Source organism: Musca autumnalis, unplaced genomic scaffold (assembly GCF_047663935.1).
Source record: "Musca autumnalis isolate F117 unplaced genomic scaffold, ASM4766393v1 scaffold_2, whole genome shotgun sequence".
NCBI lineage: Eukaryota > Metazoa > Arthropoda > Insecta > Diptera > Muscidae > Musca > Musca autumnalis.
In genome coordinates this window covers 127,126,446-127,198,534 of record NW_027411755.1, presented here as the reverse complement: position 1 = coordinate 127,198,534, position 72,089 = coordinate 127,126,446, and the positions used below count along the sequence as shown (strand labels likewise).

Genomic DNA, 72,089 nt, shown 5'->3' with positions numbered 1-72,089 from the left:
TAAGTCAGTTTTATATACATATTCTTACCCCCAGTTTTTGTAACTATTTTTTGTTCGTTCGTCTACTTTCGTAATAATTTGAACATCCATAGCTCAGCCCCTAGATGACATACAGACCTAGTTCTTCGTAGGCATGTTCTGTTATTAGTAAAGAATTCCTCATTCAAAAATCAGCGTTCCACATTTGCCCTAAGGCGAGTAAATCGGTCTACAAAATTTGACAATTCGTGTGAGAACAATAATTTTTTTTACAAAAACAGGGGGTTAAATATTATAAAAAGTCATACATTTTGCCGCATTAAAATATATAAAATTCTAACAATGTTTATAATATTTCAAAAGTGTACATCTTCTTGGGGGGCGGGGGGTGTTGGTCGGATTTCTTCTAGTTTCAAAGACCTCATGAACATTTTAGCGCGGTTGGCAGCAGCTTTACTGGCATTAACAGCAAAGTAGTTCTTAGCCAATTCAATTGACATTGGATGGAGACGACGAACACATCCGAAGTACCAGCGGATTTCTTCAGATTTAAAAATGCTATACAAATCGGTGTTAGCAATCTTGGGATGAGGAAGATTGTTCAAGGTGGGTGGAACCATATTTGGGAAACAAAACCTTCATCTTTGTGGTATATGATGAGGGGTCCACAACGGCCGCGTATGGTACTTCGGCCAGCACGGAATCTTTGGTATTTCTTCACCTTTTGGATTTCAGTCCAGATCTTCAGTAGAGGCCACCATCAAGGTATGTGTTTCCAAAACCAACTGATCAGACCACGACGAGTTTACCAAGATTCCGTAGAGGTTTGGTGACCTATAACAAGGAACACACATTCAACATATGAATTTAAATCAATTCATCATCACTCCAACCCATTTACTTACCGGCTTGTTTGCTGCCAGCATATGCGCATTATGCTTGTTGTTGATTGCCGAAACTCTTTTGGTATCAGCACAATCAATTGGTGGGTTCGTTGACGACATCACGGCTGGCCAAATGTTGTTTTCCCCCATATGTTAATTGTTTTCCGAGTGTATCCTGAGGACCGTGATACAGAAAAACATTGTTTTTAGGGATTTTTCACATAAATTCTTTTTGCACGCTGCTTACCATCTTTCTTGACAATTTTCTAACAAGAGAAGCGCCAAAAACTTAATACGCATATGTATTCCCGAAATTGTGCAAAAGATTGTCGCATCATCCTTAATTGAAAATAAGGATAATAAAATGTAAACAAACAGTAGTATGTTGTTATTGTTGTCATTGACATACAATAACAAAAACAACTTTCATTTCGTTTCGAATGCATGGTTGTATTTGGCAGCTCAAGGACGGTTTTTTCAAATGAGATTACCTTCTTATTCTGCCATGCCATTGAACTAGGCAATTTTAAATTATTTATAACTTGTTCCTATATTCCTCCTTCTTCTCAACTTGACATATATAAAAAACATATATCCGCAATCAGTTCAATCGTTGGAAATATGAATGAAACCGATCGAATTTTGGTTCTGGGCGATTTTAATATGCCCTCTGTTAAATGGCTCTTATTACCAGATTCTGAAGCTCTAACACCACTAACATCCGGGGCGAATGCTAATCAAGATACATTCGAAATTGTTAGTCGATTTTGTGACCTCAATCTTCATCAAATAAACGATATACTGAATAGTTACGATAGAATCCTTGATTTAGCATTTGTAAATGTTACTCAATATTTTGAAATAATTAGAATTTCACCAATTTCTATTCCTGAAGATATTCATCATCCCTCATTATGTATAACCATGACCCATAATCATTCCTTTGGGGAAAATCAGTCCAAAGTGTTAAAAACTGTCCTTAATTATAAAAAAACAGATTTTCGGAAACTCAATTCTCTTATTTCTTCTGTTAACTGGACATCGGTATGTCTTTGCAGCAGTGATATTGATCTTGATATTAAAATTAACAAATTCTATGAGATCATAAATAAATTTATGCTTGAATGTATTCCAACTATTAAAGTCACAAATTCTTATAAATTTCCATGGATTACTCCTGAGTTATCAACTATAAAAAATTCCAAAAATAAACTTTTTCGTAAATATAAAAAGTCAGGTTCTTCAATTGACTACGCCAATTATTCTGTAGCTAGGTCTAAGTATACGCTAGAATCTCGTAGATCATATAATGAGTACCTTAACAAGATTAAAGAAAATTTTAAGTCCAATCCTAAGTCCTTCTATGACTTTGTTAATTTAAAAAGAAAAACACCTTCTAAGCCCTCTTTATTGAAATTCAATAATCATGAATTTACTAAAAACACAGATATTGCTGAATGTTTTGCAGAATTTTTTGCTACAACTTATTCAAGTGCATCTTGCCAAATTAGAGATACATATCCTTATAAATTATCTCAGATTGATGAAATTTACATGCCTTTCTTACAATACCAAGACGTTTCCAAAAGTCTGCGATGTTTAAAACCCATTAAAAGTCCAGGTCCCGATGGAATACCTAGTTTTATTCTGAAGCATTGTTCAGTTGCATTGTCAACCCCTTTAACTCTATTGTTTAACTATTCCCTTAAATTCGGTCATTTCCCCGCAATATGGAAAAAGTCTTATATTGTACCTTTACATAAGTCAGGCAGTCTGACTAATGTATCCAATTATAGAGGAATTGCAAAATTAAGTGCAATTCCTAAATTGTTCGAAAAATTAATTACTTCTGTAATTTCCCATAAAATTCAACCCATGCTAAGTCCATATCAGCATGGTTTTCGTAGTGGTCTTTCGACCATAACAAACCTTATAGAATTCACATCGAATGTAATAAAAGGATTTGTTCGGCATAATCAAACTGACACAATATATACAGATTTCAGCAAAGCATTTGATAGGGTTAACCATAGGCTTTTGTTGTATAAATTAGATTATATGGGCTTTAATACTAATTTAGTAAGATGGATATCTTCTTATTTACAAAATAGATCACAAACAGTTTTGTTTGATGGATGTGTCTCAAAATCGATTGACGTGCCATCGGGTGTTCCGCACGGAAGTCACCTCGGACCGGTTCTCTTTCTTTTATTTATAAATGACTTGCCAAACTCAATAATGCATTCTAGATTGCTAATGTACGCTGATGATGTCAAGCTATTCATTACTCATAAATCGGAAAAGCAAGCTGATCTTCTCCAGAGTGATTTAAATAGCCTTTTTCAATGGTGTAAAATCAACTGTATGGACTTAAACTTAAAAAAATGTAAACATATGTGTTTTTCCAGATCTTCTTCTTTAATAAGGCAATACAATATTAACGTTTCTCAATTATTAACTGTAGCATCATTCGTTGATTTTGGCCTTTTGATGGATCGAAAATTAAAATTTAATAATCATGTTATTTCTATTGTTAATAAAGCGCATGGAGTTTTAGGATTTATAAAAAGATGGGCCAAAGAATTTTCAGATCCCTATATAACAAAACAACTATTTACGTCACTTGTAAGACCTATATTAGAATATGGTTCTGTTGTATGGGACCCTCAATACGCAATGTATTCTGATAAAATTGAATCAGTGCAGAAACAATTTTTGCTTTTTGCACTGAGAGGTTTACATTGGAATAGCGATTTTGTCTTGCCTTCATATACAAGCAGGTTAAAATTAATTCGATTACCTACATTAAAAAGTAGACGCACAATGTTAAACACTATGATGGTGCATAAAATTTTAATGGGTAATATTCCCTCGGATTTCTTAATATCATCTATTAGAATAAATGTTCCTTGTAGAACAATTAGAAACTATCAACCCTTATTTAGAGATTTCCACCGCACGAATTACTCTATGGGAGATCCTATTAACAAAATGTGTGTAGATTTTAATTCCATGTATTGTAATGTAGACTTTGGCATGAGCCTTGACCTTATAAAATCTAACATAATTTTATTTTTAAATGAATCTATATATATATAAAAATGGTGTAAAAAATGTATAGTAATTCATAAAATGAGAACGGCTAGGCCGATTTCTGTAAAATTTTTTGTCAGTTATTCGTATTTTCGAGGAGAAGGTCTTTACGGAAGAAAATTTTGGAAAATCTCTCTGGAAAAGTCGGAAAATTGGAAAAATCGAAAATTGAGTTTTTGTATGAAATGTTATTCCTTAATAGCGAGACGAAGTTCGTCGGGTCCGCTAGTAGTATATAAAAATGTATTAGTAAGTAACTAACTAGCTGATGAAGTAAATTCTGTAGCTGGTTTTCAATTTCCCTCTCATACCCCATCATGATGCGGATCATGGTGTGTACGCGATCCCTACGTAAAAGGGAGGTCGCCCCCTCGGTCGGCAGGGGTGGGAAAGTGAGACGTGGGAACGTTCGAAAAAAAAATATACAGAACAGCTGATGTCATACATGTGATAAGCGTCCTTAATTTTTTAATTTTTATAGAATTTACCGTTATTTGTATTAGGGAATATATTTTTGTTGTATTTAATTTTGTTCATTAGGCATATGAAATAGAACTATGTACTTGGATTTTCATAAAAATGTTTCCTTGCGCTTAAAACTCGAGATTTATAGGGTGTATGTAGAGTTTTTTTGGTTGGCTGAATAAAATGTCGTATGGAATTTGACATTAACATTACAGCGCAGTTCAGTCAGCTGTGTATTGCTGTTACCTTTTATTGTTCTACCATGATCATGAACAATGAAAAACACCCGAATTAAACTTCGTTGGCACATCAACACATGCGTGTGTGGGTATGTACGCTTTGTTCTTTTGATTGACTGTGTTTAGACATTCAAACTGGAAAGAAAATTTTTCTTCTCAGTTTCTTTTAAAATTTCCTTGTTGTTTAGACACGGAAATCATGTTTGTGTCAATTTTATAATTTTTCTTATTCTTCTTCACACTCATTTTCTCATTGTGCCGTTCAAAAACAAATCTAAGGAAAAATTGTAATAACAAGTAAAAATGGACGTGTGTGATAAACAATTAATTATTAAAGGAACCCTTGAATTGCATTTTAATTTTGATATTTCCACATATTTCAAATTGTTTTTGCTTAAAAAAAAACAGTTTTTCCTCTAAATGGTTTTTTTTTTCAATTGTCTCAGCTGTTGTTTGTATCTAGACAGAGAAAATAAAATGAAAGAAAGTGCAAAAGCAAATCTGCAGCCAACTTCAGGCTGTATACGAAGAAAAACGAAACAAAACAGAATTTGCCAGTACAGAGGTGTGTGTACCCCCTCTTATTCCTCTCTACTCCCTCGCCATAAACTCAATTTTCTTTCCCATCAACTTTCCCTGTATAAACAGGGACATTGTTTACGATACAGACGTAATGCCTTGTTCAGACTGACGGTGTTTCGCTCTCTATTCGTTGTTCGACCTCAAATTACGATGTAATTACTTCATTTCCCATACAAAATATTGAGAACGAACAACGATTTGTGTACATTGTTCAATTTAAATTATTCTCAGAACGACGATAAAATATGTCCCATCTCTAACAAATGAGAGAATTTATCGAAATAAATTAATTATGACAGGAAAAATACAAAAGTTAAAAATTTACTAAAACCCAAACATTTTTAGAAAAACTGCTAAATATGAATGAAAAGTAAACGGTTTAACGACTAGTAAACATTCAAAACATAGCAAAATTTGTCTTCTCTTTCATTGCAGTTGTATTTCTTGTCCATCGTTTCAAATTCACGTACAAATCTAGAAACAAAAATCAAATGCCTGCCAGAAAGTCTTTCTTTTGGCAGGTCTCTCTCTCATTAATTTTGAAAATAGAAAAATTAACATAATGTAAGAAAACACCAAAATTGTGAGAAAAAATAGAAAACATGAATGAAAATAATATAATAAGGTATTAAACAGATATCTGAAAAAAGGACAAATATTTTTTCAGTTCATATCAATTAATTTTACTCGTCTTTGGGCTGAAACTTTCTTTAAAATCAGTAAACAAAAACTATGATAATATGAATCATGTTGCTATGAATGATGTACCATGTCGTATGAACGGGTTAATTCGTGTACGTAATTATGAGAACAAACGACGTTATTCAAATGCTGGTATGAACATGACATAAACAAAGAAACGAATTTGTACAACGGCCTCGAAACTATGGGTTTCCTTCAAGAAATTCCCGTTTTTTCAAAAAGGACAAGTCGAAACTCGATCAAGATCACCCCATATTGAAACTTTAGAGCTTTTCTGAGAATTTCGCGGCTTTAAAATTCATAAACAGGACATAACACCCGGAATTTTGTCGCTACAATTGGTGTATTTGTAGATGACCAATTTTTGTGGATTTTACGATCCAGTGTACGTTGTGCTTGTCACTATAAGTACTATAACTGCCATTAAAACCAATTAATATACTCTTTATGATCTTAAAGGGTTGTTTACACTATCTATGAATGTCATATGAGATGTTAAATTTGCTACCTGTGAATGTTGTACACATAGTGTGACCACTATGAAAATTTCCATCTATCAAAATGATGTGGCAACTCATATGTACATTTTTCATTTAGGGAGCGCTCTATTCGGCCATGTATTTTCGTATGCAGTTGAGAAATTAATTGTTAGAAGAAAACAATTTTACCAAAAAATTAAGGAAATAGGTAAAGAAAACGAAAATGTGAGTGCGATTAAAGTTTTTAACAATATAAATTGTGTTATTTGCGTGATTTATATTTTTTGGTCATATGAAATTGTATGCTAGTGTGAACGCAAAAACTAAAAGTGGTATGGACTTTGACAAACATAAAGGATGTCGAATGGATAAAAGAAGTGACAGCTCATATGACATTGATAGATAGTGTAAACACCCCTTAAGTACAGATTTAGTTTCATTTTGCTCAAAAATATCAAGAATTTTTTAAACAGTTCCTCGGGGATTCTCCGTTGTATACTAACTTTTGCGACATAAATTTTGGTCTTTTTGGGATTCGAACCGTATATTTGCTAATGTATGCAAATATTGAGCACTTTTAATTGTTATTGCGGATGACAACCTTCTTATCTATGAAATAAAACTAATTGTTTGTTGTTTTCAATAAGTTATAGTGATATTTATCCCTAATACATTGTGGTTTCAACGGAGTATACTAACTTTTGAGACAGACTGTACATGAGCTGTTGAATTTGCAATTGAAGAAAAAATAACTGTTTATAGCATATTTTGTTAAGAAAATTAAATAATTTTTTAAATGCTCATAGAAAACACATTAAATTTTAGTATAATGCGGTTTTTTGTGGAAATTTTCAATTAGTTTATTTAAAAAATAAGGATTCACTTGGCTCTCGCCATCAAAATTACAGTGTGTCGAACTCATCCGAATTGGGTGAAATGATTGTTGTAGAAACGCTTTGCGTGTATACATTTCACTTGGACAGGTGAGGTGAATGCCAGAGAACAGGCGCCACTCTCCGCCAATTCCATAACCTTGCGTTTTATTTTTAGTGATTTTTTCGGTAACGGCCCCCAGTGGCCTAATTATTAGAGTTGTGTCGTTCATGAACGAACCGGCTCAAAGGAACGATTCCGCGAAAAGAACGAACGGATCCGTATCCAGCTCATTCATTTATATCGTTCATTTAGATCCCCGATGGACGAGTCATTGCTGCTTACAAAATTAGCAGCATTGGTTTTGCAGTCAAACTCTAAACAAACGCTGCGTTAACGCAAGCAGCACAAATTTCCACACAAAACAAACAATGATTCAGAGAGCTACTCTCGCTCAGTAACTCACCTCATTCAGTAGCACATCTCGGTCATATCTTTCTTTTGCATCATTCGTTCATCTGGTTCTTTCATATGAAAACCACCACCACTACGTTCAGAAACAAAACCACCCCCATTAGCACACAAACAAGCAAGTAACACAACAGTTGTGTCATTCGTGAACGAACATTTTCAAAAGAACGATTCGGTGAAAAGAACGACGGAGTCATATGCAGCAGAAAACGAACGACTTCAAAAGAAAATAACACAATCAAATGTATTGTTGAACGAAAAAGAGCCAACGAACGAACTAAACGACCCGGATCTTTTTGGTGAACGGAATGAAAAAGATCGATCCGCTCAATGAACGAGATTGCCCAACACTACTAATTATGTGATTCGATATCGAGTTGTTTCGCCCCAAGTACTCAAAGTTGGGATGACAACATTCGTTATCGAGTTATTGAGCATAAATTTGCGAGAAATTTCTCATAGCTAAATTGCCTATCGTAAACCAATAAAATGATAGACTTCTAACCCCCATTATTATAAGTCTTCTTTTGTTATCCCAGCAAAATGTTCGATGCCAAAGATGACATTCAATCATGGGTGCAAGTGATCTAGCATGTCATCTTTTTAGCATCTTCATCGATGAATTTTATATGAGCGTGGACCCCAAAAGATGACGTTCTTTTCTGGATCCTAAGCATGTCATTTTTACCAATGCGTTGACATGTCATTTCCACCAATGCTTTGGCATGTCATTTCCACCAATGATTTGACATGTCATTTTCACCAATGCTTTGACACGTCATTTTCACCCATGCTTTGACATGTCATTTTAACCAATGCTTTGGCATGTCATTTTCACCAACCCCTTGGCATGAAATTTTCATGTCTTGTTTGGAAAATGGAAATGCTGTATTGAAATATGGTTTTCGTGAAAAACAAAGCTCTTTATTAATTCAAACGAATTCATGAAATAGCTACAAATTATTTATCAGTTTAGTTTTTCAAAAGTTTACATCCAAAATTGCAATGTAATCACCACCGCTGCAACGCAAAAGATTGCTTCCTCCGTTCTCCGCAACTGATATTCTTTCATCTTACAAAAGGTTTTTTCAATTATCTTCCCATCACCAGTTCAGATTTCAACATGGACTCCAAATGCACTCCTTTAAGTATTTTTATTTCGTAAATTACTTTATTTTATAATTTTGTTATTTTATAACAACATTTTGGTAATTTATACTCTTTTGTTTAGTGACGGAAATATGTAGGGATCTACAACCCGGCTTGCTTTAGGGATCTCTAAAAACAAAATGTAACGAACGGGGAGGAGAGACTTTTTATGGAAAATACCATTTATGCTTATAATTAATTTATTTTTAATTGTTTCTTTCCAAAAGTAGTTTCTTCTTTATTTTCAGATTCTTGTTCCTTTTCGTTTCGGACTTTTTTTTCAAATTCCAAGAAGCGAGATTTGATTGATTTCATTCTATGTCAGATTTAGAACAGACAAGGGAACTTTTAAAATAGCAATGTGTGCAGTCCGATTCTATTTTTAGCTCGATGGTTTGGACTTCATATAATACCAATTGTTTAAAAGTTTTAGTTGTTTGATATGCAGGAAATGTAAGACAACATCACGACGACAGTTCTAACAACTTTGGTCTGTTCCAGAAACTGCAAGAATCTACTTATTTTTACTACGATAACAATTTTTCCTTTATGTTATCGGAAAAAATAGTAAAAATTAGTAGATTTTTGCAGTACTGGAACATACCAAAATGAAAATAAACAGGTGTGTAAATAAAAACACAAACATCATCTCTATTGGATCGACGGAATGGGTACAAATGCTGATGAAAAGATCGGATCTTTCACGACTTCCTTTGCATTGGTTCAAATCCTAATGAAAAGATCGGATCTTTCACGACTTCCTTTGAACCAATGCAAAAGATGATATGAAATCACGTCATCGCAAAGAACCCCTTCCGTCAAATTTTGCTGGGATAGTTTAGAATTGCCGAACAGATTTATAGCGTTCCGGTTAAGTTAAAATTAAAAGTGATGATTGAATTTCAAGGAGGAGCTTCTTGCCATTAACTTTCAATGTGAAAATTATATTTTTATGCCTTCAAATTAGTTTATTTTGCATTTTCAAATCCATCAGATAGTAAAAGAACACATGTAATAATGGCCCTTAATGTATTTTTTTTATAAAATTATTAAAATGATAATTTTTTATAAAATGTAAAAATTGTTGTTTGTTGTCGGTTTGTAGAAGTAAAATACAATTTTTAACACAAAATAACAAGAAAAATTTATAAAAGTCCTATGCGCTCGTTTGATAAATAGCAAACATTTCCGCAAAAAAATTTTTATAGGTGAACAACATTTAATGTTTACCAAAGGAAAGACTTTCTCAGAGAGGTTAAGCAAAAAAACTACCAAATTCCCTCTCTCTCATTTATTTTGAGAGAGAAGTATTATAATAATGAAGACTTACCCCCTGTTTTTGTAACTATTTTTTGTTCGTTCGTCTATATTCGTAATAATTTAGGCATCCATAGCTCGATAACATTCTGCATATTTTTAGCTTCGAGACAGTAAAATTAGTGGAGAGAAGTTACTGAGAACTTGCTGAGTAGTTGCAAGTACTTTTTACTTGCGAAGTTATCGTACAGACCTTAAATCAGCTGATCAAACTTGCAAATTCTTACAAGGAAAATTTTGCTGCAACAACTTGTAAGTTCCCAGTCACAAAACGCTCCAAAATTCTCTCCAAATTCGCTCTCTTTTACTTTACAAGTTTGTTATCGAACAGCATTTTGTAAAAGTTTGTACAAATTTGTATAAAATTTTGGGTTATCGTACAGACCTAATGTCAAAAAGGTTTTGTAAACATAGATAAGGTCTGTCTGGTTACCCTCAAATTTGTAACAATTTGTACCAATTGTTGCTGGAAGTCGTATGTTAACACAAAAAACCAGCAAAAGAGAGCAATTCGAGAGAGACATTTTTACAGTTCTTTCACTGAGAGTTTGCAAATTCTTGCTGGACAAATTTCTTCTAGCAGCAACTAGCAATTCTTCTTCCCGAAAACAATCAATCATCTGTTTTTAATTTGTTGCTGATTTATGTTTGTGAAAATTAAAAACAATTTTATTGCGGAAATAGCATAGTCTAATTGTATTGTTTTATGGAGAACAAATTTGTAAAGTGGAAAAATACTTTTTTGTTTCATTTTCTTTTTATTTTTAATAAAATACAACGTGTTTGCTTCCTTTATTGGCGGACAAATTGTTCTGTTTTGGCAAGCCAGCTGATTTCTTGCTGGTTTTTGCTGGGAAGGTGTCTGTTTACTTTTTACAATTTTCTAGCAAAAGAGAATAAAAACCCCTTACTCTCTGAAAAAGTTCTTGCTGGGAAACTAACCAGACAGACTTATAATTTTCTTATTTTCTTAGCACTACTTCATTCCGAAATTATTATTCAATGTATTCAACAAACCTATAGCTCTGCGTGTTGCGTGTGCGTTCAAAAATACAAAAACAAAATACATGTATTTCATCGATTGATATCGATATTATCGTTAAGTTGTCATGGCCATGGGATAATCCACCTCTGGAGACCTAGAGTTTCCCGCGGACAAAAAACTGACTACGGGGGTGTTCCCCTAAAACAAAAAGCAACCATGGAAGGAGGAAAAATGAATATAAAAGTTTCGGTGCAGGGCCTAACAAACCCAGTACCGACGGGGACTAGCACCTGCCCACGAGTCACACCTCGTCGATATCATGCGATCGTGAGCAAACATCTCCCACAGATGTGGGTGCCTTGGCATCTGTGGTCGAAGGTAAAGTGACAAGCACACAACCTCGAGTTACAACGGAGGAGGATAAAGGGCAGCATAGGGAGAGACTTTACTTGACCCAACCATCTGAGGATGGTAGCGACCCTTGATCCGAATCCGGAAGTCCACAAGATGGTGGAGGAAGTCAGCGAGAGCATCGCGAAGCTGACTACAAAAATAATACAGTGGTCAGGGGCCCAAAGACGCAAGTACAAGAGGAACCAGGCCAGACTAAAAAGAGAGCAACAGCGGGATGCTTCACAGGGTACCACAGACACTCTCTCCACTTCTTCGGAAGCGGCGAAGAGGATAAGGTCTCCTGAGGAGCAGAACGCCGTTAAACCCAGTAAGAAGAAAAAGGTCTTCCCACCTTCAAATGCCCAGGACAAACCCCATCAGGACCAAAGCAGAGGAGACTGCCAAAAGTATCCTTCAACGGAGACTGGTGAGGCGAGTTCGGACACAAAGAGGGTGAGCGCGACGTCGGAACCTTCTGAAATGGCCGGGGACTCAACAAGGAAGTCTAAGACCATCCAGAAGAGGAAGATGGACGCGGAAACAGGAACCGAGCCGCCATCGACTTACGCCAAGGTAGCCAAGAGATACTACAGGGACGATCTGTGCTATGCAGTAATCGACATCAGCAAAGGATCTGGAAGGCTACATAAAGACCACTTGCTGGAGATCGAGAAGTTGATCAACGACAAGTGGCTGGAACAAATCCTGAAAGGGCGTGTTTCAATAAAAATCGACTGCTGTGAGTCCAGGGGGGACCTCCTATGCTACCACTAACTCTGCAGCACTCGGGGAGGTAGTCAGCAGTATAGCAACTCCATGGGAAGGTGGCAGACTAAAGCTGGTGAGGAAAGACGAAATTCCTCACTTGACCAAAGCGTCGGTGTACGTCAAGGGGTACGGCTGCAAGCTCGAGACAGGGCGCATTCTCGAAGTGTCCAAAATGAGGCCTTGGAAGTGAAGAGGTGGGAGGTTTTCCACAGGGAGGGGATCGACGACCTCTCACTTGCCGGGCTCGCCAAGACTAAGGGAAAGGCGTATTTCGTTTCGAACTCAGTGTACTTCAAGATTGGAAAGGCAAGAGTGGGCAACGAAGAGAATGCCAAGTCTGCCACCCAGGAGGTCAAAGATACCAAGGAGGGAGGAGCAGAAGAGCAAATCAGCGCCTCCCAGGAAGCCAACCTACTGGAGGACCAATGATTGAGGTCATCCAGGTCAACCTCCATCGGAGCGAGACGGCAACACTAGCCCTGATGGAAAAAATAGCTATAGGTAATATACATATTGGATTAATCCAAGAACCTTGGACCATAAAAAACAAGGTTTCTGGACTGAACCATATAAATTATCAACTTTTTTACGCAAATACGGGATCCCGCCCGAGGACCTGTATTATATGCCACAAAAACTTATGCTTTCTTTTTTCTCCAGAGTTGTCATCGTCGGACATCACAGTATTGAAGCAGGGGAATGGGAATATATACCTGGCATCACTATACTTGCCGTTCGACTCCCCGACATTACCACCTTCGTCGGAATTGCAGCAACTGGTGAGAAGAATCAAGTAAACAGGTAACGAAGTACTAGTAGGTAGCGATGCTAACTCTCACCACATCTCGTGGGGTAGTACTAACACTAACAAAAGAGGTCAAGCCCTTATGGCCTGCGTACATAAGCTGCTTTGCCTGGTTACCTTGCTTTCCTGCTTCATTTTTGATATAATAAAAATAAAAGAATAAAGGAGGCCGAGAAAATTTCTAACTGGGTTGCCTTTTTTCTTTTTTATTCTTTTATCAGAAGCAAGCAAGGTAAGCAGGCGAGGCAGCTTATGTACGCAGGCCTTTATAGACTACTTAAATACTAACGACCTGATTACACTTAACACAGGAAAAACACCAACCTTTGTTAATAGAGTTCGGGAGGAAGTATTAGACATAACGATATGTTCAGAAAATCTAATAAACGAGGTACATGAGTGGAGGGTTTTGGAAGAATACTCCTTCTCAGACCATAGGTATATTAGATTTAAAATAGCGAGGCCACCGCCAAACCCAATAACCTTCCGAAACAAATCCAAAACAAATTGGACTAAGTTCGGAAAACGGGTAAAAGAAAGACTGGGGCAAGCAGATGAGGAATGCCTAAGTAAGGAGGACATAGATAGAAATGTCCTAAAGTTAACTGTGGCACTAATAAAGCCTTTCGAGGAAAGTTGTCCCCTTCGAGAGTGGAAATACGCCTACAAAAACCCTGGATGACAGGGGAAATTCGGAATAAAGGCAAGGAGGTCCGCAGACTTTATAATAGGGCAAAACGTAAAAAACAGCTGTATTCTGGGATAACTACCAGGCAAAATTGAAGGAATACAACAAAATTACAAGGAACGCCAAACGTAAATCCTGGAAGCTATTCTGCGAACAGGTGGATAGCGTTAACGACGTTTCGAAAATTAAGAAGTTTATGTCCAAAACCCACACACAGACCGAGCAAATGGGCGACGGAAATGGGAAAAGGACGGAAACAACAGATGAAACTCTAGGCCTCCTGATGAAAACGCACTTTCCGTCGAACACCACGGCCAGCACCGAGGCATCGATTGAGTCGGGTTACTCATCAGGAGATGCACCAAAAATTGACAGCTCGATGGTCAAACAAGCCATCACGAGCTTTTCACCATACAAAGCAGCGGGACCAGACCAGATCTTCCCGGCCCTATTACAGCGGGAAGTGGACCTTATTGCGTCCAAACTGGTCGGGATCTTCAACGCTTGTCTAAAATTTGCTTACACCGCGCTAGCCTGGCAAGAGGCAAGGGTAGTTTTTATCCCTAAATCTGGCAAGGCAAGCTACGCAATACCAAAATCTTATCGCCCGATAAGTTTAACTTCATTCTTACTCAAGACAATGGAACGGACGGTCGACACCATGGTAAAGAGTAGAATCCCTAACGATATGCTCAAATTTAAACAACACGCATACGTTAAAGGCAAATCAGTGGAAACCGCGTTGCACGAGGTAGTACACCATATAGAGAAAACCTTTGAAATGAAGATGTATACTCTTGCTGTATGCATTGATATCGAAGGCGCTTTTAACAACGTCAGCACCGAAACGCTTATCCACTCTTTAGACGAGTTTCAGGTGGACAGGGCCTTAAGGAACTGGATCAACCATATGCTAAGGAACAGATGGATAAGCTGCGGGCTATGAGACAAAGTCGGACAAGGAACACCACAGGGAGGGATACTATCACCTCTTTTTGTGGGTTACCATCATAAACAGTCTCTTAAGGACCTTAACCGAAGAAGGATTTGACCCAGTCTGCTATGCAGACGACGTTATAATACTTCTAAGGGGAAAGAATCCGAATATACTTTGCAGAAGAGCAGAAACGGCTCTCAATATTGCATACAACTGGGCCAGACCGAGAGGTCTGAACGTTAAGCCGGAAAAACGGAAATATGCCTATTTACGAGGAAAACGAAAGTGGGTAACTTCGAGGAACCAGTTTTCCTAAATAGGACGATAAATATTTCCCGTACAGTTAAATACCTAGGAGTAATTCTGGATAGGAAACTAAATTGGAAAGACCATATTCAAGAAAGGGCCGACAAGGCACAAAGATGTTGGTCAACATGTAGAAGGGCAATAGGCTCAAAATGGGGCTTCAATCCTAGGATGACACACTGGCTATACAGAGGCGTAATTAGACCAATCTTAACGTACGCGTCCGTTGTATAGTGGACAGCTATGGACAAAAAATGCAATGTGAAGATATTGCAAAAAGTCCAAAGAACATGTTGCCTAAGCATTAGCGAGGCAATGAGGACCACACCGACTAGGGCTCTAGAAACAATTTTGTTTATACACCCAATAGAAATTCAGGTAAGGTATGAGGCAGCCATCGCAGCTACAAGGCTAAAGTCGATGAGCGAGTGGATCTGTAGAGACCACCAAACATACCACCAAAACATACTAAAGGTCACAACGGGTGAATCTATAAACCAAATAGTATCAGACCGCATACCTGAAACTAGTGAAGTAGTTTTGTGTGAAGTTTCAATACCAGTCAGAGACATGTGGATCGATGGAACTCTAGCACAGGGGCCTAATTATGAGATTCGATTCGATCGAGAATTTACTCGTGAATAAAATGTCGACACGGAAAAATATTGGTATGATGGAACTCGATCGAAAAGAAAAATCGTTGTTATCGATAATTTCGAAAAATAACCGCTAATCTACCATATTTTATCAATAGCACTCATAAAGGTAGACACCAAAAATAAATATTTATCTTTAAACGAAAATTAAAAAAAAAAAAAAAAACAAAATTATGAATGAAAAATATTGAATATCTGTTGAATTGTTTGAATAATACATTGAACAATAATTTCGGAATGAGGTCGTGCTACGAAAATTTACGAAATTATTTATTTTTGCAACATCTTTTTGACATTGTTATAACTGATTGCTGATGCATCTACCTTCATAAATGCATGTTAGTTTGCCACGCTATTGTTGGTGGCGCACTTAAAACGCAATTGTATGTAGGCGGCGCAATAGTGTAAGGAACGAGCAAAACATAAAGAATAGAGCATGGCCCAATTATAGGTCCTCCAGCAAAATCAGATGATTTCGATTTGAGCTGTCAAAATTCGTATTTGTCATTTGAATTCGCTGTGAGGTATAGAAATGTCAAACTGTACAGAAACAGGTAGATGTATCTCGAAAACAGAAAACAAATAAACCTAATGTTATACATACATGTAAAAAGTCAGCATTTGTTGTGTTTTTTATGAGAATTTAATTTACAATAACTTATTTTAGCATTTCAAGTTCGATCAGCTGATATTTTCTTTTTCGTCAAACAAAAATAACTACGGGAACAACTTTTTCTCGGAAATGTTTTGTATGTATCTACCTGAGTTGACAGAAAAGAAATTCGCCTCAAAAATTTGTTCGCCTCTGTTTATAAATTTTGACATTTAAAATCTTTGTTTTTCTTTGAATTCGCTTGATGGAGGACCTGTAATTGGGCCATGGAATAGAGAAACCGAGAAACCCACCAATATGTCTCTGGATTTTTTTTTTAATAACATATTTTTGATTTTTGTTACTTATTGTTGATTGTAGCCATTGTTTGTCCCAATTTACATTAGGCGAGTTTACTTGCGGCAATTGTCAGTTTGATGGATAGAGAGGTGAGGCATATGGTAACCCTTTGCCTCTCAGCCCCTCTCTCACCAACAAACTGACAATTGCCGCAAGTAAACTCGCCTAATGTAAATTGGGACTTAGTTGTTAAACTTGTATTTTACCCAACACAACATTTGTGCTTTTTTTACTTAATATATTTAAAAAAAAATTCCCTACAAAATAAAGACTATTTAAATTATGTTTTTGTTTCAACTTATTTGTTCTTTAAACGTCCGCAAACATCAGTTTTGGATAATTGATGCCCATATATCTTATTGGTCTAATTTTATTATTATTCATTAAAACGACTGCAAATAATTTTTTCACAAATTTTTTTGCTGCTATTATCCCAGCAAACCAAATGTCTGATGTCCGACAAGTCTGAACAATTTCGGAAGCAACGTCGTTCAGATTTCGTTCCGATTTCTAAACGATTTTTCGGAGCGGAAATAGTTCAGATTTTGTACCGATTTCATTCCGATTTCGGAACGAATGTCGGAAAGAAATTTCCTTTCCGAATTTCCCAAGGATTTTCTTCAGATTTCGTTACGAAATCGGATCGAAATCGATACGATGTCGCTCCGACATTTCGTTCCGAAATTATGTCAACCACTTCATACAACTTTCGTTAAGATATCGTTACGATTTCGGATCAGATTTCGGATGTATCGTCCGAATTTTGTTCCGATTTCGTTACGATGTCGGTACGATTGGTTTGCTGGGATGTCATGGTAGAACAAATACAAGGTAAAGCATGGTATAAGTAAAGAGGTAGATTTAAATGAAAAAAATCTATAGAACCCTTGTTTTTCTTGAATTCCTAAAACTTCAAAATAAAAGCAACAAGTTGGTTTGTTTACAATGCATTTTTTGAGCATTTTATAAAAAACGCGAAAAATGAATGAAGAGTTAAGTTTTCTCCACATAATCGAGGTGTGAATGTGATAAACTGATTGTTTCCATGCAAATCTCACCAATTTCTTCCGTGCAAATGGTCTAAAACCAATTTTAAAAATCATTGAATTCGATTGTTTTTAAAATGGTTTGGCATATTATTCAAACACCACACACACATACACAGTTTGTTTATATTGTTTTGAAGTTTTAGGCATACTCGAATGAAAAAAATTAAATTGACATAAAGCTTTGGCTAACCTTTCTTATTAAACCATGAGGTAAAGTTAATACTACAACAAATACAACTCCAACAACAACCACAAAGGAATTTGTTTTTGTTTATAACGTTACTGCCAGTTGTATTTGTAAACAAAACAAGGAAATGTCTATAAATTATTGGAATTTAAAAAACTAATAATTTTTCACATTTGGTTGAATATTTTGGAAAACATGAATGAAAATTCGTTACATTTTCAATTTTTATGTTTCCACATCATTCCACTAAATGCATAAATTCTCGCAGAAAGTAGAATTCTTGCAGAAAAGTTTGGGGTCGCTGGAAATTCATAGAAAAAGGAGAAGCTGTTTCAATGTTTTGTTTTAGAAATCAAAGAAACACATGTTTATTAGGGCTTTATTTTTTTAAATTTTAACAAAATACCTCACATATTAACAAACGTTGTATCGCCTCTACAAGCGGTGATTTACTGCGCGGCTTATCGTTCGAACTTGGAGGAGGTTACATATCATTGATATGAAGAAGTCTTTCTGGGAAATGGTTTTTTCCGAATGATATATTTTTTTTCTCAAAAAATATATGTCCCTAATGTACATCGAAATAGAAATGAATGTATAAAATGTCATATGAAATTTGACACTAACACTACAACCCAGTTCAGTCAGCTGGGTATTGCTGCTACCTTTTCTTGTTCTACCATGCTATTATGTTAAAAATTGTTTCAGTTTTGTTAGTCGTTTTATCGTGTCGAAAACGCAAATTCTCTTTCGAATCGAATCACCCTCGGCATTTATGCTAACGAGGGTATATGGTAACGTGGGGCGCCTTCGCCAGCGCCGATTTTCTCGCAAAACACAAGTGCTAGAAAAAACCGTTAAAAGCAAAATTTTGAGTTTAATGAAGATCTATCATCTCCCAAAAGTTGGCAGTTGTGTCATAGGTATGATAGCGGACGGACGCGGTTTTCAGCCCTATTCTGAACATTCCCATGGGAACTTTTTCCCATGGGAGCGAAATTTCCCATTCCCACGTTTTCCATATTCTCAACGACGTGGGAACAGCAAACGATGGGAGCTGAAATTTCGAAATTCGAAATCAGTAACACCAAATTATTATAGCATACTTTTGGGGGGCTGTAATTATGTTTTGTAATACAAAATGCCTATTTGCATTGAATTCGCGGTTTTTGAATTAGATTAGCAAAAGCACAACTCACTTAATTCAACAACCGTGCATTGATTTATGGGTTTTTTAAGTGAATGGAGTCAACGATGTGTGGTGTTGTTCTAATAAGCTCATTTTCTTCAGAATTTGCGAATTGGTGTAAGCATTTTTTTAATTAGTAGGCAAACATAAGTTTTGTGTATAAAGTAATAGGAACTTTTTAAGTTTGCAACGAATTTAAAAATTGTATGTTGATTCGGAATAATTTTAGTTAGGGGTTTAACGCGTATATCGCTAGTTTTACTTATTCCTAATGATCACTAGAACTCGTATTTTGCATATTTTTAAAAAAATTCAAAAAGATAAATTCGGATATTTTTCGGATATTATTACATATTTCAGAAGACGTATCTCAAAAAAAAGAAAAAAAAATACGTTTTTGATTGAATCTAAAACTAAAACACATGCCCTTGCAAAATTTCAAGCTTCTACGTTCAAAAATAACGATCTTATTCAAGAAAAGGCATTTCGGAAAATGGAATAGCATTGCAATAATTTAGCATGTATGTATGTACGTTTGTGTGATCGTTGTCGTGTCGTTGAGGAGACTAACACGTTTTCAATAGAACGTTAGTCGTCTGATTTAAAAAACCCGAAGGTTATATTACGAAAATGAATAAGAGTTGTAAAGATTGTATACATATATTATGGTTATATTCCAATATATTTTAATAATTATTGCCAAAAATTCTTTTGAAATTGATTTGTTTTTACTTGCTTTGCTGCGTTAACAGAATCAACCATGACTCTTTTTCTCGTATTTCAATACATATGGTCTGTTCCAGAACTGCAAAAATCTACTAATTTTTTTTTGTTTTGTTCGATAACACAAAGGAAAATTTTTTATCGGTGTAAAACATGTTAGATTCTTGCAGGTTTTTGTATCATATAAGTCCCAATTTACATTGGGCGAGTTTACTTGCGGCAATTGTCATTTTGTAGGAGAGAGAGGTGAGGCATATGGTAACCCTTTGCCTCTTAGCACCCTCTTTCACCAACAAACTGACAATTGCCGCAAGTAAACTCGCCTAATGTAAATTGGGACTAAGAATATGCAAAATCCGAAGTCTACTAATGACATATTTTACAGTACATTCTGTATGATTTTATTAAGCAAACACATGGCACATGGCGATTATAAATATTTGCAATAATTTTGTCGTGTAGATGTCTTAAAATATGAAATTTCATAAAAATATGAAATTTCTTGAAATTTTTTTTCAAACTCCCACACTGTTTGCTGGGGAGATTTTTCCCACAAAAAGACACAAAATTCTCCCACAATTCAAGATAGAGAATGTATACTTTTTTCCCATGGGAACAAATTCCCAATTCGAACTTTATTCAGAATGAGGGAAGATTTCAGAATACGAAAATGTGGGAATGGAAAAAAAATTCCCAACTCCCATGCGTTCAGAATAGGGCTGTTTGTGTTTTCAGGGTATTGGGAAAAATAATTATGGCAGGTATTTTTTGTGATATCTTCCTTACCTTTTGTGATATCAAAAACACATTTTATACCGTTAGAAGACAACTACTGAAGAATATAAATCCCAATAATTCGCATGAAAAAAACAATTGCAAATGTCAATATATTAAAATTATGAAATATGTAAGGGGTGGGGCGCCTACGCCATGATAGGGGCATGGTAGGTTAAAGTGAGAAATTTGTTATGGTTAACTTAAAATCTGTATACCATAGATATACCACACTATAATGTGAAGTTAAAATCAAATATTATCCTAAACGTATCTTGTTTTAGTTATATTATGATTTTTGTACCTAAATTCAAGGTACCTACTTCAATTAACCGCTAGAATCGGTTACTTCTTGTGAATTTTAAAATCATTTTTAATTATTCTATATAAAACATGTTCCTTTTTTGCATAATGTTGATATTTAAGGAAGAAGTATGGCAAATTACAGTTTTAGAGTCCGTTTGAAAATATTCAGTATCAATGGCGAAGCTGCCCAATGGGTGGGGAGGCTTCGCCACTTAGACATTTTGTAAATTCTCAAAAATAATATTTTAAAAACAAAATTATAACCATTTATATATCAATACTTATAGTCAAGATATGCTAATATCGTCACCATAAATGCCCGAAGACGTAACCCACATGAAAATCGAAATTCGCTTTTTGATGGAATCTGATACATAAAGCCAAAATACAAGCTCTGACAAAATTTGAAGCTTCTTCGTTCAAAAATAACGATCTTATTCAAGAAATGACATTTTGGAAAATGGGATAATATTGCAGATGTTGTTGTAATAACGGATCTGAAAACCGAGCGTTTTCGCGGTTTCAGTTTCATTACTTACTCCCATTCGTATATGATTAATAATACTCCAAATACTCACCCGCATAAGCTAGTTATTCTATAAAACAGTTTTTCATTTTATACAGTTTTTTGTTTCTCCTGTAAAGTTTTCGTTTTGTGGGTTACGTCTTCCGGCATTTATGGTGGCGATATGTGTACTAAAAATAATATTTGAAAAAACTTTAACGGTGCTGGTATGAGAACATTTTGAACAAAAACGTGGCGAAGGCGCCCCATGTTACCATATACACTTTCATACGGGCAAAATGTGCCTCATCAAAATAATGGTTTTAGACCGCAAGTTTTTTTTGGACGAAATCCGTTTCAGACTATTTGGTTGATTTAGCCATGTCCATCCGTCTGGCTGAAGCGCACGATAACTCCCGAACGGATCGACCGATTCGGCCCATAATTTGGTTTTCGTAATATTTTGTCCAAACTTAATTTAAGTTCGAAGATGGGTTATATCGGTCCACTACTTCGGGTACCTCCCCCACAAAAGCTCGGAAATGTGTGCGCACGATAACTCTTGAAGGGAATAACCGTTTTGGCCCATACTTTGCACATCGTGAAATTTCTATCAGACTTAGATGAGGTTCCAATATGGACTCAATCGATCCACTCCTTCGTGTACCTCCCACACAAAATTTCGGGGAAGTTCAGTTTAGGACCAGCTCTCGAATCGCTTTGATTTTTGTTGAGAGTACACGCTGCCCCCCATACGACGGTATAAGTTTCATCAGGGGCAAGTCCATACTTCCTTCCTGTGTACTGGTTGGAGCGCAAGATAACTCCCGAATGGATCTGTCGATTCGGTCCAAAATTTGGCCTTAATAATATTTTGTTCAATGTTAGTTTAACTTCGTGGAAAAGCCATATCGCTCCACTCCTTCAGGTACCTCCCCCCACAAAAGTTCAAAAATGTTCGGAAAATTGTGCGCACGATCAGTCTTGAAGAGATTTGGTCCATACTTTACACATCCTAACATATCTACCACATATAGATCAGGTTCGAATATGAACTACATATATTTGTCCACTCCTTCGGGTACCTACCACACAAAATTTCAGATAAGTTCACTTTAAGACCTGCTCTCGAATCACTTTGATTTTTGTTGAAGCAACTTGCATTCGCTGCCTTTATTACGACAGTAGAAGTTTGTTCAGGGGCCAGTCCATATTTCTTGAGAAAACAACCCCAAAGGTTTAAAAACCACCATACGTAGTGGCTGGAGAGCACGATTTGGTCCAAAATTTGGCCATCGTCATATTTTGTCGAAATTAGTGGGCGCGATATATATGTATCAGTAAGATATGACTCCCAAAATAAAATCCACTTCCATAATGGACTATGTCGGTCCATTCCTTTATGTACCTCTTCCGCAACACTTTTGAACTCTAATCCTAATCCACATTTTTGTCGGCGCGTTTAAAGGTCCGAAAAGGGCCACAAAATTCTGAAAAGACCATAAATATATTTGATCTGTCCGTAGATAGAAGTTTCAGTTCACATAGGCTGAGGATATATCTCTGTCGACAAAGCCGACTGACACCTTTTTACTTAAAACATAGAATGGAATATAGTCGACATATACCTGTCTATTTCATGTAGTTTCTGGAGTGTTTTGCTCCAAAATGATCAGAAATATGACGAATTTACATTGTTCTGCATGCAATAGCCGATATTGGCAGAAAATCTAATGATATTACAATTTGGAAGACAAGAACTTTGAGAATACGTGAATTTTTCTATGGAAAGATAAAAAGGAAGATACGAATAATAACAAAGAAAAAAAAAAGAGTTAAAACATTATATCAATTTGTTTTCTTTCTTCTTCTTATATATTTACTTTAATAAAGTGTTTTTCTCTTTAATTAATATTAATTAATTTCTTTTTAAATGATTTGTAATTTTTGCTTACTATCAAAACCTATATAAAACATTGTTTTCTTTTTGTTGATTGAGTTAAATTTTAAAATATTCTTTTTCTTGTTTATTAATTAATTTTTGTTTACTGCACTCTACTTAATATGCATTATCATTCTTTATATTTAACATTAAAGTCTGTGTGTGTGAGTGGGAGGGTCTGAATTGTGTGTGAATTTCTCTTATATTTAGAAGAAAAGAAAAAACGTATAAGACACAGAAAACAGGAGTTTTAGAGCTTCTTTTACATAAGTGGCATTGTTGTTGTTATTTTTTGGAAAATATATATTTTATATAAGTGTATATGTTTTGTTTTCTTTTTTTATATTTTGTATGTATGTATATGTTGTTGTGTGTATATATATTTTTGTTGTATTATTTTAATTTACTAATTAAAAACGTAAATTATAATTTATATAAAGAGAAATATGTTAAACAAAAAATGGAAAGAAAATATATATAATTAATTTGATTAAAATAGAATTTGATTTTATTTCGTAAAAGCCATAAAAACTGCCCATAAAATTTCATTGGCATTCGGTTTTGCCGCCTCCGCTTCGAAATCCAAGTCCAACAACTCTCTGACACGTTTCATGGCCACTTCGTAGTCATCATCATTAAGTGGGGCAAAGGCATTTTCAATGACATCGCTGGCATGGGCCAGGAATATTAAAGCCAACATACGTTTGTCCATGCGTTGCGCATCATTTACCCATTTTGATAAAACGGAATCTTGAATCTGAAATAAAAAGAAAATACCGTAAAAAGGTGGGAAACATGATTAATAAAACTGTGCAAGATTTTTAAGTGAAAACAAATTGCACCACGCTGGACCGCACGACAACATTGGAACGAAACCTCATTGATACGAGTAGCAAACTTAGTTACCAAGTTCTTGTCATGGCAATATTTAGCAGTAAATACTCCCATTGAAGGCTGAGCACATGGACATGCTAACTAGAAAATATACATGAAATATAACTATTAACACTCACCTTTCTCACCAAGCGACATTTGACCACATTATCACTAAGTGGATGTGTTGTCATATCGAATAATAGGAAATTTTGTTTTTCTGTTGTTAATACTCCTTTTTCGACTAAGTTCTTAGCCAAACGTTCTCGTACATTTTTCAGTTGATAGCGTAATTTCAATGGATTCCAAGTTTCGCCTTAGAAAAGAAAAATGAAGGGAATTCAATACAGAATTGATAAAAGCAAATAATCCTGGAAGAAGCAAAATGCATACCACTTAAATATTCAATCCAACTTTGTACCGTTTCGGGAGGATTTGTTTCTTTTATGTGCTTTAATGCTTCATCTAACAGTACATCACCAGTTGGTTGATCCGATTTCAGTATGACTTTTCTAAAGGGTTTTCAAAAAACACAAAATGAATACTGATAAAATCAACCATACTGCGTTATATAAAACGCAATTTCACCTTGAACATAATCCACGTCTGCGCATACCAGACTTTTCCATCATAATTCGACCACGTAAGCCCAGCTCGATAAGAATGCAGCCACGAAGGCCACTCGATATGCAATCATTCCAAAAAGATGTGTAACCCTGAAATAAAAAACACAAATTATATTTTAAGGATTTTTATTTTGGTTATAAATAAATATTTTGGAAGAAGTTATTTTTAGAAATAAAAATTACATTTGCAGAATAAGAATGTAAATCCTGAATGATGATTTTACCCTCAAAAAGGGTTTCAATTTAAGAAGTTACCTCTACTTGTCACTTGAAAAAAATCGAAAAAATGTTATTGGCTTATTTTGAAGTACAGGTAGTATAGAGTATACCGCAAAAAGTCGATTGGAGCAAAATTGGCTGATATATGAGACTTAGAATGGGACAATTTATTGTTATTTGTATGTAGCATGGAAACTTTAAACGCGTGTTTCTCGAAATGACATTATTCAAGTCAGTGCCAAATCGATTTTTTAAAATTCTGTTTCGCTTAAAGACAAAATTATTAGGTTCTTGAAACGCCCACAATAATATACCAAGATCGGCCCATCCGTTTTCGAGCTATCGTTGGCACCGCAAAACGCTTTTACAGAAAACGGGTTTCGCAGGAAGGATTGGGGGACTTTAATGCTCATCATGAGTTGTGGCATTCGGTCCTCAGAAACGACCAGAGGGGTACAGCGCTGGCTGAGCAGATTGATAACTCTATGTTTTGCACGGTCAATGAGGACGCCCCTGCCAGAATTAGCGCAGAGTGTCTCAGTTCGCCAGACATAACTTGGTCTGATAAATGACGTTGTCTGGCAACTCGTCATTGACCTTGGATCAGACCATCTCCCCATAATTGTCTCCAATGGCAGACCGCCCGATTCCATTACCTCTAAACGCCGGACTTTCGTTGATCATGGGAAAGCTGATTGGCCGAGTTTCAGAGAGTTCACTAATCACCGCTTCAGATATCTAACCAATCCTTGTGATGTTCGGGTAGCGGAATGGACGTTCCGAGACATCATCACTGCTGCATCCACTCGCCATATACATGCTGGTCGAATATCCGAAGTGAGACCAAATTTCCCAGCAGAGGCGACGGGATTAGCAAATGAGCGTGATGAGCTTCGTCGAGCCAACTCCAGTGACCCCCGAGTCAGGGAGCTGACACTGGAAGTTAACAGGTTGGTAGTTGAGCATAAGCGGAACCTGGAAAGAAATTTCGAACTCTCAGTCACTTCTGGCGACGTTACGTTATCCGAAGAGGTGCTTAAGTTATTTCAATCGCCAGTTTTTCGAGCACCCCGGATGTGACAGGACTAAGAGAAGAGTACTACGTCGGAATAGTTATCTTCCTTCGGAGGATGAACCACCCACAGCTTACAATGGATGATGTTGCGAACGCTAAATCATTCAAAGCGTTGGGCCCTGATGGAATCTCCATGGTAATTCTGAAAGTGCTTGATATGCCGGGAGTCGAGTATCTCACCAAAGTTCTCAACTTGTCCGAAGTCTGGAAAATGGGCAGGGAGATCTCGCTACGGAAGCCAGGCAAGGATGCCATCAAAAGTGAATCGTACAGGCCGATTTCACTTTTGTTGTTGCCGTAGCAAATGCTCTTGAGGCCTTAGTCCTCCCCAGTGTCGGAAATAGCCATATATTTGCCGATCATCAGCATGGATTCCGTAAGCAGCACAGCACGAAAACAGCGCTGCACGCCACACATATTAGCCGAGGACTCAAAGAGAACAATGGGACAGTGGCGCTCGACTTATCAAAAGCCGTTGATATAGTCAAGCGCTCTACACTGTTTGACTAGACTACCCTCCGGCCATGTTCGAAACGTTGGATAATCAATTATATGCGTGGACGTCAGTCGTGGAAATCAGGAACCTGAAGCCCAAGCCCTGTATAGTGAAGCAAGGAGTTCCTCAAGGTGTGATGATATCTTCGGAATTGTTTAACCTCTACATCTCCTGTATTCCGCCCCTTCCAGGCGGCATAGAGATCGTAACTTCCCTGATGTCATTTGTGAAAGGCTGAACTCCTGTTTGACTGATCTTACCATGCGAGGAATACGCAAATATCCGCCAATAAATCCACGCAAGGAATATGCAAATATCCGCCAATAAATCTACGGCCACTCACCAGAGGTGAGGTCAGACTTAAATGACATGTTCGATGGTAGCAGATTTCCGTCCATAAACTACCCCAAAATTCTAGGGGTCACATTCGACAGCATGTTCATGTCGTCGGCTTATGCCACAGCTATCTGTGACAAGCTGAGATGTAGAGAGATTTCGCACTGAGAACTCCAACAGGGTGCCACCTCATATCTTCAGTGGACCATATACATGAAGAGACAAAGATTCTTCAAGTAAAGCAACACAATGTCAAGCTTTCGTTACATTACTTGATTGGGTGTTACCGTGAAACCCATCCTAGTCTCCATATGGTGGATAGGACCGCTCCATCCCCTAAATCAACAAGCCTATCACGATTTAAATAGCATTCACCCAGATGCAGTCGCAGTTACCATAAACAACTATCGTATGAATGTGCTCCTCGGAGAACATCTCCCATCTATAGCAGCTGAGGAGCGTCAACTTCCACGATAAACCAGAGTAGTTTTGGCTCAACTACGCTCGGGATGGTGCAGCCGTCTGAATTCCTACAGGAATTGAAACGCTGCAAAACATCTGCCCAGCTACTGCCCTGCCAAATCTACTCAACAAACTCCAGTAGCTTTGATACAATTCATAGAACTATCGATAGACACATTCATAGAACTATCGATAGACCCACAGCCAGATTAAGCAGATAAAACCAACCAAAGCATATCAAGTACTGTTACAGCAACAACCGCTGAGCATAATAATTGACGAATTCAGCACCGGATTTGGAAAAACCTTCAGAGATCTTAAAATTTCTTCCGAACGTACATCAAGTTCCAAGAGGGTCCATATCGGTCAACACCTTCCAGTATTTCTCTCGAAGTGTTCATATTTTCATTAAAGTGATTTTCGATGACCAATTTTTACCGAAGTTTCTACGTGTAGTCCGGTTTACAGCGATGGGCAAGTTCATGCTTCCCGAGATAGTGGTCCAAAAGCTCTAAAATGTCCTAAAGTGAACAACCAAAATGGGTGGTTGTCACAATTTGTCACTATTGCACATCACAATATTTCTCTGAAGCAAGTCTGAAGATGGACTATATCTGCAACCCCCTCACAAAAGTTCAAAATGTTCGCTTAAATGCGAAGTGGAAAAACTATTCTGATTTTAACGATATAATTTTTTAATAAGCAAGTCCATGCTTCCGTCATATACCCTATAACTATCGTAAGAAAAATTCCCTAATTTAAATTAACAAATAACACGAGAGTATTTTCTGAATAATGTTGCTATATATTACATACAAAATGTTCACACGCTGCTTAAAATTGCAAGCATACGTCATAAATTTCGAAATAAAATAAAGTCACCTAAATAAATAATGCACTCCTCGTATGTGATAGTTGTTAAGACACAATTATTGCAGACATTTGTGACATAAAATTTTTTTAGTATCAATTACTAAAATTAAAAGCGATAACGACAGCGCGATGGAATGGGGGTGGTGTATGGATAGTGAACGAAAAAAGTATTGTAGACGACCGTATGAATACAATCGCTAAAATACCAACAAAATAGCAATCATGAAAGAAAAAAAGAATAATAAACAAAGCCGTGAACAAGAGAAAACAATCAACTACTTTATCAGTAAATTAAAATAAAAAAGAGAAAACTAAAACATGAAAATATTTTTAATTTTTTTTTTTTTCAGTACAAGAAACTTTTTTAAGTTAAAGGTTATGAAACTGAGAGGCAAATAGAACATTACAGAGAATATATTTCAAATTGTATACCGTTCTTTGCTTTGCCGGCACAATTTACCGCAAACCATTACATTTGTTTTACACTTTCACCATGCACTTCTGCCGTTATGGACCCCCGAATAAGGGGCCTTGATGCAAAGGGGATCATTTTGTCAGGCTCATGTTTTCCAAACCGTTAAGAATGGTAATTTACAAATGCAAAGATATAGCTCTTGCCATAAAGAACTAAAATTGCGAACACATACCACGCGTCCATTTTGTCAAAAAGAAGGTACCCTTACATAAAAGTATAAAAATATATAAAATTCAACCTACTCAGATGAGTGGGTGTGTTTGTTTGATTTGATAGATTTCATTGACTTGTTATGCATCAACTACTTAATGATCCCATAGTTCCTTACTTAAATTTGCTCAAAATAATAACTGATACTAATTTGGCCTTATATCTATGAACCATTTTTTAAAAGAATTGGACATTTTTTTATTCTTTATCTCAGACGAAGAAAAAAACTAAATTGAATGCCATCACGTTCCGTGATAACTATTTTCTTGAAAATGATTTTGTTGTTGTGGCACCAACATACAACGACGACAACCTTCCGGTTCTAATCACAACAAATTTTCAAAACATACCAATTGATTAAAGCGATAAACCGTTTTGAAAATACACATATGAATGAATACAAAACACACATCTGTAACAATTGAACATAAAATTGAAACAATAAATCAGTGGAACGCAATTCTCCCTGTTCATATTTCTCGGAAAAATGGGGAAATCTTATGTTTGATTAAGAACAATAACAGAGGCTGTACAAAGTTATTTAAACTGATTTGATCGAGGTAAATAGTATAATAATTGTAAGATTCGAATACTGCCAGTGCTTAGTGTCAAAGTTTAAGTACTTGGTAGTATTTTAAGAAACATTCTTGGAAACATCTAACCTCAAGTTTGCGAGGAAGTTAGTTTAGGTTAGGGGATGTGCAGCCACTAATTGTGACTGCGTCACTCGGAGACCTTCCGGTCCATTGTGATCATCCAGTAGAAAAAAGCTGCAGGAAAAGAGGAGGTGGAAAAAGGGAGGATAGGGGGAAAAAATAAAAAGAGAAAGTTGTTAGCGCAGTGAAAGAACGAATAGATTACAAGAATGTTTAAGAGTGGAGTAATAGTTTTAGAGTAGGAGAAAATATTTATTTTTAATGGTAGGCAGAATAGTTGAATTAATTTACACGTTCAGGTTGCGCTGTCCCAGCCACATCAGATTTTTGATGATGTTGTAGATCACAGCAGGTTCCACAGTTGAGTAGAAAGTTAGACACGGTGGAAAGTGAGCACCTACTAACCTATGCCGTCTACGAGCCATTGCTGAACAACGACACAGGATGTGCTCGATCGCCTCTAACTCCTCCTCGTCCTCACAGAGTCTGCAGTAGTCAGTTCAGTAACACCATCATCACATTTGTTGGTATGGGCCCTGATGTAGCAGTGTCCAGTAATGACTCCCGTCGTTACTCTAACTTCAGCTTTACTCAGGTTCAGCAGAGAGTTCGTTCTTTTGACTGACAGAGACGGCCATATGGATCTTGCCACAATGCACCTAGGTTCATTATGCCACAATTCACTGGCTCTTTCGTCAGAGAACGTTTTAATATTTTGAAAGAAATGACAAATGGGTGGTTTGATAGAGTCAGCGATAGCTAGGTCTGTGGACTGCGATCCTCGCCTAGCTAATTCGTCTGCTCTTTCATTACCCAGATAGTCGCGGTGTCCTGGTACCCAGCATAGCCGGAAGCCGTTAGTTAGCGTTCCCAAGGCTGATCTACACTTAAGGACGACATCGGATTTGATGTTGGAGGATTTGATGGCTTTAAGAGCCGCTTGGCTATCCACAAAGATAGTCACCGGTTCAAAGATTTCTGCATCCAAACTTTTTATCAATTCCGCTGCCTTCCAAATCGCGAAGATTTCAGCCTGGAAGACACTACAGTTGCTGTCTAGCCTGTAGGTGTACTCAAGAGATAGCCTTTCACAGTAGACGCCAGCCCCGGTACCTTCCTCCATCTTGGAACCGTCTGTATAGAAAGCCAGACCGTCCAAAGGGGGGTTACTGCGGTTCCAGTCATCTCTACCAGGTATAACGACGTCTATATCGTCAAATCTCAGGACTGATGATATATAGTCGCTCAGTTTTCCGCGTTGGTTCACATTTATGCCTGATTCATTCAGGATACAACCATGCCCATAGGTACAACCGCGCCAGAGATCCTGTTCATGCAGCCGTAGGGCACTGCGACTCAGTGGTTTTAAGTTCAGCATTGCGTTCAGAGCTGCCTGTGGTGTGCTCCTTGTGGCTCCAGTTATGAGGATCGAGGCTGCTCTTTGTACCTTGTCAAGCCTACCGGATGTCGATTTTTGGCGCAGTGAGTGCCACCAAACAAGAGAACCGTAGGATAAAATGGGTCTAACCACGGTGTTATACAACCAGTGTACAATCGATGGGCTTAGGCCCCAACTTTTCCCAATGGAATTCTTACATGAATAAAGTGCAATCAATCCTTTCTTCGCCCTTTCCTCAGCATTCCTGTTCCATTGCAATTGACAGTCCAGGATAGTGCCGAGGTACTTTGCTTCGGGCGAGAGCTGAAGCTGCACTCTATCCAGTGTTGGTGGTACACATACGCCGAGCTTACGCTCTCTCGTGAACATTACCAGTTCTGTCTTGGTTGGGTTTACTCCAAGGCCATTGGCCTTAGCCCAGCGCGACAGCGTCGATAATGCTCCTTGCATAAGCTCCGAAATGGTTGACGGAAACTTACCGGAAATCAGTAGTACAACGTCGTCCGCATAGGCGACAACTTTTATACCTTAATTGTCCAGGTCCGTCAAAATATTGTTTATAACAAGTAGCCACAGTAGCGGTGAGAGCACCCCTCCTTGGGGGGTGCCTCTAGTTACTGTTTTCCTAATTTTTGTCTCCCCAATGCTGGAGTTTATAATTCTGCTTTCTAGCATATTATTTATCCAGCAAGTTAGAGGTTCAGGAGGAAGTAAAAGAGGAATTATACTGAAGCAACTAAGAAGGAAGGGATGGAAGTGAGCCGGCTGATGAGAGAAACCATCCAGCTTTGGAGCAAACGCGAGTAGACGAAGCAATTATGAGTCTGTGACAGCATCAACTGCTTAAAAGGTTGCCGGTCCCTAATCCACCAATCCAAGCAGTGGTTGTGAGAATGAGGTCGTCCGGGGAACAGTTTCTTGCCGCGAAGAAGTTGACACTGTCACAGTCGGTCCATTTGTCTGCGTGTTATACCTCGGTGACGAGGCTGGCGTTTTCTCACATGAAGCAAAAATATATACATACACAAAGCTAAATCAAAGCTATCAAAGCTTAAATCAAACTCTGTCACATCAAAGCTAGTGAAAGATTGTTAAGAAGAACTTGCTAAACTAGGGTGTCTGTCAAGAGTAACTCTCACATAGGGGACTTTTTGGGAACGAAAAAGCGTATGAACTAGCTAGATCAGTCAGGGACGTACGCAGGGGGGGGGGGGGCACGGGGGGCCCGGGCCCCCCCCGAAAGTGTTTGGTCGAACAAAATTTGTTAAGCTACTGTAACTACTTATTATATTTTTTTCTCATAAAAATGTTTGTATGTTTGAAGATTTTAAATTAAAACTTATACTTTTCTTAAGTTTCTAAACAGAAAATGTTCATCATTAACAAGTTTTGTAAGAAAATATTTGAAAATTTTTTGTTTGTATGCTGTTTTTGAGAGAAACTTCCAATGAAATCTGAATTACTTCTTCATGTCATATCATTCCACTATCAAATGCGAATTCCATAATGAATATACTCCAACTTTATGTCATATTCGAACTATATAGAGTTCTCGAGGATTAAAACTCATTCTGTAACAACAAAAATAACGAGTTCAGTATTGTGGAAATGGAAGTATATGAAAAAATATCTATTGGATAAAATGTATGAAGGGTCTGTCCTTCGTGGACTACATCTTGAAAGCCAATTAGAAATTTGTTTTACTGCCATCGCCAAAATTTTGTTATTCTATTTTAGACAAATTAGCTGCTAAACAGTATGAGAAAATAATGAAGGCATATGACTTTTTGTGCGTCACTTTATTTTTTTCCTTATCATCACCGAAGTATAATTGTAGTATTAGACTTTAAGGTTGCGAGATTATATACACTAGGATACGATACAAATAGGTCTCATCAAAATAATGATATTAGACTCCACATACGTTTGGACGATATTCATTTCAGACAAGATGGAAGTACTTACCACCGTCCGTGCGTCTGTATCTCTGTTTGTCTGGCAGGTTGGAACTCATGATAAATCTCGAACGGATCAACCGATTTGGTCCAAGATATGGATCTCGTAATGTTTTGTCCAAATTAAATTTAAGTCATATCGGTACATTTGTCATAAAAGTTAAAAAATGTTCGCCAAAATGGTCGAAGGGACTAACCGATTCAGTCTAAAATCGAACCTTATATGGACTATATCGGTCCACTCGGAAAATTACTTCCAAAAGTACATCAAGTTCCAAGAGAATATGTTTGGACAACATCTTCAGGTCCCTCGACCAAGTTTAACATAATTGCAGTTTGAAGACTGTTCGAGGATCCTTTGGACATTTTGTAGTCTTGTTTACAGCGATATCTTATTTTTCGTGGACAAGTTCATGCTTTCTGACAAAGCTCTAAAAATTACGGTGACCAACTAAAATAGCTAAAATAAGATACATTTCCAAAATTAATTAGCTTTTGATAATAATTTTTAGCGAATAACTATGTGGGGTTCAATAAGGATCAATTGTTATTTGTATAACTATATAGAAACTAATCGTACAATTAACCCCCAGTTTATGTATTTCGAAACGAAAATGTGTGCGCAAGAAACACACCCAAATCTTAGTTTTGGAAATTTGGTAGTTTTTCTTGCGTATTCATTTTCTTATCGACATACATAAACTGGCCCTAAGAAACAAAAATTATAACGCTTCTTTTGTAACATTATATTAAAAGTAAAAATAATCCTGGAATCAGACTCTATCTCTCCCGTAAAAAACACTGTTCAACACTTTTAAGATAATCTTGTGCAAACAATTTGAAGTGAAGATTTTGTGAAAGTACAGACCCAAAATACATAAGCTCTAGTTGCGTTTTGTTGAGTCAGATCCAGCTTGGATTTTATGGCCCCATCTAAACATTGTTAAATATTGAATTTTTAAGGCTATATCTCTGAAACCAATGCAAATCTTCTTCTGACCTCTGAAGCAAATTTGTAGATAAGAGCCAGAATAAAATATTTGGAGAAATAATGAACTGGAAAAACTACATTTATTGCCTCAAATGCTATAATATATCTAAAAATTCCATAATTTGTATATAGTTCGCACCATTTCTTCAAAACTGTTAAATTTTTCTTAATGTTTTCATTTGGCAACATATCAACGACAACGACAGACGATATTCTTAAAAATTAAGCTAAGATCATCGAAATAGTGAAAATAGTCTTTGCAATAGCAAAGACAACGGCAATTCTTTGTGGTTGTAAAATTTTGCGATAAACCATAACGTGGACCTGTATGATTAAAAACTTTACCAACGTGGCCCGATATTGTCTCCCAGTAAAATGTTCTATGCCAAAGATGCCATTCAATCATGGGTGCAAGTGATCTGGCATGTCATCTTTATAGCATCTTCATCGATGAATTTTATATGAGCGTGGACCCCAGAAGATGCTATTCATTTTTGTATCCAAATGCTTTGGCATGTAATATCCACCAATGCTTTGGCATGTCATTTTCACCAACCCTTTGCAATAACATTTTCATTACGACGAGAGTTTTAACAACGTTGGTTGTGATTTCGAGTCTCCGACAACATTAGGCCTATTGTAACAAATTAATCTTATATATTTAGAAAAATGTGTATAAATACAAACACAAAATCCATCTCTATTGGATCGATTGAATGGGTTCAAATGCTGATGAAAAAATTAGATCTTTCACGACTTCCTTTGCATGGGTTCAAAGCTAACGTCATTTTCCGGAAGTCGTTTTCTAGTTACTTTCGTCGACGACTTCTCTCGAAAAGTGGTTGTATATCCGTTGAAGAGAAAATCGGATGTTTTTTCCAAATTCGTGGAATTCAAATCTTTGGTTGAGAAGCAAACCGGAAGGAGAATTAAAATTCTTCGAACAGATAATGGAGGAGAATATGTGAACAAGCAGTTTTCAAATTTCTTTAAGGAACAAGGAATAGTTCATCAAAGGACTTGTGTATATTCTCCTGAACAGAACGGCGTTGCAGAGCGGATGAATCGAACCATTATGGAAAGAGTTCGATGTATGCTTCTAGATAGTGGTCTAGATCATCGTTTTTGGGCTGAAGCCGCAGCCACGTCCGCATTTTTAATTAATCGTGTTCCTTGCCGTGGCTCAGACAAATGCCCAGAAGAAATATGGACTGGACGCAAACAAAATTTGAAATTTTTGAGAGTTTTTGGTTGCCCAGCGTTAGTTCATATTCCAAAAGAAAGGAGATCAAAACTAGATCCGAAATCGGCCGAGTGTATCATGGTGGGATACAGCAGTGAAAGCAAAGGATATCGTTTGTACAACCCTAATGATGGTAGTATAATTATAAGTCGAGATGTTGTTTTCGTAGAACATAGGCAAGTAATGGCAACAGAAAATAGTGTGCAAGATTTCTATTATCCTGATTTGGTACATTATGGTGGTGTCGATTCAGGGGAGAGTGAAATTGATGTCGCATCAGAAGCAATTGATGTCCCATCAAATCGTGACAGTGAATCGACCCCTTCGCCACGTTATAGCGAAACGGATAATGACGATGAACAAGCCGACGGCACCTTAGTTCCTGGCGAGGCATATCCTGAATCGGAGTCGGACAGCGAATATTTGGATACTGATTGGCCTTCGAATTGTGATAATGCAGAAAGACGAACTGATAGCACATGGTCGCCGGATATGCATAATAACCAACCGAGCAGTGAAGGACCGACTATACGCAGATCTGAAAGAATCGCAAACAGAAATCAACCGTCATCAAGTTTTTGTGCAATGGAGTTTGTTTCGACTGATCCAGGAAGTTTCAAAGAAGCAATGTCTTCAGAGCATGCGGAAAATTGGAAATCTGCTATGAACGAAGAAATCAACTCACTGAAGTCAAATAATACGTGGTTTTGACAGAATTACCACCGGGTGAAAAGGCCGTGCAGTGCAAATGGGTGTTCAGAACCAAATGTGATAATGATGGTAATCCAAAGAAATGGAAAGCTAGGCTGGTAGCGAAGGGATTTACACAGCGAGAAGGAATAGATTTTAACGAAACATTTTCCCCCGTCGTTAGATATGAATCGGTAAGATTTCTTGTTGCCCTTGCTGCAAAAAACAACATGGTGATACATCAAATGGATGCGGTCAGTGCATACTTAAATGGAAACCTTAAAGAAACTATATACATGCAACAGCCAGAAGGATTTGGTGATGGTTCGAAAAAGGTATGCAAACTCGAGAAATCTTTGTATGGTTTAAAACAGTCTGGTAGAGTCTGGAACCAGACTATAAATAATGAATTGTTGAAAATGGGTCTTGTTCGGAGTGACATCGACCAATGTATATACCACGATACCAACAACGGGTATAAGCTTTATATCGCAATATACGTCGACGATGTTCTCATTTTTTCGGATAATATCAAGGCGGTCCGAAACGTAAAGAAGAAACTTTCTAAAGCGTTCAAAATGAAAGATATGGGTGAAGTATCAAATGTGCTTGGAATGAAGATCACAAGAGGCGTAGATCACATAAAGTTAGACCAAAGCAAATACATAGCGGATGTGTTGAAGCGTTTTAGAATGGATGATTGTAACCCTATTTCAACGCCAATCGATATTAATCAAAAGTTATCGTCTTCTATGAGCCCAAAGAATGACAAAGAGAAGAATGAAATGTCACGTATTCCATATATGCAGGCAATTGGATGTCTGTTGTTTGCATCACAGATATCACGTCCAGATATATCATACGCCGTTAATGTGTTAAGTCGTTTTAGCACAAACCCTGGCAAAGCTCATTGGGAGGCCGTAAAGCGTGTAATGCGTTATTTAAAGGGAACGCTCGATAAAGGATTGGTTTACAGAGCAAATAGTAAACAATCAAACATGATCGGTTATTGCGATGCTGATTGGGCAGGCAATGTGGATGATCGACAGTCAACAACAGGCTACGTATTTATTTATCAATCAGCTGCTATTTCATGGGCAACGAAAAAACAAAAGACCGTAGCACTTTCTTCAACAGAAGCTGAATTTATGTCCGTGACTGCAGCTATTCAAGAATCAATTTGGTTAAAAAGGCTGGAAAAGGAACTCAACCCAGATTGCGAAACAGCCATCAAATTATTTTGTGACAATAAGGGGGCTATACAAGTGGCCCTGAACAACAACTATTCAAACAGAACAAAGCATGTGGATATAAAAGCAAAGTTCATTAAACAAAAAATCGAAGCAAAAGAAGTTACCCTAGAATACATCTCAACAAACGAAATGGTAGCAGATGCCCTCACGAAACCTATATCAGTACAAAAACTTAATAAGTTAATGAATTACTTTGGTCTTTTATAAATCCATAATACGTTAATTGATAATTTTAAAACAAATGTTTATACATTCAGGGAGAGTGTTGTAATTAGAATGTTTTACTCATTTGTATGTTTACTTTGCTGTTAAAATACTATATTCGACATAGCATGTCATGCCTTTAATTGTATAAGTTTTTTTTCCAAAACTTGTATACATTTTCTCAGTCTCAATAAAAACTTTAAACACAATATTATTGTGTTTTGTATGTAGCATAGAAACTAAAAACCTCTTTTCCTCGAAGTGGCACTTTTCAAAGCGGTGCCCACTGTAGCTCGAAAACGGATGCTCCGGTCTTTATATGTTTTTATGCGACTATTATACACATAAAGCATGTGATTAACCGAGAGAGTCTTTAAAAAACTGCTGACGGTGCCCGACAAAAATATCAATTTTTTGCAGTTTTTATATTTGTTAAAATCGAAATTTTGATTTTAACTGTTCAAAATTTTTAAAAATTGATTTTTTTAATTCAGTTTCCATAATTAGGCTCGTAATGATCACACAAAAATATATGCTGATGGTTTTTGTTATTTTTCAAATTACAGTGGGTACCGCAAACTGCTTTAGTAAAAACAGTGCTTTATAGGCGGGCATTTTTCAGAAAGATTTATCAAAAAAAAAAAAAGAAGTTAACTTAAGGTTTAATAGACTTCTTATAAAAATGCATGAAAATGGCTTTTCTGAGTCTTATAAGTGGTCATAACCCATTAAAATAGCTTTACGTAATGCTACGCAACATTTGAATTTTTCATGATTTTTGGTCAAGTTGGGCCCCCCCCGAAATGAAATCCTGCGTACGTCCCTGAGATCAGTATCCGCCACTAATGAACTACCAAAGACGTCAGTCGCAATACCAATTGGAGTAGTTACTACTACTACTTGGTCTCGATACAACGCCAAATGCACAAAGTTGCTGTCGGTAACCACACAAAGCGCTTAAATTTGCCACACAACGACCACTGTTGCAGCTGCGGAAATGAAGTGGAGGAGGAAACTGTTGAGCACCTCGTCTGTTCCTGCCCTGCACAAATGCAACGACGACTTAAGGATTTAGGACGACCGTTCCTTCATGATATCGCCGAGATAGCCGAAGTATGTCTGGGATACCTTCTTCATTTTCTCAATTCATCAGGCTGGATTTTTAAAAACGGTATTTCTCACATATTAATTGAGGCTGTAAAGTATAGCCACCACGTAAACCAACCAACCTGAAGATCACTACTGGAGGGACCATAATCTCTTCAATCAGTGCATCTTCTTCGAAACTTTGTACGTCATCGAAAGCGAGAAAGGATAACGCGAAGCTCGGCTCTTCGCAGTATCCATGAGACAAATTGTCCCAATTGTCCCGGCTAGCAATTATCGACAAGGCTGATCCCAATGGGCGCATCAGCGATTGTCATTGGTTACTTGTGGAAGGTCATCTTAGGGACATTCTCATCCGAACGTGGTTGACCAGAAAAATGTACCGCTTGGGCAGGGCGAAGAGTAGTGCAAAACACCGCATAGAATCGTTTCCGGCCAAGGATGAACCATCATAGCTTACAATGTTGCAAATATAATGTTGAATTTCTAAAATTAATTTTTCCTCATATCTCTCATTTGATGTTGGATTTAATGAATACAATTTTGACTACCTCGGAGTTTCCTGGGTCTTGGAAACTAGCCCGAGTAATACCGATTCCGAAATCATCTATCGTAAAACGTCAGTTGCCTCGACAAAAAAATGTTGGCTCAACAACAATCTGGATGGATGGACGTTACAGGTCCGCACGACACATTGCACCTTTGCAACTACCAAGCTAAACCTATTCCTCTTATGCAGAAGTAATCAGATCATAATCACATCAACGGAGAATCAATCACATTCCTGTACGTAAAGCTATGACCGGAAACAGAGCAACAGGAATACAATAATGAGATTATAAACCATTCTGCTACAAGCCGTTTTAAAAATTTTACTCAGTAATCTGCAGGGGCAAATACACTAATATGTGATGTTTTGTGTGTCACATCTACTAGTATGTAATTGAGACATATATGGTGTAGGACCGCATGAAAAGCTGCACCTATTTAATTTTATCGTTGGTTATAACCAGTAAAAAGGCAAAAAAATATATACATTTTTAAACTGGATATCGAATCAATAGCGGAAACCCCCAAACACCTAATTTTTTGCTTCTTAAAGATTGGCATTAATGTTTTTAAAGTCGTTATTAATTATTAATTTTAACCAATCTAGAAACTATACTATGGACCAGAATCTTTTATTCTAAATAATTATAGAGCAACGATCTTTGGACATTGACTGTTGACGCACAAGCTGCCATAGATAGTAAAGCGCGTAATGTCTTATAATGACAATGACTTCAATAAACAAACAAACATCAAAATTTTGCAACGCATTATTATGCCGAATGTGGGGTATATTCCTCAATAGTAAACTAAAGACAGAATGCAATTTCCAACAAGTTAGCGCACCGCAATGACTAACCCCCCGTTTACACATGCAAGTGGCAGTTCGAAAAACACAAATACACTCACACATATTCATTGCCACACCAACTAACAACCTCACTGCCGACAAAATTTTCTTGTCAGTAATCAATGTAAGTGCTTTGAAAGTAACTTCAATTTTTTTCCGAACGTCTACACATGCAAGTGTCAGTTCGAAAAAATTGAAGTTTCGACTATAATATGTATACACAACTGTCTGTAAGTTACTTGCATGTGTAATCATTGGGTAAGAGTTTACACATTCAAGTCAACCAACAAACAGATGGATGTCACCACAATCTGATGTGCCTGTCCCCATCGCCTCCCCTCAGCCAAGTAGGAGGAAAAGTAACTAAAGATAAGATGTATCCAAAAAAAAAAAAAAACAACGACCAACGTCATCAAAATAAAAAAAAAAACACTTGAGGAAAATAAAAGAAGAAGCTAAATTATTTGTTTAATAAAAAAATTCAAAAAATATTGCCAGAAGAAGGTAATGGAGAGTGGCACATAACAACAATACAAAAAAAAAAAACACAAACAAAAAAAGATGATGTGGAAGCTGATGTTGATGATGAGGTTGAGGGGTTTTATAATAATGTTTGTGATTGTAATGAAGACTATGATGATGATTATGATGAGGGTTTTAGCAAGCAGCTTGTTGACAATGTGGAAATTAAATAATCGCCAAATGTAAAATTGATTAAGAAAACAAGTTTTGTTTGGCATTTATGTAAATACAGGCACACTAAAAAACAAGAAAACATAAATAATAAGAAACACCTTAAAGAATAAATGAATAAAATGTAGCATTAAAACAGAAACGATTATATTAATGTTACAGCACTAAAGGAAGGCGGTGGAGAAGTGTGCTACATTCCTCTCGAACAATGCTATTGTCTTCTTTATTCCTGAACTGTTTTGTTCAAAACTAACCTCTTTATCTTTTAAACCCAGTAATAGCACCTCCTCCATCAATGTTAATCTTGTCTCTTTGGAGTCGCCATCATCGATATTGTCCTCGTGATCTTTGTTCTCTTGCAAGTCTTGATTTTCGTCGGGTGTATTTGCGTTTCCGGACGCACTGCCAGAATCAGCACCATTTTCACGGGAACGAACAGTACGTCTTACTAGACCATCGGAACGATTCATGTTTTTTATATTTTCACAATTCAACTCTTTGAAAGAACTTCAGATATTGGAATATGTTAGGCAATTGTATGAACTTCAGAAAATTGGAATTCTTTTTGCTTTCGATTGTGTATTGGGGATTTTGGTTGATTTTTTTCTTTCTTCGACTATGATGGTGTTGCAATTTTCTTTTCTTTTTTGTTTTCCACCTACTTTCGTTAAAAAACACAGTTTTCATGGACAACACGCTGACACATTCACCACACAAACATTTGTTAAGGAAATATTGCAACTTTTTAATGGTGTTTTGTTGTCTTTTTCTAAAATCTATAATTAATTTTATTGTTAATAACTTTTTTATTACTTTTTCCCCAACTGACACATTACATTCCACGACAAAACCATTTCGATTCTAATTGGAAATTGATTGTGCTTTCGATCTATCGATAACATCCGATTGTAGGTATTTATCGTTTTTTTTTCCTTTGGTTGAATGTGGCAAGGCCAATATCATCCCAGCAAAAAGTTTGCATCCTCGGATACAGTTGAATCACTATAAGCGTACAGTACATGTGCCGTTGGAGTACATCTTTTCCTATGAATTCACTTATGAATTTTACAAGAGAGCGCGCAGCTAGGATGCACTCCATTTTGCTTCCACAGCACACAGCTAGGATGCACTCCATTTTCGATCCAAATCACAGCATTTGATGTAGTGTTTTGGATTGAATTTAAAGGCACTCTCCTGATTGCATTTTTATGCCTGTAATTTCTACGCGTAGTTATCTATGAGTTCCTAGATATCCCCGGTGTAAGCAAAATTTCATAATTTCAACGCATAGGTAACGTTACCGAGTCAAAAACGGCCGTGTTACTTACACCAAGGATTTTACCTGGTTAATCGTTGCCAATGTGTTAAAAGTTGTAAAACACTTCTATGTGGCAATGATTTTGCGAAATCATGAATGAAAATCACCAATATTAGGTGTGTCTTTTTACGTGATAATTTGTAGTAATTATTACGAAATGTTACTAAATGCCATGGTACAATCATTACAATCATTATTATGTCAAAACAGTTTTGAAGTTGTTTGTTTGTATATATTGATTTTTAACAAGGTTGACAAAATAAAGTAATTCAAAATCAAATAAAAAAGAAAAAGTAAAACACACAAGAAATGTTATTGTGCCTGAAATGGACACTTCTTGGAAGTATACCAGAAGCCTTACGACACTCCAATGATTCCTAGTTGATTGGTAAGGCCAAATCATTGTTTTCTGTTTTATTTTTAACCGATTTATATATTTTGCAGATCGTTTGAACTGATGGATAGATGGATGGATCTTACGAATAGATTTCTCCAGGTACAGGTTAGGCCCTTAAGGACATTATGACGTTGGTGGCGGTGTAGTTGATGAAGACTATCGCGGCAATTTTGGTGTGGTGCTTTTTAATCATGATGTAGGATTTGAAGTGAAACATTGTGATCGAATTGGGCTCTTAATATGTGGGTGAAGATTTTTCCCTGAACTGGAACAAATGGACAAATTGGAAGAGACTAAGAATTTGCGCTTATCAACAGGGCAGTACATGAAAATATATAATAACAAATAAATATAGAAACGGGATATGTCTATCTCCATCCTGAACCCAAATTGTAAATTGTTCTTAAACTAAAATGGTGAACTTTTGTGGGGGAGGGGCCGGAAGTAGTGGATCGTTAGAGCACCATCTTCAAACTAGAAATGTTATGATATGCAAAGTTTGGACCAACGCAGTTTTTGGTTCGAGAGTTGTCGTCCCCACCAGCCACTACACATGATGGACGTAGGAGTTTTTTGCAGCTTTCGTGCAATTTTCTTAGGACGTAGGGACTTGCTCCTGTACCGTCATAATAGGGAATACAACGTGACCCAGAAATCGATTTGACGCAATTTGAGGATTGATCTATGTTTGGGCAAATTTTGGACCGAATCAGTCTATTCGTTCGAGAGTTATCGTGCGCTCCAGACATGGCTAACTCGACTCCAAATTGTCTGATACGGATTTCGTCCACATATACTGAAGGTCTAAAAACATTATTTCGATGAGACACATTTTGGTTGTTTAATAAATGAACAAGTAAGAAAAGCGTTAAGTTCGGTCGGGCCGAACTTTTTATACCCTCCACCACAAATTTCAGCCATTTCGGTGGATTAATGTGGCCACAACCTTCAAAATACCGAAATTCGGAAGGTACCGTTCTATGGAGGCTATATGATGGCGTGGACCTATACCTACAAATTTCTGGGGGAAAGTTTTATACGCCTAAAGAAGACTAAATACCAAATTTCAGCCATCTCGGTGTGATAATGAGGCTAAAACGTTCAAAATATCGAAAATCGGGAGATATTGTATTATGGGGGCTATATCAACACGTGGACCTATATAAACATTTTATGGTAGAAATGTTTCTTAGCCTCTGGAAACACAAAATACAAAGTTACAACCGATTCTTTGGTCAAATGGGTCTAATACATTCAAAATATATTAAAATGACGCGTACTTTATAAGGGGCCTTATGTGGGGGCTATACCAAAACGTGGACCTATATAACCCAACTTTGGTAGGAATGTTTTCTGGTCTCTGAAGACGCAAAATGCCAAATTACAACCAATTCTGTGGTCAAATGGGTCTAATACATTCAAAATATTTTAAAATGACGCGTACTTTATATAGAGCCTTATAGGGTGGCTATACCAAAACGTGGACCTATATAACCCAACTTTGGTAGGAATATTTTTTGGCCTCTGGAGACACAAAATACCAAATTACAACCAATTCGGTGGTAAAATGGGCCAGATATCTTAAAAATTCCTTAAAACGACGACGCGTCACGCGTCATTTTGTATGGGGGCTATACGAAAGCGTGGACCTACATAGCTCGCTTTCAATACCAAAAGTCCTACGTAAATATAACATATTTTCCCAAAATTTCATCAACCTACGTCAATCCGTTCGGACGCTAGAGTGATTTCCACAGACGGACAGACGGACGGACATGGCTATATCGATGTAGAATTGCACGCTGATCAAGAATATATATATACTTTGTGGGGTCTACAACGACTATTTCGAGTAGTTACAAACGTAGTGACAAACTTAATATACCCCCATCCTATGGTGGAGGGTATTAAAAGTAATATTTGAAATTAAATGAAAACAAAAGAAACATTGACAATTAAACAAAACTTGTTGCATTGTTATTAGTCATTTTGAAGTTATAAGCAAACCGGCATCAGAGTTGTTTTTTTATAATTTCATGAACCTGCCCAACCTTCTAATAATTGAACCATGACTAAATGCTGTCTTTTTACACAAAAGTTCAGTAAAAGAGAGCGAAGTGAGAGAACAATTTTGACAGTTGTTTGCTGAGAAATTGCTAAAAGTTGCTGAAAGAATTTTTCCCAGCAACATTTAGCAAGTTCGATCAGCTTTTTTTTAATCATCTGCTTATGGTCAGCTGCTCAATGTTTACCTTATTTTTGTGGAAAAATACTATAAATATTACGATTCAGCTATATTTATTGATTATTATAGTAATATATTAATAGTTTTTTATTTATTTTGCTTAAAATTTAAGAACTTTTTCATTGCTTTGGAGTTAGTTTTTCTTTCATGCATTGGCGCCAATGTTTTTGTTTTGGTAATCAACTGTTGTCTTGCTAAAGTTTACTAAATGCTGTCTTTTTACTTTTTTCTCTATTTTCGTATCAAAGAGCAAAATATCTCTTACTCTCTGAAAAGAAGTTAAGCTGAAAACAGATACAACGTTTGATTAAAGTTTTGCGTTGGGCGTCGAGAAAAAAACAACAACAACAGGGCGACGACGATACCAAAGTCCAGCGTTTATCTGTTTGCTGGCATATATTTCAAATGAATTTGAATTTTTCGGCATCATGCCCAACAGTGTAAAAACGGCCAAAACGACACAAAACTTTACCCAAACGTTGTATCTGTTTACAGCTTTACTGAATAATTATTACTGAAAAAGTAAAAAGACACAACTATTACCACATGATTTCAAAATTTACACGCCACGGTAAATGGCATGTAGAAATTACCAAACGCGTAGGTAAATATAACTAATAGGTAGCTACCTACCCGTTTACCCAGTCGCAGAAACGGCCGTGTTACTTCCCAGCAAAAAGTTTGGATCCGCGTATGCAGTTGAATCACTACAAGTGTACAGTACATTTGCCGTTGGAGTACATCTTTTCCTACCCAGCAAAAAGTTTGCATCCGCGGATGCAGTTGAATCACTACAAGTATACAGTACATTTGCCGTTGGAGTACATCTTTTCCTATGAATTCACTTATGAATTTTACAAGAGAGCGCGCAGCTAGGATTCACTCCATTTTGCTTCCACAGCACACAGCTAGGATGCACTCCATTTTCGATCCAAATCTCGGCCTAAGATGCAGTGCTTTGGATTGAATTTATATTCATTCTTCGGATTGCATTTTTAATCAGTCTAAAGATGCGAAATATCCCAAAATAAATAAAATGCATTTATTATTTGTGTAAAACAAGATCTCAAAGAACTTTATTATATTTATTATATAAACACAAATTTGAAAAAAGTTTCCATTAAATTCAATCACATTTGAGCTTAAGGCCTGCGTACATAAGCTGCTCTGCCTGATTGCCTTGCTTTCCTGCTTCATTTTTGACATAATAAAAATAAAAGAATAAAGAAGGCCGAGGAAATTTCGAACTGGGTTGCCCTTTTCTTTTTTATTCTTTTATCAGAAGTAAGCAAGGTAAGCAGGCAAGGTAGCTTATGTACGCAGGCCTTTACTTCTTCCGTTCTCAATTTAATCCAAGCGCATCTGATTTTGCTTCATCATCCAAAAGGTTTATAATGTTGCCTTCCCATCCCTAGTTCAGCTTTCGACAGGGACTTCAACTCCGTTCCATTAAAAATTTCCGTCTGGTGAATTACCCCAAAAATGTTCGCAACTTAAGTTTTTATTTCTTTATTTTACAACAAATTCTCCGAAATGTATACACTTTTGTTTGTCTTTTGAAGAAATGTGTAGGGATCAACCAACTGTTTTTTTTTCTGTAGGGATCTCTACAGCAACTGCTTATAAAATGTATCGAACGGAGTGAATTTTTCATAACTATGTTGGACTACATCGAAAGATGTTGTGAAATCATAACTCCAATTGCACAACTTCCAAAATTTTTTGCTGGCTATGAATTCACTTATGAATTTTACAAGAGAGCGCGCAGCTAGGATGCACTCTATTTTGCTTCCACAGCACACAGCTAGGATGCACTCCGTTTTCGATCCAAATCACAGCTTTTGATGTAGTCGTTTGGATTGGATTTATATGCATTCTTCGGATTGCATTTTTAATCAGTCTAAAGATGAAAATAAAATGAAAGCCATTGCGAAATATCCCAAAATAAATAAAATGCACATCTTCCAAAATTTTTTGCTGGGTTACACCAAGAATTTTGCCTGGTTGATCGTTGCCAATATGTTAAAAATTGTAAAACACTTATATATGGCAATAGCTTTGTTCCAGAACTAAAAAGTTTTTAAAATTTTTACGACTTTTACACATTTTACCCGAAAAACCGTTCCCGTACACAAAAATCTTGTAAAATGTTCACTTCTCTTTAAACAAAAATGGCGCTAAATGGCGCTCTCTTTAAAAACTTTTTCTCGACAAATTTGAGCGTGTAAAAAATAGTAACATGGTTGCCGGCGTTTTGCTTGGTTTACATTTACGAAATCCACTCGATTTCAACTGTCAATTCCATTGCTTAAACGTCAAATGAAATCGAATGGATATCAGATGAGTTTTCATTTGACGTATACGCAAAGGAATTGACAGTTGAAATCGAGTGGATTTCGTAAATGTAAACCAAGCATGTTATTGGCTGATACGCCGACTTCGACATTTGCTCCAGTTTTTTTTTACGTATTGTATATTATGTTTGTATGTCTTTAAGAATTGCAGATTGCTTGTAACCTAAATAAATGGTCACATAAGCCTGGTAACAAGTTTTGAAAATAATAAATAAATAATTAAGTATTTTCCATTTTTCCGTTCCCGAACTATCTCAAAAACCTTTTGTGTGAGAAACAATTTTTTACAGTTCTCTCTATTACGAGTTTTACTATTAAAAAGTACGGGAACGAAGCTAATGTTTTTACGAAATCACCCAGCAAAAAATTTTGGAAGATGTGCATTTTATTTATTTTGGGATATTTCGCAATGGCTTTCATTTTATTTTCATCTTTAGACTGATTAAAAATGCAATCCGAAGAATGCATATAAATCCAATCCAAACGACTACATCAAAAGCTGTGATTTGGATCGAAAACGGAGTGCATCCAAGCTGTGTGCTGTGGAAGCAAAATAGAGTGCATCCTAGCTGCGCGCTCTCTTGTAAAATTCATAAGTGAATTCATACCCAGCAAAAAATTTTGGAAGTTGTGCAATTGGAGTTATGATTTCACAACATCTTTCGATGTAGTCCAACATAGTTATGAAAAATTCACTACGTTCGATACATTTTATAAGCAGTTGCTGTAGAGATCCCTACAGAAAAAAAAAACAGTTGGTTGATCCCTACACATTTCTTCAAAAGACAAACAAAAGTGTATACATTTCGGAGAATTTGTTGTAAAATAAAGAAATAAAAACTTAAGTTGCGAACATTTTTGCAGTAATTCCGAGACGGAAATTTTTAATGGAGTTGGAGTCCATGTCGAAAGCTGAACTAGTGATGGGAAGGCAACATAAAAAACCTTTAGGATGATGAAGCAAAATCAGTTGCGCTTGGATTAATTGGAGAACGGAGAAAGTAAACCCAAATGTGATTGAATTTAATGGAAACTTTTTTATTTGTGTTTATGTAATAAAGTACTTTGTGTTCGTGTTTTACACAAATATTAAATGCATATTATTTATTTTGGGATATTTCGCAATCGCTTGCATTTTAATTGCATCTTTGGACTGATTAAAAATGCAATCCGAATAGTGCCTTTAAATTCAATCCAAAACACTACATCGAAAGCTGTGATTTGGATCGAAAATGGAGTGAATCCTAGCTGTGTGCTGTGGAAGCAAAATGGAGTGCATCCTGCCTGCGCGCTCTCTTGTAAAATTCATAGGAAAAGATGTACTCCAACGGCAAATGTACCGTACACTTGTAGTGATTCAACTGCATCCGCGGATGCAAACTTTTTGCTGGGCATGAATGAAAATCACCAATGTTACCACATGTTTTCAAAATCTACACGCCTCGGTAAATGGCACGTAGAAATTACCAAACGCGTAGGTAAAGATAACTAATAGGTACCATGGTTTAATAAGAAAGGTTAGCCAAAGCTTTATGTCAATTTAAATTTTTTTCATTCGAGTATTCCTAAAACTTCAAAACAATATACACAAACTGTGTATGTGTGTGTGGTGTTTAAATAAAAAGCCAAACAATTTTAAAAACAATCGAATTCAATGATTTTTAAAATTATTTTTGGAACATTTGTATGGAAATAATTCGTCAGGTTATCATTGAAACAAACATTTTATCATATCCACAACTTGATTATGCAGAGAAACATTGGCCCTTCATTCATTTTTCGCGATTTTTATAAAATGCTCAAAATTGGTGTTGTAAACATACCCACTTGTTGCTTAATTTTGAAGTTTTAGGAATTCAAGAAAAACAAGGGTTCTATAGATTTTTTTCATTTAAATCTACCTCTTTACTTATACCATGATAGGTACCTATCCGGTTACCTAGGGCTAGAAATTACGGGCATTAGTCAGTCTAAAGATACAATAAAAATGCAAGCCATTGCGAAATATCTCAGAATAAATAAAATGCATTTAAAGGTTTTTTATGTTGCCTTCCCATCACTAGTCCAGCTTTCGACATGGACTCCAACTCCATTAAAAATTTCCGTCTCGTGAATTACCGCAAAAATGATCGCAACATTATTTTTTTATTTTTATTTTTATTTATTTATTTCAATTCATATTTGCCTAGTCTTTCGACCTAATATGCTGTTTATATTAGAGCTTTTTGCAGGGTTAACCTTCTTTATGAGGATTTGTTTGAAATATAAGCAATGGAATTGACATTTAAAACCCAGTCGGTTTGTTAAATCCAGTTATATATAAACTGGGTATTAAGCTGTATACTACATTATAATGTTTATATAACAAAATTAATATAAAATAAAGTAATAAGTAAGGAATATTTAAACTACTCAAACAAAAATAATTACTATCTGTAAAAGTAGGGGTAGTAATTATAAAAAAAAAAACGATATAAACTTATAACATTTCGACTAATGGAGATTTAAAGTACTCCAGGAAATGGATGGGATGTTCAACTACTCGTTTAACAAAAATATACAATGATATATTATAAACATAACTAATTGGTAAAAAAACTATAATTTTTGTAAATTTAAATTTAGCAAGAAAACAAAGATTATGAAGAAAGGGCATTTTGTGCAAGCACACGATGAATTTTTAACTACTAAAATTAGTTATTAGTTTTATTAGTTTTTATTTTTTTATTTAAGGGCGAAACCTATAGCTCTGCGTGTTGCGTGTGCGTTCAAAAATACAAAAACAAAATACATGTATCTGTTGTTGTTTTCAATTTGAAATACATGTATTTTGTTTTTGTATTTTTGAACGCACACGCAACACGCAGAGCTATAGGTTTCGCCCTTATAACAAATTCTTATTGTATACACTCTCAAATGTATTCAAAATGTATACACTCTCTCTTATTTTTAGAATAAATGATTTCGCCGGCGGTGGGTAGGGATCAACCAACTGTTTTTGTGTGTTTTTTTTTTGTAGGGATCTCTGATGCAACTGCTTATAAATTGTATCCAACGGAGTGCATTTTTCATAACTCCGTGTGGACTGCATCGAAGGATGTTGTGGGGCTGTGCAGATACATCTACCTTTATTATTTGACGTTTTAATCCATTTGACGTTTTAATCCATGGTTACAAGGTTGTATTTTTCAGCGATTTTCATACTTTCATACTTAACCCTGCGTTTACAAATGACAGGACAGTTGACTTCATGTATTGATTGTCAAAATCCCAAAACTTGCCTGTATGACGTAGGCGTCCAGACAACTGCAAAAACAGTTGTAAAATTATGAATGAAATTCATCGATTTTATTTTGTTTTCCGTTCACATATTTTATTTTTGTTCATGTTCTTTTGTATTTAGCACATTTCAATTATTATCTCACACATTTTTACGAAGAATGTCAAAATTTTGTTAACCGGACTGTCTTTAAAAAAATGATGGACAGCTGGAGGACAGCCAACAAATGTATGTATGTGTTAGTAAATCAGAGTTGTATTTGAAGACAAACTGTCTGGTGTAAACGCCTAGTAAGATCTGTTCCTTTACGTGCAAGAATCTTCAAATTCTACCACTTTTTACTCGAAAAGCGTTCCTTTACTTCAGACACCATACAATTCATATGAGTGCAGTTTACAACTTATACTACTTTTGCCGGTTTTACGACTTCCAAAAGTAAAGGAACAGACCATTAGAGGTAGTTTACACGTGTATCAATGTCATATGACATGGAATAAAAACATTCCATATCTACCCACGGAGGCAATGTGGAGACGTAATTTTATTATATATTTGTTGGGGTGGACGCACAGAATAAATGGCGTAAGGAAAATCTCCAATATTCCACATATTAGTGAATATTTAACGATGGAAAATTTCATGTCATATGACATTTACATATACCCCTTACCATGGTACAAATACACAGGTAGCCGCATCGGCAATTGTTGGTAACATAAGGTGTCAAAATTTGACATCAATTCAATGCACTTGACACATTATGTTACCATCAGCTGGCATGATAATGCTACCTGTATTATTGTACCATGCCCCTTACCTAGCTGGCCCCATTACAGAACATTTGTTCCATAGGCCGATCTAAGGGGTAGTTTACACTATATGTAAATGTCATATGACACGAAATAAAAATATTCCATATCTACCCACGGAGGCAATGTGGAGACGTAGTTTTTTACATTTGTGCTGGTGTGGACGCACAGAGTAAATGGCGTAAGGAAAATCTCCAATATTGCACATATTAGCGAATATATAACGATGGAAAATTTCATGTCATATGACATTTACATATAGTGTAAACTACCCCTAAAGGTAGAAATACAATGAAATACGCCGCTTTTTCACGCTTAGGCCGCCATCAGACCATCTGCTTTTTCACATGTATGACATCAGCTGTTCTGTATATTAGTATACCCAAAGTGACAACATACATGTGAAAAAGCAGATGGTCTGATGGCGGCCTTAGTTTCATGTATAAGACTAAAGGTCAAGTACTACCTAATTCAAATGAATAAGGCAGCATTTGAATTAGGTAGTACTTGGCCTTTAATCTTTTACATGAAACTGAGCGTGAAAAAAGCGGCGTATTTCATTCTGTTCACACCTTAAGAAAAGATCTCCATTTCTCTCTATTTGTGGCTTCGCACTCTGGAATACCGCGCCTTTATTGTACCATGGCCAATATGTAACTTTTGAAGGGCTGTGTTCCAGTATATGCATGAATACAAAAATTTTGCAATTACCGTCAAATTCCTTTATAATTTTAAAAAATTTCCTGTTACCATACAAATTTCACATTACACCACTGTCAAAATTTGGCAAAAAGACAGCACCCAGTAAAATTTGTTGCAAAATAGTGTACACACGTAAAAATTTTTCGGTAAAGTAAGTCCAAATTTACATTAGGCGAGTTTACTTGCGGCAATTGTCAGTTTGTAGGTGAGAGAGGGGGCTGAGAGGCAAAGGGTTACCATATGCCTCACCTCTCTCTCCATCAAACTGACAATTGCCGCAAGTAAACTCGCCTAATGTAAATTGGGACTAAATACAATTTTTCTTGCCCGCTTTTACCAAAAATAAATAAATAAAGTGGGGTACACACGATCAGGTTTTACTGCCAGTTTTGCTCAAATAATCGGTTGCTTGCCAGTGTGGCCGCTAATTTTTTTCAGTCATCAGGCAACCACGAAATATTTTGTGGTTGCTAAGTCCCGGGCCACACTAGAATAATTTCACTGAAATTTTAACATGAAATTATGAGTCTCTAGATTGAGTTCCACAGTAGAGTAAAATCATGAAATTGCTGTAATGGGGAATGCGGCCTAAGAACACTTAATTTCATGAAATTTTTTAATGAAATTTACTCTAGTGTGGACCGGGAATAAACAGTTTGACATTTATCAATATTTTCAAAAAAATCGACAGTCAAAACTGATCGTGTGTAGTAGAGCTGGCAAACCATCGATATTCCCAACATTAGATATTTTCGATATAATATTTTAAAATATCGATTGCTATCGATATTATCGTTAAGTTGTCAACACCATTAATTTGGAGATGAAAATGGCGGATATGTCAATGCTTTTCTTGACATTTTGCACAAGTAGTTCACAGAAATGTAAAGGAGAATAAACAATTGCTTTTATTTTATAAAAAATATTAAAAAAATGCATTTTACTTTTCAGAAAAATGTGGACGTGTAACTACGAACTTACTTTCTCACATACACAAAACCGAAAAGCAGCGAAATTTCTATTTACTTCAATGAATTTTAGGTTGGGGATTTTGTTCCGATAATATCGATAGACAAAGCTATCTATCGATATTTAATTTTTAAAAAATAATCGATTTTATCGATAGTGCCATCGATTTTTTGCCAGCTCTAGTGTACCCCCTCTTAGTCCGTGTTTAGACACACGGGAAAGTAAATTCAGTTTTTAGGCAATAGGGGGTAGGAAAGAGTATTGAGGAGCTCTTTCCTCTCCGCTCTCTCCCAAAAACTCAATTTACTTTCCCGAGAAATTTGTGTGTCTAAACACAGACTTATTCCTCTCTACTCCCTCTCCTATAAACTCAAATGTCTTTCCTATAAACTTTGAACGTCTAAACACCGACATTAAAGGTAGTTTACACTATCAATGTCATATGACACGAAAAAAAAAAACATTCCATATCTACCCACGGAGGCAATGTGGAGACGTAGTTTTTCTACATTTTTGCTGGTGTGGGCCCACAGAGTAAATGGCGTAAGGAGAATCTCCAATATTGCAAATATTAGCGAATATATAACGATGGAAAATTTCATGTCATATGACATTTACATATAGTGTAAACTACCCCTTAGTAGACAGTTCAATCGGTCGCTGTGTCGTCTAACATATGACTTTTATTTTCATCAGCTGTTCAACAATTACTATTTCCCAACTCTGTCTCTTTTCAAATCAAGAAGTCGACTGATCGAAAGTTACGTGTTGAGGACTTGCCTCTTGTAGAATAATTTTCCTCGGTTCTATTTCTACATTGTTTTCAAATAAAAATGGCTGGAATTATTAGACAAATTTTAAGAACAAATTTCACACAACGTTTGCCGGTAGCACTCGCTCAATCACATCGTTTCTTTTCCGCCGATGCACCTCCACAAACCTTTACCAAAGAAGTATTGGAAAAGCTGGTGAACACTAACAAAGTTGTTGTTTTTATGAAAGGCAATCCGGAGGCACCTCGTTGTGGTTTCAGTAATGCTGTCGTGCAAATCTTACGTATGCATGGTGTACAATATGATGCCCATGATGTCTTGCAAAGTGATGAGCTGAGAGAAAGTAAGATACAGTAGAATTAAGAGATATGTATTTGTATTCTTATTTAAAAAGGTAGTGGAATGCATTTTGCACTCAGAAATATAGTATTAATAATGGTCGTACAGTATTAGAAAGCGATTTGGGAAAAACATTTTTCTGAAAATTTTACCACAGGTAGATCTCTTCGTCCTAATTACAAAAATACAAATGGAACAAGCTGAGTTTAGGGCTCGGTCCCGGATTTTGATGATATATATACCACACGTAGCCCTTGGGTTCCTGAATATAACGATATAAATTTTATCTTGCACAAGTCCATACGTCCAGAGTTATGGGCCTTCAAAGTTCCACAATCACCAAAGACATTTCTCATTCCATGTAAAGCCCCCCGGTCCCGAAAATTATTTTTTTAAATTGTATAGTTTTTTTTTAAGTGGACGGCCTTCGGCCGGCGGTTTAAGACTTTCTCCTATGGACAGGAGCCAATCTAGGGCACGGGAACAACATTTTTTTAAAATTTAATTTTTTTCTTACTTTAACAAGGGAATTTTTGGAACTTCAGAGGCTCATATCTCCGGAAGTATGCACTTGTGCAAGTCAAAATGTATATCATTGTACACAGGACCTCAATGGCTATCTGTGGTATATATATTAACTTAATCCGGGACCGGGCCCTAAACTCAACTTATGCCATATAAATTTCTTCCAAATTGTAATAATATCTGTACAGTTCAACATATTTTAGAATGATGGATGCGTCACTTTCAACAATGCCCGCCTCGTCTATCACAACAACGATGGACTGAATATCCTAAATACCCCACAGCAGCAATCAAAAAATTATATAACTACATAAAGCAAATCAAAACAACTTTATAATAATTTGTTTTAAAATTTGTTACCAGTTTTAACTGATTGCCATTGTAGCCAATGCTATTTCCTCTTCTATTAACAGTGTATTCACTACAGTGTTAATATTAAAATAAAATAAATAAAGTTCTTCGGGGGGAAATCCATACTTCCCGAGATATGGGCCTTCGAAGACCCGGAAATTAACTTGTTTATAACATCGTAGTTTTTGAACGGATAATAACAATATGTGTACCATTGTAAAGCTTACGGCTTAAGACTTTCTCCTATGGACAGATGCTAATCTCGGGCACGGAAACAAAACTTCCTTTTAAATTGTATTTTTTGTTTTTTTTTGCAAGTAAACAAGGGGATTTTCGGAACTTCGGAGGCCCATATCTCGGGAAGTATGGACTTTCCCCTTTAATCAGGATGAGAAGATCTACCTCTTGTAAAAAATGTCAGATTTTTCCGCTGGTAGAATAACTAATTTAATGAATTTTCTCACAACTAACTCGAATGAAACCAAGACGATGGAGAAGGCAGACAGATATGCATACAAACCCTATTTTATTATTCCAATTTGTTTTTACTCAACATTCCAATACATTGCTATTTATTTCGCACCATTTCCTTATTCTACTTATTCTACCAATATTGACATTGTTTTTCTTTTCCAGAAATTAAGGAATTCTCTGAATGGCCCACCATACCACAAGTTTTTATCAATGGTGAATTTGTTGGAGGCTGTGACATTCTCCTACAAATGCATCAAAGTGGAGACTTAATCGAAGAGCTGAAAAAGGTTGGCATTGAATCCCTGCTTTTGAAAGAAGCCAACGAATCAGATAACAAAAAAGATGGAAAATAAATGTAAAACGTTTATTTTTGATTAGAAATTAATAGGTTTTGTTCATTCTTTAGGTTTTGTAATTGTTTGAAATAATAAATATTGTTGAAATATTAAAAAAGTCTTATAAAATAGTTTTCACTACATTCGGTCTTTTACAAACTAGTACTATTCAGAGAACGCAATTGCCAACATTAGTTGCTTCACTTCCCGAGTTCGGATCACCTCCCACTAAGAGCCGCCAAAACGTTGGTAAGTATCGATAAGCTGTCAGGGTAAGTTCCAATAATTGTATTTGTCGAACGACAGGATTTTTTCGGCACAGTTCGTAAAACTTTCAATCTTCAAATTAACAAAATTCTAAGATATTATCATTTCGGAGGCTTGTATGTCTGAGAATCGTTTCCACCACACCATCATCGCAGTAACATGCTCGAGCTGCATTTTCTGCATTGGGTTTTCTTAAAAACAAAAGTGACACCAAATGACATTTTCGATGATGAACCTGGCTAAAATTTGGCAGTTCTCAGAGAAAGCTCTTCCACTTAAATATTTTAAATCATACAGCCGCTTATTCATATTATACTTTATTGCATTATTCGTGAATTATGGTAAAAAGCCCAGATGAACGATGAAATATTTCCTGAAATATTCCAATTGGTCTGTTCCAGAACCTATAAGAATCAACAAAGGCATAAGTTGAATATATGGAATGGATTCGGATCGATGATAAAAAAATTTTCGGTTTGAACGATATTTGTTCCTGTCCATAGGAGAAAGTCTTAAATCCACGGCCGAAGGCCGCCTATATATGAAAAAATTCGATTTAAAATAAACTTATCGTCAAAACCAAGAGATTTTTGAACTTTCGGAGCCTATATCTCCGGAAGTATGGTCTTCCTGCCCATAATATGGGCGTGCCCATACTTCCCTTCCGAGATAGGCTTAAGACGGGTTTACACGCGCACGCCCGATTTTTTTGAAATTTTTACCACAGGTAGGTCTCGTTGCCCTGATCACAAAAATATATATATTGTCTAGATGTAGTCCATACTTCCCGAGATATAGGCCTTTAAAGTTCCAAAAATATGTAGCCGAAGGCCGGCTAATTAGAGAAAAACTAATAATATAAAATAAAGTTTTGTTTCCATTCCCTAGATTTGCACTTGTCCATAGGTGAAGTCTTAAGTCCGCGGCCGAAGGCCGGCTATTTAGGAAAAAATTTAATTTAAAAGAAAATTTTGTGCCTGTTCCCGAGACTTGTACCTGTCCATAGCAGAAAGTCTTAAATCCCCGGCCGAAGGCCGGCTAATTACAAAAACATTTATAATTTAAAATAAATTTTTGTTCCCGTTCCCTAGATTTGCCTCTGTCCATAGGAGAAAGTCTTAAATCCCCGGCCGAAGGCCGGCTATTGCAAAAGAAAATTATAATTTTAAAGAAAATTTGGAACTTTAATGGCCTATATCTCGGGAAGTATGGACTACATCTAGACGATATATATATTTTTGTGATCAGGGCAACGAGACCTACCTGTGGTAAAAATTTCAAAAAAAATCGGTCGTGCGCGTGTAAACCCGTCTTGTTCCAAAGATACTTTGTTCCCGTGCCCAAAACTGGAACCTGTCTATAGGAGAAACTCATAAATCCCCGGTCGATGGCCGGCTAATTAGAGAAAATTTGTGATTTAAAAAAATGTGCCTTCTTCTTCCAGAAGAGGAAAAAATTTATTCTAACGTTGGATGCGTTTTCGGCTTTAGTCGTACATGGCCAAAGGTCTACCCCTGCAAAGCTTACATCGTAGAGCTGGCAAAAAATCGATGGCACTATCGATAATATCGATTATTATTTAAAAATTCAATATCGATAGATAGTTTTGTTTATCGATATTATCGGAATAAAAACCCCTAACCTGAAATTCGTTGAAATAAATAGAAATTTCGCCCCTTTTCGCTTATGTGTGTATAAGAAAGTAAGTCCGCAGCCACACGTACACATTTTTCGGTAAAATAAAATGTATTTTTTACATTTTTTTTTTAAAATAGAAGCAGTTGTTTATTCTCCTTTACATTTCTGTGAACTACGTTTGCATAATTTCAAGAAAACCATTGACATTTCCGCCATTTTCATCTCCAAATTAATGGCGATGACAACTTAACGATAATATCGATAGTAATCGATATTTTAAAACATTATATCGAAAATATCTAATGTTGGCAATATCGATGGTTTGCCAGCTCTATTACATCGAGTTTGTTGCTCTGTTCCAGAACCTGCAAGAAGCTACTAATTTTTACTACGATAACATTTTTTCCTTTATGTTATCGGAAAAAATAGTAAAAATTAGTAGATTCTTGCAGTACTGGAACAGACCAAGTGAGGACTTACTATGCCATGTTCATACCAGCATTTAAATCACGTCGTTCGTTCTCATAATTACGTACACGAATTAACCCGTTCATACGACATGGTTCACAATTCATACCAACATGATTCATATTTTCATAATTTTTATTTACTGAATTTAAAGAAAGTTTCAGCCAAAAGACGCGTAAAATTAATTGATATAAACTGGAAAAATATTTGTTCTTCTCTCAGATATCTATTTAATATTAAATAATATTATTTTCATTCATATTTTCTATTTTTCTCACAATTTTGGTGTTTTCAGCACATTTTTTAATTTTTCTATTTTCAAAATAACGAGAGAGAGAGACCTGCCAAAGTAAATTTTTGGTATACAGACTTTTTGGCAGGCATTTGATTTTTGTTTCTAAATTTGTACGCGAATTTAAAACGATGGACAAGAAATGCAGCTGTAGTAAAAGAGAAGAGAAAATTTGCTATGATTTGAATGTATACTAGTCGTTAAACCGTTTACTTTTCATTCACGTTTTGCAGTTTATCTAAAAATATTTGAGTTTTTAATAAATTTTTAAATTTTATATTTTTTCTGTCATAATTAATTTATTTCGATAAATTCTCTCATTTGTTAGAGATGGGACATATTTTATCGTCGTTGTGAAAGTAATTTAAATTGAACAATGTACAAAAATCGTTGTTCGTTCACAAAATTTTGTATGGGAAATGAAGTAATTATATCGTAATTTGGGGTCGAACAACGAATAGAGTGTGAATTACCGTCAGTCTGAACAAGGCATTAAATTTGGGATATTTGAGTTTTTGGGATATTCCATTACAAAAGATGGGTCCTGTAATTGGTCTGTTCCAGAACCTGTAAGAATCTACAAATAAAAAATCCCCAAAAGAAGGATGAAAATTAAGTATTCCCTGAAAAAGCAAATTTACATTAACGAGGATCCAGATTTCAAATTTAATTTTTGTTTGGGATATCCCAATGGTCCTGCTTGATTAGTTTTTCTTGTCGCAACATTCGCACATTTCTGTTCATCAAGTTCCAGACCCTGTTTTGATTTATTAAAATTCATAACAATTTAGACGCCCAGCCTCCAGATTATGTAGATGCATAATCCTTCGCATGCTTGTGCCTTTAATGGCTAAGAAAATATCCTCCAAAAATCAGAGCTCCATAAGTTCTCAGCTCCCCGAAAATTGATCTATGAATTTGACAATTCCTTCAAAATACTATAATTTTTTTTACAAAAAAACAGGGGTATCTAAACAATTTCAGTCGTTGAAATGCCAAATATGAATTTCGCGCTAAAGTTTATTGCGTAAATGCTTCCTCGCTTTCCGGTTTTACAATTTCCTGCAGTTTTATATGGACCATTCTTCTCTAAAAAGCGAAAATAAAGATTTTAAAGAAAACTAAGAAAATATGTTTATTTTGTCCATAAAGAAATTGAAAAATGTTTGAATTTTCAACAGACTACGAAGTCGGACATATCATGGTTTAATAAGAAAGGTTAGCCAAAGCTTTATGTCAATTTAAATTTTTTCATTCGAGTATTCCTAAAACTTCAAAACAATATACACAAACTGTGTATGTATGTGTAGTGTTTGAATAAAATGCCAAACAATTTTAAAAAAAATCGGATTCAATGATTTTTAAAATTATTTTTGGAACATTTGTATGGAAATAATTCGTCAAGTTATCATTGAAACAAACATTTTATCATAGCCACAACTTAATTATGCGGAGAAACATTGGTCCTTCATTCATTTTTCGCGATTTTTATAAAATGCTCAAAATTGGTGTTGTAAGTAGTTTAGTTAGTAGTTTAGTTTTTATTCGAGACCTCTTCTTTCTTTTGTAATACAGAGTGAATTGATAACATTGATATGATATACATTAAGAACTAAACCCACTTGTTGCTTAATTTTGACGTTTTAAGAGCAGTACACATTTGGTATGTTCCAGTACTACACATTTCTACACATTTTTACTCCGATAACCGATTTTTCCTTTATGTTATCGAAAAAAATAGCAAAAATGTGTAGAAATGTGCAGTACTGGAACAAACCAATTGTCAGTTTTGAATGTCGATATTTCGCAGTTATCGATAACTGTCCAACCGTCCAGCAACCACAAAACATTTTGAGGTTGCATGATGAATGACAAAAATGAACGACTACACTAGCAAGCACCAACAAAGCTGTCATTCAAAACTGGCAATGTGTACTCAGCTTTAGGAATTCAGGAAAAAAGGGTTCTATAGATTTTTTTCATTTAAATCTACCTCTTTACTTATACCATGGGACATATTTTTGAATTTGTGAGTTTATGCCGAAGTTGGAAAATATTAATTGTTACAATATTCAGAATGTTATTTTTTTCAAATTTCTAAAACTTACCCATTTTGGCGAATAGACAACAACAAGGCTTCTCCATATTATTTTTTGGAGAAAACGCCTAAAGCTAATGAAGTATAAAGGATGTTCCAGATGAAATGTCCCAATTGAATAATTTTCTTTTGGCAATTATTAATTGTAGCACGCAACTGCCCAAAAACATAATTTTTTGCAGATGTAAATGTGGCCTTTGTGATTTGACGTGTCGCCTCTGTACATTATGCTGAAATTTATCGATAAGTATTCATGAAGTCACAGCCAATCGATAAATGCAAAAACAATCTACAAATCCCTAAACATTTTGGCGTCTTATTGGACAATTTGAATTAATTGTCACGGTTCTTGGGTTCTTGGCAAATAAACAGCAGAAAACCAAAAAAGGCTTGAAAATAATTCCTCTCAAACATGGCTGCAAACGTGTATCTTGTGTCGACAGCAAAAACAACAATCCTTACGGATTTTAATAACTTGGAAACCAAGTCAACATATCAACATTCTAATGGTGAAAATACGGACTTTCAATTTTATGCCCAGCAGAGGATTTTTGTGGAAGTGAACAAGAAATCTGGGTTGGAAATAATGCGTGTTAAGGAGAAGGCACAAAGTAAGTAAAACCAACAAAGGGGTCAGAGTTGATATGGTAGACTAAAGCATAATGACATGAACTTTATTCCATTTTGTAGAGATTGATTTGCAGCGGGTACGCAAGCTAACCATAGATAATGTCTATTGTGTTGCTTGTGCCAAACAATCAATGGAGGAAATGGCTGTGGGCCTTTCCAATGGACAAGTAAAGCTTTACAATTATCACAAATCGGAATTTGTGCATAAGTTTAGTGCGGGTAAGTTTAGAAGGCATTATCTTGAACAAATAAAAATGTGATATGTATTTCTAAATGTATTGTTATTCGCAGATTCAAATCGCAATTCAGTCTTGTATCTGGATTATAATGCCTCTGATGAATATATTGCCTCAGTATTCGAAAATGGGCTGATCAATATTTATGGTCAAAGGACTAAAACTAAAATCGATTCCTTTAATATTGATAGCAAGTAAGTCTTATTTATTTTTAATAGCAATATCACAATTGAAACAACGGAATATTTAAAGATGTAGAGGTGTAGAGGGGACAAACGGATTTAAATTTTGTTCATTGGGACTCCCACAAGTGGTGTTGAGATAGATGCATTTGTGGCTACGTCCCTGGTGGCTATATCTAATCTGCTTTTTGTGGATACTTTTGAAGAGATTCACTTGTGAAATCAAATCATATGAAAAAAGTAGGGTTTACGTTTTTTGTACCTTGAATGCCCACTCGGGAAGTATTTACTTGTGATAACAATTTCAAAGAAATCGCTTAAAAGGTCTTCTGTCGCCTATAGAAGGCCTTAAAAGGTCTTTTGTCTACTAGAGAAGACCTTAATAGGGCTTCTGTCTACAAGAGAAGATCTTAATAGCTCTTCTGTCTACTATAGAAGATTTTAAAATGTATTTTGTCATCTAAGAAGACCTTAAAAGGTTTTCTGTCTACTGGAGAAGACCTTAGGGGTCTTCTGTCTACTATAGAAGACATTTAAAGGTCTTCTGTCTACTATAGAAGACCTTAATAGGTCTTCTGCCTACAAGAGAAGACATTAAAAGACCTTCTGTCTACAAGAGACAACCTATGGACAGGCGCAAAAGTCGGCTACGCTAACCATTTTTTTATAAATTATAAGTTAGTCTTAATAACCGGCCTTCTGACGGGGATTTAAGACTTGCAAGGCTACGACACAAGTCCAAAATAATCGGAAGGCCGCAGGTAAAAGCCTTCTGTCTACTAGAGAAGACCTTAAAAGGTCTTCTAGCTAGTAGAGAAGACTTTAAAAGCCTTCTGTCTACTAGAGCAGACTCTAAAAGCCTTCTGTCTACTAGAGAAGACCTTAAAAAGTTTTCTGTCTGCTATAGAAGACCTGAAATGGTATTTTGTTTTCTAGAGAAGACCTTAAAAGGTATTTTGTCATCTAGAGAAGACCTTAAAAGGTCTTCTGTCTACAAGAGACGACCTATGGACAGGTGCAAAAGTCGGCTACGCTAAAATTTTTTTTATAAATTATAAGTTAGTCTTAATAACCGGCCTTTTGACGGGGATTTATGCCAATCAAATATTTACTACCACCCACCTGCAAATGAGATTATAATAAATTTTTTTTTCTCTAAATTACAGTTCAACATTGGCCCGCTTCCACCCAACCAAACGTTTCCAACTGTCCATCGCATCGTATAAAGGCGCGGTAACCATTTACGATGTTCACACAAAACGTAAAGTTTTTCATGCTGCCGATGCTCATGGTGCCCAGTGTCGTGATTTGTGTATGTCACCGGCGAGTCCCGATACTTTGATAAGTGTTGGCTATGATTGTGTTATAAATATTTTCGATACGCGACGTAAGGTGAAGCCTTCACAATTATCCTATTGTCATCCATTATCCACGGTGGCGGCAAGTGAATGTGGCAATTACATATGTGTGGGCAATTTGAAAGGCGAACTAACAACCTACGATCTTAGGAATACGAAGGCATATTTATCATCGAAAAAAATACACGATGTGGGTGTTACCAGAGTTGCATTTGTTCCAATGCCTGGGGATAATTCCGCTCAAAGTTTCTCCAGCTCTAGTGTTGGAGAAATTTCAGGTCTAGCTACGGGTGCAAATAAATCTGTAGCTCAAGGAGGAGTTGGTGAAAATACGCGGTCTCATCGTGACTCATTTTGTGATTTTCTTGATTTCCATGCCAATCGAGGCCAAGAGAAAATGTCACCACGTTTTGTACCACGTCGTGATAGCTTTGACTGGGAAGCTTTGTCACGCAAACCTACTTCGGATGAAAATCGTTTTTCTTTAATTGGCAAGGTTGGGGGAATCGGTGCTGCACTTCCCAATATATCCATTACACCAAGCGGCGATTCTTTTGATGCTCGTGTTAATACTTCAGATTTTCTCAAAGCTCGAGATCGCAGCAATTCACCAATATCACCCCTAACTGGTAAGTTATCACAAATCAAGGAAGAAGAAAAAGGCAATCAAGAATCAAGCCATGAATCGTCAGTTGAGGGAGAATCTGATAAGGAAAATCCACAAACGGATATGCAGTTTATGCCCCACTCACGTTTAAAGCCTTTGCCCGTGAACTTTAACAGCACTCCAAATCGCAATTCAATGGATGGTATTTTAACTGCTTCTAATCGTCCTCTGCTCACATCAACTGTTGGCCCAGCCAATCGCAAACAGTCAACAGCACAATTGAGTAGCAACGATTCCACGTGTGTCCAACAGGCTTTAAATGATTTACGTAATGAAATGCTGGAACGTTTCAGTCAACTGGAGTTTGAAATTAAGCTACAAAATGAAACAAACAAATGGCAAATTTTTACTCAAAACTTTAATTTGTGGAATCAACGTTCCGAAGAAATTGAAGAAATACGAGACTGTTTGGGAGTCCTTTTGCAAACCGACCCATTTGTTAATGAATTTTTACGCCTAAAAGAGGAGAATGAAATGTTGAAATTGCAACTTTTACAGCAAACAAATAATCAGAAGACGGAATAAAAGTTGCTTTCGAATTTGACTTATTGTAAATTTCATTTTTGTTGCTTCATACTACCGTTTTTTCATCTCATCATTTGTTATTTATTGAAGTTTTTATACATTTATTAATCCAAATTTTTATATATTTTCTTTAATCATAAGGGTGATATGTAAACGCATTTTAATGCATTATTTATATAAATTGTTAAAAGTGCTTTGAAAATAAATAATTGAAATTGAACATAAATAAATCTTAGGCTTTAAATTCAACCTGGAAACAAAACGGCTGTTTTGTGTTGATGTAAGTGGCATGCTAAGAGAAGAGATTGTCTAAAAATCCGACTTCCGTATTGCCAGTTGCTTTGAATTCGTGCATGAAACTAGGGGTTCTTAAATCGATTTCCCCACTGCTGCAATTTCATTAAATTACTCTAGTATGGAACTCGATTTAAGAACCCCTAGTTTCATGTACGAATACAAAGCAACTGCCAATACGGAAGTCAGCCAAACTACCTCACGGATCTTAGGATTATGACCAAGTTCTAAGTAGAAATGAATAGTGAAACGCTAAAAATCGCCGGAGATATCTTGAGATTGCTAAACCTTAAGAAATTTGTAGTGGTGAATCGTCGATGTTAACACCGAATGAAATTATTGTTGTATTAATGCGTCCTTTTTGTAATTTAATTGCAATGGAAGAGAAGAAGAATATCATGTTCGCGGCTAAGCAGGAAACCAAGCTCAGCAACAACTGTAGTTAACAGCATTATGATGATTACAACGTACTGAGGAAGGATCGCACCAGAAGTCTAGTTGGGGGACTACCTTTCCCGTTGCGTTAGTCTGTTCAAACCTATTTGAACAGAGAGTACCGAACAGGAAGGATATTCATGCTCTAGAGAGGGAGGTCCAACAATATCAGCCCAATCATGAACATCATCTCACCGTGAGTTTTCTCACTCTCGCCTCCTCCCTTATTACAAACATCATAAGGGAGAACAAAACTCACGTTCGTGAGAAAAGTAGCTATCATAAATGTCAAAAAAGTGAGAATGTGAGGCAATTTTCTCTCACCACAGAAATCAAGGTGAGTTGAACAAAAAAATGTATCTATAGACATTTTTTATAGAAAAAATCGACAAGAAACGAATCTTTTGCAATGATAATCTATTAGGGTAACCCTAGTACTACCACATAAAATGCAACAATCTGGCAGCATCATAGCAGTGTTGCATGCATCAGTAGTTTTAAGTTATTATCTCTCTCTACTCATTGTCAGTACACATTCAGTTAGTTACTTTGCAACCACCAATTAATAGACATCTCATCTGTACATATTTCGTTATACAGTTTGACAAGTAATTGTTTTCAAACTGAGAAAACGAACACTTTCATGCATTAATTACTAAAAAATGACAAATAGTTGTGATAAAAATGTCGGGTTTTTTGCAAAAATTAGTTGGTCGACTTATTTAAGACCCAATTGAATGAATAAATAAAAAATTAACCCGCTAAGTTCAACAATAATAACTAAAAGAATAATTAACATGTAATGCAAGGTGCCAAGAAAATGTTTTCAAAATGTAATTAAGGTTCCAAAATACCCCATGTTTTCGGTAAATGCTTAAAAATCATGACATTTTATGAATTTCATTCTTAACAAGGATTAGTTGCTAACAAGTATCAGCAATATTAGGCATGGGATATCCCCACTAAGAGGGTTAACATATGGACCAAGGGAGTATCAGATCATATTGCATGTAAACAATGTCCTATAGGTCTCAAGCCGTGAATATCTAAAAACTAAGACGTTTTATGAGTATTTTGGTTTACCAAGATGGTATGACATCAATTACAATGAATATTACGTACAGCAGAACTCGATCAAGAGTGTTGCCAGATCGACAAAAAATGTACCAGGTCTTAATAACAGTAAACTGGACCTCCTAGGCCCACAATTAGATCTTAAAAGTGGTTTATTTAACTGAAATTTAATTTAGGGATAAGGATATTCACTAAAACAAACCAAAATATAACCAAGAAACACAAAAATCGGTTAGAAATGCATATGGAAGATATTGCTAAATTATACTGAGCATGCTATAGACATCCAATTTCATCTATTAACAGCCAGATTGAGGAATTCCCGTAAGTTTTTTGGCTTTGATGGTATACCATGGTAACACTGTAGCATTATTTCCCCATCACTTAGAAATTTTTGTCACAGTATTACTTCACAGCACACAAAATGTCTGTAGTAGGTCATAGTAAGCATTTGCGAAAATTGTAGAAATCTGTACCCCACAAATTTCTAAGGAATATTAGTCTCCAAATGTGTTATTTTCGACTGTTTCATGAAATATTCTTACCTCTTAATAAAATTTGAGTTGAATGAACCACTTGTAGGCTGTGGTTGTGGGCCTAGTTGGTCCCTTTTACTGTTAATAAGACCTGGTACTATTTTAGTCGATCTGGCAACCCTCCTGATCGAGCTATTCTGTAGGCAATATTTATTGTAATTGATGGAAGTCCATCCTGGTGAACTAAAAATACTCATAAAATGTCTTAGTTTTCAGATATTCCCGGCTTGAGACCTATAGGACATTGTTTACATGCAATATGATCTGATACTCCCTTGGTCCATATGTTAACCCTCTTAGTGGGGATATCCCATGCCTAATATTGCTGATACTTGTTAGCAACTAATCCTTGTTAAGAATGAAATTCATAAAATGTCATGATTTTTAAGCATTTACCGAAAAATGGGGTATTTTAAAACCTCAATTACATTTTGAAAACATTTTCTTGGCACCTTGCATTACATGTTAATTATTCTTTTGGTTATTATTGTTGAACTAAGCGGGTTAATTTTTTATTTATCCATTCATTTTGGTCTTAAATAAGTCGACCAACTAATTTTTGCAAAAAACCCGACATTTTTATCACAACTATTTGTCATTTTTTAGTAATTAATGCATGAAAAGTGTTCGTTTTCTCAGTTTGAAAACAATTACTTGTCAAACTGTATTTCATTGTTCTTCATAATTAATACTTTATTTCAACTGATAAAACAACTTAAAGTTTTATTCAATAAATGAATTGATTGTTATGTTTAAACATCGTCTTTCATTCAATCGACCACCTCCGTAAGAACATAACAATTTGGCGACGAGGATTTTGGAACAAAGATGTATCATTCTCGCTAACAATTTGGCGACGAGGATTGTGAATTGAAAACAGCACTCAGTAACAAAAGGAATTTCACAATTTCATCAGAACTTTCAACAAGGCTGCGTAGTAACATCAAGACATCGCACACAATAAAAGTTGTGGCAGCAAGATTTTCAAGGAAAACATCAAAACGCACAGGCGCAAGTTCATCAGGAATATTCTAACAAGAATTTTCAAGAAATCTTCAGCGATCAACACTCACACAAATAACAGTTTGCAGTCTCACACATACAGAATTTTTTTTCAGCTCAACACACACACACACCATAGCAACGTGGGAAATTTCATCATTTTTGCAGCGCACACATACAGACATACGACGGCAGCGTCTCTAACAAAATTGTAACGGCTGAAAACACAGACACTAGAAAAATCTAGACATGTCGGAACAAGCGAATATTGTGAAATTACTTGCACAACAGCAAGAACAAATTGCGACCCAACAGGAAATGCTAAATAAACTCACACAATTCATCGCTGGACAACAACAAGGTGCAAACACAGTTTCTTCATCAAATCCGGGAGAATCATCAGTGGCAAAAGCCCACCTCATGGAATCTTTAGCTAATTCCATGACGGATTTTCACTATGAGCCTGACAGTGGTTTATTATTTGAATCGTGGTACAATCGTTTCAAACACATCTTCGAAAGGGAAGCAAGTGCACTGGACGATGCAGACAAAGTAGGACTTTTGTGGAGAAAAATGTCCAATCACATTCATGAACGATTCAAGAATTTCGTGTTACCAAAACAACCTCAAGAACTTTCATTGGCAGACACAATCAAGCATCTCACAAGACTATTTGGCCGAACAGAAACACAAGTAAGTCTACGTTATAAGTGTCTCCAAATCACAAAGATGGAAAATGAAGATTTTAAAGAATACGCCAGTCGTGTCAATCTTCAGTGTGAACTTTTTAAACTGGATGACTTAACTACAGACCAGTTCAAGTGTTTAATTTTCATACTTGGTCTTAAATCATCACAAGACAGTGACATCAGAATCCGTTTATTAAGGCATCTTAATGAAAGTAAGGAAGTAGTCAACCTAGAAAAGCTAGTTGATGAAACACAAAGCATTTTGGATTTGAAAAGTGACACAGCACTAATTGAGGGAAGCCAAAAACAGTGCAACAAAATTGGTAAGCCTCAACAAAAAAAAAAAAAAAAAAAAAATACCAAAAACAGCATGTTGGTATTGTGGAGATATGCATTATGCAAAACATTGCCCCTACTCCAAGCACAAGTGTACCAAGTGTCAACAGATTGGTCACAAAGATGGTTTTTGCAACAGCATGCACAGGCAGAGCAAATCAAATCACAACAACAACAAACCTCAACAGAGCAAAACCAATCATGACCAAAATTCTAAGAACAGTGTGACTCATCAGAATTTTAACAACAACAAAACAAAATTCAGCACAAAAACAGTATCTACAACAGATCCAGTCAAAATCAAGCAGGGAAGAAAATATGCTACAGTGAGTATTAATTCAAAGCAAGTGAAACTACAGTTGGACACGGCATCAGACATTACCATAATTTCTAAATCAACGTGGAAAAGAATCGGAAAGCCGGATGCATTTGAAACCACAGACACCGCCGAAGATGCAGGTGGCAACAAACTCACATTTTTTGCAAAACTTTTTCCAATAGAAGTGTCAGTTGCAGGAAAATCAAAAATTGTGGATTGTTACATTTCAAATTTGGAATCATTAAATGTCCTAGGCATAGATTGGATTGAGAAATTTAATCTATGGGATATTCCAATAGCAAAATGGTGTCATCAGATCAAGTTCGCAGGAACTAAGTCATTGAACAATGTTTATCAAGTACTCAATGCTCACTTTCATCCCAGCCCAAATAGACAAGTCAAAACAGCACTCAAAAAAAGGGAAGAGGAAGGAGCGACCGCAAAAGCATCTTCAAGAAGAAAAACTCACAACGTATTCAACGTCCATAAAAATCTATGTTCATCAGTCATGGACAGAAATCAGAAAAAGGAAAGTCAGTATAATTCCAAACACGGAAGTCGCATCAAGGTACATGCAGATCAACTTCAAACAAAAATAGGCGATACTTCTGCTTCATCAAACAAATTATCACCTTTGGACATATTACTTCGAGAATTCAACATTAAATTGCCGTATACAGATTCTACAGCATATCAACCTGAATCATCCGCAGAAGACAACCAGTTGAAGTTATATCCAGAACCCAGGTTCAAACTTAAAAGGGGAGATATTAGGGTAACCCTAGTACTACCACATAAAATGCAACAATCTGGCAGCATCATAGCAGTGTTGCATGCATCAGTAGTTTTAAGTTATTATCTCTCTCTACTCATTGTCAGTACACATTCAGTTAGTTACTTTGCAACCACCAATTAATAGACATCTCATCTGTACATATTTCGTTATATTTCATTGTTCTTCATAATTAATACTTTATTTCAACTCATAAAACAACTTAAAGTTTTATTCAATAAATGAATTGATTGTTATACGGCGTTTATATTATAGTTTTTTGCAGGGTTAACCTTCTTTATGAGGATTTATTTGAAGTATACACAATGGAAATGACATTTGAAACCCAGACCCACTGGGTTAACCCGGTTATATGTAAACGGCCTATTATGTTTAAACATCGTCTTTCATTCAATCGACCACCTCCGTAAGAACATAACATAATCAATTGTATTTATTTGTGTTTTACGTTAATGGTAACAAATAAAAAACAATTAGAAATTCTTTTGGCAACTATACGTGTATCAATGAAGCACGGAAGACCTCAATCGAGTTTGGCGTAATTTGGAGGTGGAGTTGAAGTTGGCCAAAATTTTTCAGATATGGGAAGCGGTTCAGAATCATATGATGAAAACAGGAAGGGAAGAGGATCCAATCAGGAGCAACACCTTTCTAAATTTTTTTTTGTAGGTACTTCCAAACTTTGAGGCCACTCAAGATGATAAGTGACATATCTTAAGTGCCTTTGTATTGTTCTTTGTTCGCTAAGGTTCCCAGCAAAATATTCGATGCCAAAGATTCTATTCAAGCATGAGTGCAAGTTATATGTCACCTTTTTACCACCTTCGCCCATTCTTTTTACAATACTGTGACCTTTGATCTAAATCATTTTGGATGGAATCTTCAATAACCCAGTGGAATGGTAGGTATTTTAACCACCAACTTGGCATGGCATATTCCACGAACAAGCCACAATAGAAAGGATTAAATTCATAAAAAAGGGCATGTTTATATTATAGCCTTTTGCAGGGTTAACCTTCTTGAAAATTGAGAAATTGTATTTAAAATCCATGAAATTGGTTCAAATGTTGAATAGGATCTGAATTTCACGAATTGTACTTAGCGTTCATATTATTGGTCCTATTGCTGGAGAAAAGATCGGATGTTTCACGTATTGTATTTATTTACAATTCTTGAAATTCCTTCCAAATGCTGAAAATGGGATCTTTCACAACTTCATTTGAACTAATACAAAAGATCCAGTGAGATATTGGCATCGCATGGAACGACTTCCACAAAATTTTGCTTGGTTTTCTATGTATTCCTCAGCATTTGTCGTTTCGCACATCATTCAAAATGCAATATTAAACATTTTCATTTCTTTTTGCCATTTAATGACCTTTAAACGGTTTTTGTTCACTTTTTTGCAAATTGCAGAAATTCTTCGGGCGTAAATGAACAATTTTTACATATGTATGTATGTATGTATCTGCCAAAAAAAAAAAAAAAAAAAAAAAAAAAAAAAAAAAAAAAAAACAGCTGTTACAGATGTTGCCACATATCAAACATTTAATATTTTTTATCAATTACCAAATATTTTTAAAGTGCATTGTTGATACAAATTATTTTTCGTTTTAGAAATATTAATTTAATTTAAAATAATGTAATGTTTTATAAAAAAAATTACGAATTTAATTATTGCAAAATTATTTGTAAATAAAATAACGATATGGCAACGCAAATTATATTTTCAAGGGTTCACAAAATGCGGCACTATTTTCAATTTTCAAACTTGTGAACCCCTCTTCACTTTTTTCGTTCCTCCCTTGTCATTTGTGATAGGTCGAAACGTGAGAAGTGAGCTGCAACTCACTCGTGAGAAGCTCCCTACGTGAGTATTCATGATCGCTATGTATAAGAAAGAACCCCTAGATAAACAGGCATATCAAGCAGTCTTAAATACCATTCACACAGACGCTAAGGTCATAAGCAAATATAGTGTGAGTAAAGTCCTCGGAGTACATCCCCCATCTATCGCAGCTGAGGAGCGTGAGCTGCCACGACAAACCAGAGTAGTTTTGGCTCAACTACGCCAGGATAATGCTGTCGCTTAAATTCCTATTGGGCACGTATCGATAGCACCGTGCAAAACATCTGCCGAGTATGCGGCATGGTCCCGCACAACTGCCCTGCCAAACCTACTCATCTAACTCCAGTAGATCTGTGGTTACATCCCATCGAAGCAGTCACTTTCCTGGAACTGGAGATAGATTCAGAGCCAGATTGAGCGGAAGAACAAACACACAAACATACAATAATAAAAATTGTTACAACAACAATAATTAATAGCTATACTACAGGTTGTAGGCCTAACATTACCCCCTTTTAGAAGGTCATAATATTCTGGTCTTGAAAGACTTTAATGTTCATCATAAGTTGTGGCATTCGGACCTCGGACACGACCTGAGGGGTATAGTGCTGGCTAAACAGATAGACAGCTCTAAGTTTTACATGGTCAACGAGGACGCTCCTACCAGAACGCTCATACTCATCTAACTCCAGTGGATCTGTGGCTACATCCCATCGAAGCAGCCAATTTCCTGGAACTGGAAATAGACCCAGAGCCAGATTGATAAGAAGAACGAACATACAAACATAATAATAAACACTGTTACAACAACAAAAAATAGAATTCGCGGAGAGTGTCACAGTTCGTCAGACATAAAGACTACGGAAGTCAGTCATCAATTGCTTTGTGTTGTTTAAA

The 72,089-nt window shown here is 36.1% G+C and overlaps 3 protein-coding genes across 3 annotated transcripts; 2 read left to right on the top strand and 1 right to left on the bottom strand.

Moving 5' to 3' along the window:
* Window positions 1–23,435: 23,435 nt before the first annotated feature.
* On the bottom strand, window positions 23,436–41,532 carry sau (Golgi phosphoprotein 3 homolog sauron). The gene is made up of 5 exons (XM_073969294.1): window positions 40,888–41,532; window positions 24,860–24,987; window positions 24,665–24,783; window positions 24,412–24,587; window positions 23,436–24,155 (listed from the first exon to the last, which is right to left on the bottom strand). Exons 1-5 carry the CDS (start codon window positions 41,101–41,103, stop codon window positions 23,907–23,909), a joined length of 888 nt encoding a protein of 295 aa, XP_073825395.1. The 5' UTR covers window positions 41,104–41,532; the 3' UTR covers window positions 23,436–23,906.
* An 11,894-nt stretch (window positions 41,533–53,426) lies between these two features.
* Window positions 53,427–55,622, top strand: Grx5 (Glutaredoxin 5). The gene is made up of 2 exons (XM_073969197.1): window positions 53,427–53,823; window positions 55,332–55,622. The coding sequence occupies exons 1-2, from the start codon at window positions 53,541–53,543 to the stop codon at window positions 55,520–55,522; spliced, it is 474 nt and encodes a 157-aa protein (XP_073825298.1). The 5' UTR covers window positions 53,427–53,540; the 3' UTR covers window positions 55,523–55,622.
* A 4,832-nt stretch (window positions 55,623–60,454) lies between these two features.
* Grip71 (WD repeat-containing protein Grip71) lies at window positions 60,455–64,095 on the top strand. Its single transcript, XM_073969196.1, has 4 exons — window positions 60,455–60,878; window positions 60,958–61,116; window positions 61,189–61,327; window positions 62,482–64,095. The coding sequence occupies exons 1-4, from the start codon at window positions 60,680–60,682 to the stop codon at window positions 63,863–63,865; spliced, it is 1,881 nt and encodes a 626-aa protein (XP_073825297.1). The 5' UTR covers window positions 60,455–60,679; the 3' UTR covers window positions 63,866–64,095.
* The last annotated feature ends 7,994 nt before the right edge of the window (window positions 64,096–72,089 follow it).

Coding starts and splice junctions, on each gene's coding strand:
- sau (XM_073969294.1), bottom strand. CDS start 41,103: ATGAATCGTTCCGATGGTCTAGTAAGACGTACTGTTCGTTCCCGTGAA. Junction 24,988..40,887: donor TGGGTTTAAAAGATAAAGAG/GTTAGTTTTGAA, acceptor TTTTTATTTCAG/GGTTACACATCTTTTTGGAA. Junction 24,784..24,859: donor AGACGTGGATTATGTTCAAG/GTGAAATTGCGT, acceptor AAAACCCTTTAG/AAAAGTCATACTGAAATCGG.
- Grx5 (XM_073969197.1), top strand. CDS start 53,541: ATGGCTGGAATTATTAGACAAATTTTAAGAACAAATTTCACACAACGT. Junction 53,824..55,331: donor AAGTGATGAGCTGAGAGAAA/GTAAGATACAGT, acceptor TTTCTTTTCCAG/AAATTAAGGAATTCTCTGAA.
- Grip71 (XM_073969196.1), top strand. CDS start 60,680: ATGGCTGCAAACGTGTATCTTGTGTCGACAGCAAAAACAACAATCCTT. Junction 61,117..61,188: donor TGTGCATAAGTTTAGTGCGG/GTAAGTTTAGAA, acceptor TGTTATTCGCAG/ATTCAAATCGCAATTCAGTC. Junction 61,328..62,481: donor TCCTTTAATATTGATAGCAA/GTAAGTCTTATT, acceptor TCTAAATTACAG/TTCAACATTGGCCCGCTTCC.